This window comes from Balaenoptera musculus, chromosome 3 (assembly GCF_009873245.2).
Source record: "Balaenoptera musculus isolate JJ_BM4_2016_0621 chromosome 3, mBalMus1.pri.v3, whole genome shotgun sequence".
Classification (NCBI taxonomy): Eukaryota; Metazoa; Chordata; class Mammalia; order Artiodactyla; family Balaenopteridae; genus Balaenoptera; species Balaenoptera musculus.
In genome coordinates this window covers 149,636,038-149,695,024 of record NC_045787.1, presented here as the reverse complement: position 1 = coordinate 149,695,024, position 58,987 = coordinate 149,636,038, and the positions used below count along the sequence as shown (strand labels likewise).

At 49.1% G+C, this 58,987-nt stretch overlaps 4 protein-coding genes and 1 long non-coding RNA gene across 8 annotated transcripts; 2 read left to right on the top strand and 3 right to left on the bottom strand.

The window, feature by feature from the left end:
• Nucleotides 1–8,360: 8,360 nt before the first annotated feature.
• CLTB (clathrin light chain B) lies at nucleotides 8,361–26,867 on the top strand. 2 transcript variants are annotated; one of them, XM_036846528.1, is made up of 6 exons: nucleotides 8,361–8,760; nucleotides 14,100–14,146; nucleotides 21,156–21,273; nucleotides 21,535–21,646; nucleotides 23,486–23,539; nucleotides 26,406–26,867. In XM_036846528.1, exons 1-6 carry the CDS (start codon nucleotides 8,574–8,576, stop codon nucleotides 26,575–26,577), a joined length of 690 nt encoding a protein of 229 aa, XP_036702423.1. In that variant the 5' UTR covers nucleotides 8,361–8,573; the 3' UTR covers nucleotides 26,578–26,867. The 2 variants fall into 2 exon arrangements, with proteins under 2 accessions (XP_036702423.1, XP_036702424.1); XM_036846529.1 differs by lacking the exon at nucleotides 23,486–23,539.
• On the bottom strand, nucleotides 19,704–26,525 carry LOC118892207. The gene is made up of 3 exons (XR_005019256.1): nucleotides 26,383–26,525; nucleotides 20,642–20,645; nucleotides 19,704–19,715 (listed from the first exon to the last, which is right to left on the bottom strand). It is a non-coding gene; the product is annotated as an uncharacterized LOC118892207 (long non-coding RNA).
• A 1,793-nt stretch (nucleotides 26,868–28,660) lies between the features above and the next one.
• Nucleotides 28,661–29,648, bottom strand: HIGD2A (HIG1 hypoxia inducible domain family member 2A). The gene is made up of 2 exons (XM_036846531.1): nucleotides 29,446–29,648; nucleotides 28,661–29,092 (listed from the first exon to the last, which is right to left on the bottom strand). The coding sequence occupies exons 1-2, from the start codon at nucleotides 29,597–29,599 to the stop codon at nucleotides 28,926–28,928; spliced, it is 321 nt and encodes a 106-aa protein (XP_036702426.1). The 5' UTR covers nucleotides 29,600–29,648; the 3' UTR covers nucleotides 28,661–28,925.
• A 119-nt stretch (nucleotides 29,649–29,767) lies between these two features.
• NOP16 (NOP16 nucleolar protein) lies at nucleotides 29,768–34,252 on the top strand. Its single transcript, XM_036846530.1, has 5 exons — nucleotides 29,768–29,988; nucleotides 30,080–30,188; nucleotides 31,364–31,433; nucleotides 32,939–33,045; nucleotides 33,797–34,252. The coding sequence occupies exons 1-5, from the start codon at nucleotides 29,882–29,884 to the stop codon at nucleotides 33,938–33,940; spliced, it is 537 nt and encodes a 178-aa protein (XP_036702425.1). The 5' UTR covers nucleotides 29,768–29,881; the 3' UTR covers nucleotides 33,941–34,252.
• A 3,100-nt stretch (nucleotides 34,253–37,352) lies between these two features.
• On the bottom strand, nucleotides 37,353–46,934 carry ARL10 (ADP ribosylation factor like GTPase 10). 3 transcript variants are annotated; one of them, XR_005019435.1, is made up of 5 exons: nucleotides 45,255–45,613; nucleotides 44,840–45,041; nucleotides 41,806–41,981; nucleotides 39,432–39,780; nucleotides 37,353–39,004 (listed from the first exon to the last, which is right to left on the bottom strand). XR_005019435.1 is itself a non-coding variant. In XM_036848562.1 (4 exons), exons 1-4 carry the CDS (start codon nucleotides 45,844–45,846, stop codon nucleotides 39,607–39,609), a joined length of 735 nt encoding a protein of 244 aa, XP_036704457.1. In that variant the 5' UTR covers nucleotides 45,847–46,934; the 3' UTR covers nucleotides 37,353–39,606. The 3 variants fall into 3 exon arrangements, 2 of the variants coding, with proteins under 2 accessions (XP_036704457.1, XP_036704456.1); XM_036848562.1 differs by lacking the exon at nucleotides 45,255–45,613 and adding an exon at nucleotides 45,664–46,934 and having other exon boundaries at nucleotides 37,353–39,780; XM_036848561.1 differs by having other exon boundaries at nucleotides 37,353–39,780.
• Nucleotides 46,935–58,987: the final 12,053 nt, after the last annotated feature.

Sequence of the window (58,987 nt, the reverse complement as noted above, 5' to 3'; positions counted from 1 at the left end):
AGAAAAACATAGGTGGAAGAAATACACTATCTGACTACAAAACTTACTTATAGCTATAGTAATCAAGATGTGTAGTATTAGCATAGGGATAGACACAGAGATTAATGGAACAAAGCAGAGAATCAAGAAGTAGACCCACATATATATGGTACGTTTATGTTCAACAAAGAGGCAAAGTACTTCAGTGGGGGAAATTATATAGTCTTTTCAACAAATGAAACTGGAACAGCTAGACATCATATGGAAAAAAATTAACCTCAATCTTATCTCACACCTTACGTAAAAATTATCTTGGAATGGATCATAGACCTAAGCATAAAAGATAAAACTATAAAACTTCTAGAAGAAGCAGAAGAAAAACTGCCACCTGATGTAGGGCAAAGATTTTTAAAATAGGTCACAAAAGCATGAACCATAAAGAAAAAAATTGATAAACTGGACTTCATAAGAGTTAAAATCTTCTGGTCTCTAAAAGACCAGTTACAAAAATGAAAACGCAATGGGAAAATATTCACAACACATATATCTATTGAAGGACTTGAATTTAGAGTAACGTAAAGAATTCAATAACTCAACAAAAAGAAAACAATCCAATAATAAAATGGACAAAAGATTTGAACAGACACCTCGGAAGAGAAGATACACAAATGGCTAATAAGTGCATTAAAAATGATCAGCATTATTAGCTGTCAGGGAAACACGAATGAAAGCCATAATGAGATACCACTGCACACATACAAAGGCTAAAGTTAAAAAGACCAAGTGTCGGTGGGGATGTGGAGCAACACGAACTCTCACAATTTACTGGTAGGAATGTAAAATGTACAACCACTTTGGAAAACAGTTTAGCTGTTCCTTATAAAGTAAACATACACTCTCCATACAACCCAGTAACTCCTTCCTAGATGTTTACTCAAGAGAAATGGAAATATGTTCAAAGGCTGTAGCTTTTGCATCATAGCAAAAACTTGGAAACAATTCTAATGCCCATCGATAGGTGAAAGTTACACATTTATGTTTTATTCGTATTACAGAGTTTTTGTTTTTGTTTTCATTTTTTTTTTTTGGCTGCGTCGGGTCTTAGTTGACGCACGCTGGATCTTCGTAGAGGCATGCGGGATCTTTCGTTTTCTGTGCACAGGCTCTTCTTTGGGGGGTGCGGGCTTCTCTCTAGTTGTGGCGTGCTGTTTTGTTTTGTTTTTTAAACATCTTTATTGGAGTATAATTGCTTTACAATGGTGTGTTAGCTTCTGCTTTACAACAAAGTGAATCAGCTATACATATACATATATCCCCATATCTCCTCCCTCTTGCGTCTCCCTCCCATCCTCCCTATCCCACCCCTCTAGGTGGTCACTGTTCTTTTTTTTTTTTTTAATTTTATTTCTTTATTTTTATTTTTGGCTGTGTTGGGTCTTCGTTTCTGTGCGAGGGCTTTCTCTAGTTGCGGCAAGTGGGGGCCACTCTTCATCGCGGTGCGCGGGCCTCTCACTATCGCGGCTTCTCTTGTTGCTGAGCAGGGGCTCCAGACGCACAGGCTCAGTAATTGTGGCTCACGGGCCCAGCCGCTCCGCAGCATGTGGGATCTTCCCAGACCAGGGCTCGAACCCGCGTCTCCTGCATTGGCAGGCAGACTCTCAACCACTGCGCCACCAGGGAAGCCCGGTCACTGTTTATTTTTCTTTTTCTCTCTCTCTCAAGTTGTCGCGTGTGGGCTCTGTAGTTTGCAGCATGTGGGCTCTCTAGCTGAGGCGTGCGAGCTCAGTAGTTGTGGCACGTGGGCTTAGTTGCCTCGCGGCATGTGGGATCTTAGTTGCCCGACCAGGGGTGGAACCCGCGTCCCCTGAATTGGAAGGTGGTTTCCTTGCCGCTGGACAACGAGTGAAGTCCCTCCTATTACAGAGTTCTACAGTGCAGTAAAACATTGATATGTGAAACAACATGGGTGAATAACAAAAAGTAATCTGTAGTAACAGAAAGCAGTGTTTGCTTGGGGCTGGAGGTTGCAGGCAGTAGGGGGAGTTGACTGAGAAGTAGCATAAGAGGACTTTTTAGGGTAATGGATATGTTTCATATCTTGAGTGTGCTGATAGTTATACAGGTATACACATTTATCAGAACTCATGGAATTGTACACTTAAAATGGACACACTTTATTGATTATAAATTTTACCTTATAAAGCTGATTTTTCAAAAAGATTTAAGAGACTTAAGTAAATGTAATATGGAGACATTGTTTAGATCCTGATTCTAACAAACCAACTGCAAAGAAATAAGACAGTTATGAAAATTTGAATACTTACTGAATATTTGCTGATATTAACATTCTTAAATTTTATCTATTATAATTATATTAAGGGGGTAAGAAATCCTTCTGTTTTTTATTAATTTTATTTATTTATTTATTTACTTATGGCTGTGTTGGGTCTTCGTTTCTGTGCGAGGGCTTTCTCCAGTTGCGGCAAGCGGGGGCCACTCTTCATCGCGGTGCGCGGGCCTCTCACTATCACGGCCTCTCTTGTTGTGGAGCACAGGCTCCAGACGCGCAGGCTCAGTAATTGTGGCTCACGGGCCTAGTTGCTCCGTGGCATGTGGGATCTTCCCGAACCAGGGCTCGAACCTGTGTCCCCTGCATTGGCAGGCAGATTCTCAACCGCTGCGCCACCAGGGAAGCCCAATCCTTCTGTTTTAAGGATGTATTTATAGATGAATTGATATAGCATGTGGGATTTGCTTTAAAAGAATTAAAGCACGGGGCAGTGGTGGGGATGTAGGTGAAATAAGTTTGGCCAAATATTGATAATTATTGAAGCTGGCTGATGGGCACACTGTGGTTTAGTATATTATTGTAATTATAATTTTATTATTATATTATAAATTATTATATTATATATTATTATATTAATTTTATCTCTACATTTGTATATGATTGAAATTGTCCATAATAAAAACATTTTTTAAGGAACTTAGGAGTTATATCACCCAAATGCAATGCTTTAACCTTGTCTGGATCCTAAGTGAGCAAACCTACAATAGAAAGATATTTATGGCACAATTGGGGAAATCTGAATATGAACTAGATAATGGATGACGCTGCGGAATTTGGAGGAGAAACTTTTTTTGATGTTATAATAATTTTGTGGTTATGTAAAGAAGAAGATGAAGATAAGGACTAAGGAGGAGGAAGAGGAGAAGCCGCAGCCATAACAAGGATCACACCTGGCACGTGATCTTGGTTTCTTCATTTTCCTCTCCAGAAGTTCTCATAGAAATTGTTTATTCTTTCCCTTGTCAGCTTTATTGAGATATGAATGACATACAACATTGAGTAAGTTTAAGGTGTACAACCAGTTGACTTGATACATTCATATATTGCAAAATAATTATCACCATAGCTTTAGCCTACACATGTATGACATTAATCATCACCATTTCTTTCTTTTTTTAAGTTGAAGTATAGTTGATTTACAATATTGTGTTAGTTTCAGGGGTACAGCAAAGTGATTCAGTTATATATATATATTTTCAGATTATTTTCCATTAGAGGTGATTAGAAGATACTGAATATTCTTCCCTGTGTTATACAGTAAATCCTTGTTGCTCATCTATTTTATGTATAGTATAATTGTTTGTATCTGTTAATTCCATACTCCTAATTTATTCCCCCCCCCATTTATCCCTCCCCTCCCCCCTTTTCCCCTTTGGTAACCATAAGTTTGTTTTCTATGTCTGTGTATTTATTTCTGTTTTGTATATAGATTCATTTGTATTGTTGTTAGATTCCACATATATGTGATATCATATAATAATTGTCTTTCTCTGTCTGACTTACTTCACTTAATATGATATTCTCTAGGCCCACCCATGTTGCTGTTGCTGTGCCATATATATATATATATATATATATGGCACATCTTCTTAAACCAATCATCTGTTGATGGGCACTTGGGTTGTTTCCATGCCTTGGCTATTGTAAATGGTGTTGCTATGAACATTGGGGTTCATGTATCTTTTTGAATTAAGAGTTTTTGTCTTTTCCAGATATATGCCCATGAGTAGGATTGCTGGATCATATGGTAACTCTATTTCTAGCTTTATTAAGGAACCTCCATACTGTTTTCCATAGTGGCTGCACCAATTTACATTCCCACCACAGTGTAGGAGGGTTCCCTTTTCTCCACATCCTCCCTAGCATTTATTCTTTGTAGACTTTTTGATGATAGAGAAATGGCTTATTCTTAAGCCTGGAACACTTTGCTGTGCCAGAAAGTGAGAATGTGCTCAAAGAATGATGTAGACATATCAGAAACACAGGAGCCAGCTTGAAGGGGCTCCCACTGACCCAATCTTGGACAATTTGAGCACTAAAATAAATAATGATAGCAAAATACTACAACCCACTTGGATCAAATGAGTCTATGAATCTTGCAGACATAACAGACAAACACTTTCCCTATAGTAGAAAGCCAACTAATAAATGTATAAGGAATGATGGAACTAGAAAATTACCCGTTTGGCAACTATCATTATAATGCCTGCATCATGCAAAAATCAGTAGATGCTGTAATGAATGAATTGGTGTAATTTTACGGAGTGACATAAAATTTACAAGTATTAATGTACCCCTCCACAAGATATTTATTAATTATAAAGGGAAAAGTAGTAATTTTACAGTGGAGAAACCTGACAGACACCACCTTAACCAAGTGATCAATGTTGACATCACCAGTGGACATCCCTGGCGGTCCAGTTAAGACTCCGAGCTTCCAATGCAGGGGATGCGGGTTTGACCCCTGGTTGGGGAACTGAGATCTCACATGCCAGCGGCTAAAAAATAAAAAAATACATAAATAAACATCACCAGTAACTGGAGAAACTGACATTATGTGTTTCCTGACATGATGCACTGAGAGGAACTCAGCATCACATTTGTATTATTCCTGCCAAAAATGTTTAACCTGAATCTAATCAGGAGGAAACAAAGACAACTCAAATTGAAGGATGAAATAACTGACTAGTAATCTTCAAGACATCAATGTCATGAAAGAGAAATAAAGAGAGGAACGGTTCTAGATTGAAGATCAAACAGAGAAGGTAACTGAATGCAATACATAAATACATTATCTGGGATTTTCTTTTCTTCTATTGTTGGGACATTTGGTGAAATCTGAGTAAGTTATGTCAATTTGATAATGGTATTATATGAATATTAATACCTTGATTTTGATAATTGTATAATGGTTATGTAATATGCTCCTTATTGTTAGGAAAACATAAAGTGAAATATTTTGGGATGTAGGGTCATGGTGTCTACAACTTACTCTCCAACAGTATAGGAGAAAGAGAGACAGAAGAAAAAAGAATAAAGACAATGTGATAAAGTGTTATCATCTAAGGAATCTGGTGAGAGGCCTATGGGAATTATTTACAGTTTTCTGTAAGTCTGAAATTAAAAAGGGCAGTGGGGAACCTTGAAAGTTAAATTAAAAAAAAAAAAAAAAGGAGCTTATTAGTGGGAATGTAAAATGGTGTAGTGGCTCTGGAAACCAGTGTGGTGATTCTTCAAAACACTGAAAATAGAATTACCATATGATCCAGCAATGCCATTCCTGGGTATATATCTAAAAGAACAGAAAGCAGGATCTCAAAGAGATATTTGCACATCTGTGTTAACAGCAGTATTATTCATAATAACTAAGGTGGAACCAACCCAAGTGTCCATGGACGGATGGATGAAGAAAATGTGGTATATACATCATACAATGGAATATTATTCAGCCTTAAAAAGGGAGGAAATTCTGACACATGCTACATCTGTCAGAACATGGTGAACCTTGAGAACATTATGCTAAGTGAAATAAGGATACAATACTGTATGATTTCACCTTTGTGAGGTATCTAAAGCCGTCAAATTTATATTAGCAGAAAGTAGACTGATGGTTGCCATGGGCTTTGAGGAAGGGAAAGTGAGGAATTGTTTAACGGGTATAGACTTTTTTTGTTTGTTTGTTTGTTTTATAAATTTATTTACTTATTTTTGGCTGTGTTGGGTCTTCGTTGCTGTGCGCGGGTTTTCTCTAGTTGTGGTGAGCGGGGGCTACTCTTCGCTGCGGTGCGCAGGCTTCTCATTGTCGTGGCCTCTCTGGTTGCAGAGCACGGGCTCTAGGCGTGAAGGCTTCAGTAGTTGTGGCTTGCGGGCTCTAGAGCTCAGGCTCAGTAGTTGTGGCGCACGGGCTTAGTTGCTCTACGGCATGTGGGATCTTTCCGGGCCAGGGCTCGAACCCGTGTCCCTTGCATTGGCAGGCAGGTTCTTGACCACCGCGCCACCAGGGAAGTCCTAGAATTTGTTTTGTAATATGAAAAAGTTGGATATCTGTTGAACAACCATGTAAATGTACTTAACACTACTGAACTGTACACTTAAAAATGGTAAAGGCCATACTTTTGATGTATTTTTTTACCACAATTAAAAAAAATCTCTAAATTAAAAAAATAGAAGTTAACATAGTGAATGATTTACAGATGAAATTATATAATATATGGGGAGGAATAAAGGTTGTAGATGAAACAAGACTGACTCTATGTTGGTAACACTGAGGTTCAGGGGTTAGTATGTAGAGTCATATTATATCAATCTTCTTACTCTTCTGCATGCTTGAAATTTTCCATTAAAAATGTTTTTAAAATTTCTCCACTTAAGACTTCATAAGCTGAAATTTAGATTCTGTGAGACTGTCCCATATCTTTACTCAACTTTATTTATTCATGTCTTTTGACCATTACTGAGCTTCACAATTAAATGTAGAATTAGAAGACAAGAACTGTGTTTAGAGATCTCCAAAGATATTTAGGGAGGTGTCAAGAAAGTGGGAATCTCCAGCACAAAGAAGTGCTGCATGGTTCAAAAGATAACTTTTTAACGATCATTTTTAATATTCATGATTAAGAATAAGAGTCATGTACAAGAGCAAGCATGGTTGCAGAATGATCTGGACCAGTAACTTGTATAAATTAAGCATGGAGCTAAATTCTGCTGATGGCTAAATTAGGAAGGAGCAGGAAGGAAGGAGGAAATAGTTGGGAAGAGTGCCTGTAGTGGCACCGAAGTCTCCGGGAATCAAGTAAGAACATCCAGGGGAGATCACAGCGGGCACATAGCATGTTCACTAGTCCTTCTGTCTCTATGAAACCTGGAGTCGACATTTATGGCTGGTTTGTTAAACTAGGAAACTTTCAAGGTCTTTTCAGAACCTGAGCCTGCAGCTGGGGGAATGAGGAAGAGGAATGAGATGGATGATGATGGAGTGCTGTGCTTGGACCAGGTTGTGCAGGGCCTGAAGCTTCTTTCTTTCTTTCTTACACTACTGATAAATGATTATATTCTCATCATAACAGTGAAAACTACATCAAAGTATTACTGTGCAAAACTGAAATTGCCCTTCGGTCTAGCCTTCTGCTCCCCACCCTCAAGGGAACCCACAGTTTGCAGCGCATCTTTCCTTTCTCTTTTCCAGGTTATAGTTGACTTTCAAGTTTCAAATCAGAAAGAGAAAATCCCAAAGTCCAGATCCAATGGTGGTTCTCCGGGCCCCCCAATACCCTGTGTTTAAATGTCAGAGCGCCTTTTACGCTGTGCTGTCTGGCCATTTCCCATCTGTAGGCCTCTTAGGTTGTAATCTCCCCGGCGCCAAGGCTCGGTTTTACTGTATTTTGGAGACTGTTTACTCAGGGTGACAGCGGCAGGCTGCCTGGATAAATTAGGTCTGCCTTTCCCAAGCTGGTTCATCCTTAAGGGACATTTAAGGGACCCAGCCTCCAAGTAGGGACCCAGTCAGGACACACAAACTCTGGCGGTCTGAGCTGAAGCCTCACCGAATGAAAGGAAGTGCTTAAAAAATGCACGGAAGCAACACGGCCTTGTGGGAAAGGCCCTGGACTTGCAGGAAAGATGCAATAAAGCCGTGGGACTTACTGTCATTTCTCCAAGGCTCATGATAATGGGCTTCATAACACCCGCCTAGCTTAGGAGAAGAAACTTTTGCAGAATGAATCAGGGGCCAGGTTGAGCAGCGACCACCCCCTCGGTGCTCCCGAAGCCCGGGCTGCCAACCTGCGGTGGCCCTGTACACACTATAGTCACTTTCTCCAGTCCGCTTCGCCTCTAGACCCTGCGGGAGCTGCGCCCTGTCCTGGTGTCCTGGAAATGCGTGCTGCTGGCCCGGAGCGAGGAGCGCGGCCCGGGCCTCTGGGCCCCTCGGGCTGCGCCGCCGTCCTGCTGCCGCCCTCCTGTGGCCGCTGCGAGGCGACCTCCGGCCGTCCTGCGGGCCTCCTCCCTCGACCGGTGACATCACCGCATTCCCGTCCCGGCTCCTCCCGCCTGCAGCCGCAGTGACAGGCGAGCCGGGCCCGGTGGCGGAGAGGAAGTGCGGGGCCGCCGCGCCGAGCCCGTCCCCGCCGAGGCCGGCTCCCCCGGGCGGTTCGGGTGACAGTGTCGCGGCCGCCGGGCGCAAGGCGGGGCACGCGCCGGGCAGAGCCGAGCGCCAGGCGGACGCTTCAGCAGAGACGTGGGGAAAATGGCTGATGACTTTGGCTTCTTCTCGTCGACGGAGAGCGGGGCCCCCGAGGCGGCCGAGGAGGACCCAGCGGCTGCCTTCCTGGCCCAGCAGGAGAGTGAAATCGCGGGCATAGAGAATGACGAGGGCTTCGGGGCACCTGCTGGCGGCCAGGCGGCCCTCGCGCAACCGGGACCCGCGAGTGGGGGTGAGTCAGCCCGGTGGCCTGGGGGTTGGGGGTCCTGGGGCTCGCACCCGGGGTACCGGGTGGAGTGAAGAGGGCCTGCTATGGCCAGCCAGGAGCAGGCCTGGGGCTAGTGTGTGCCTGACCCGGACCTGGAGGAGATGTGGCGGGGGCGGGGGGATCTTTTGGAGATCCCCATCTGAGGCCTTGCTTGGGGCTGTGGATCTGGTGGCTCCCAGGATAGAAATTCGTCATGACATTTCATCCCCAGGCCAACTCCACTATTGCCTGGCTCTGGAATCCAACACAGCCCAGGCTTGAGCTTCCCAGTAGGCTGGCTGTCCCAGGTTGAGCCCTGCAGGTGTGGGCAGAGCCCCAGATCTCCCTGCCCCTCAGACGTAGCTCCCTCCTAACAGCTGGGAAAGCAGGGGACGCTGGGTGCTCCAAGAACTCACAGACCTTCCCTGGGGAACACCTGCCATCCTGCAGTCACTGGTCTAGGCACTTTTCTTACATTTAATCATTTCATATGCATTGTTAAACCCATTTCAGAGATGGCAAAACCGAGGCTCAAAATGTACACTACTGAAACAACTAGTAAGTGGCAGAGTGAGGACTCTAAACCATTTCTCTCTAACTCTAACTCTTTCCACCTGACCGCACTGTCTTCCATATGCCAGGCTCTGAGTTAGACACCAGGGTGGGGGCAGGAGCACAGGGGGCTTCAGTCAGATGTGGTCCTGTCCTCCTGGGGTTTGTAGCTCAATGGTTTTCCAAAGGTGGTCCAGGACTCAGGATCTGGGGCCTGGTCCTTGCAATACTGTGTATATCAACAATGTTCCTGCCCTGGTCCTGCCTGAAAGGGCAATTTCTTAAAAGTATCTAGTAAAACAGTAGATATCACTTTCATGGGTACCTCCAAAACAGTGCTTGCTTCTTGTTAATGTTGTCATTTTGGTAGGAGTTTATGGGCCTGTTGGAATAAGTGGTACCTTACATATTTTAAAAAAATGTTTACAAGTAAGGATCCTTTTAGTCATGTTTGTATTCATTCAGCGTTTACTGAGCACCTACTGTGTGCCAGGCCCAGTGGGGATACAGATATGAATAAGACAGTTCCTGTGGCTTGAGGAGCTTGAAGCATCTCTGTATCCTCTTGGTATGAGAAACATAACAAGCCTTTTGTAACATATAAGAAACTGGAGGCCCAGAGAGCCTGAGTATCTCGCCCAAAGTCACACAGCCATGAGTGACAGATCTGGGACTTGATCCCAGGCTTCTCAACTGTGGGCTCCATGCTCTTTCAAATGCTGTGGCAGTCACCCTGGGAGGTGATGAGATGTAGAGGTAGGGAGGGGGGTCTTCTGCTACCCAACCAAGCCAGCAGTGGAGGACTTCTGAAGAAGCAGCAATTCCTAACACTTCAGCAGGACCCTCACACATCCCAGCGAATTCCTAGGAAATGTGGGCCCACGTTCACGTACCAGTATTCATTTGTCCACATCTTCCCCTTGAGACCACCAACTTCCCCAGTCGGGTTGGCCTGGGAGAGGCCCTGCTGGGAGAGCCAGTATCAGAACCACCTAAGAGAGAAGCAGGTAGAAGTCAGGCAGAGGGCTGCAGAGGTGGCTGGGGGTTGAGCAGGCTGTGACCTCTCCCAGGACAATGGGGCTCCAGGGGTTTACAGCCTGGATGAGAGGTTCCCTCTCCGGCAGGGGTGGTGCACAGATTGGCCCCAGACCTGAGGTGGCAGGGAGAGAAGCAGGGACATGGCCCTCTGAGGGTCTCCCAGACTCACAACCACTAAAGCTGCAAATGCTCAGCTGCTCTGCTGAGTGGGGCATGGGGATCCAGGAGGGGTTATGGGATGGCGGCTCAATAGGTAGCCAGATAGGATGGAATTGATCTGCTCCTCCTAGGCCTAGATGGTGATGAGCAAGTAATCCCCCGAGACCAGTGATGAGTGCCAGAAGTCCAAATGAGGGGCGGAAAATGTGCCTTGGGCTGCTGGGAGCTGGGCGGAAGCTCCCGCAGCCAGCACCAGTCATCACTGCTGAGTCTCGTCTCTTAAATGATGCCCCTGTGCTGAGCGCACTGACGTTGGGCTCCCAGGTACCCCTGGGGAGACTGTTTAGTGTAGGCCTGAGCCTGAGCCACTTTTGAGTCTCTCCTCTGGGGCTGGAACTAAGGCCAGCCTGAGCAATGGATACTTTGTTTCCATTCATCAGCCTTGGGTAGGGCCCAGGAGGTGTGTACATTTTCACACCCAGATTTCTAAGCACTCTGCCTGGCTCTGACCCTGACTTGCCCAGTCATTTCCTGGCAAGCCCATTTCCCCTGATGGGCCTCAGTAACCTCCCAGGAATGTTCTGGACCCTTGTCTGCCTCCATTCCAAAAGGGGTCAGGGATCTGAGAGAAGCAACACCCATGGGATTATCCTCGGGACTCGTATCTGCCGCACTCCTGTTGTGCCGGCTTCGGACCGTGGACACGTGATTATCAACGTGCCATGGGCTACTCATTGTGGGGACAGAGACTTGTAATTCTGTGTGTGGCTGTGTGTGGATTCCCAAAGAGGTTAAGCCTCATTCCAGGGGAACACTCATGGGACTGAGAGACTGGGGCACGGAGACTTTCTGAAGGCCAGGGTGGGCACCTGTGGAAGAGGGGCCTGAGACTGGGACTGGTCGGGGGGGCGGGGCCGCAACTTCCCCTCCAGAAATGCCAGGCACACAGACCAGCATCATCGTGAATGGACCCTGGTAACGTAAGGCCCTGCTAGAGGAGATGCCCCAGGAGAAGAAGCCACTTTGCAGAAGATGCTGCCACTGATTTAGGGGCCAGGCCACCCATGCAGGAGAAACCCCATCTAAATGAGTAGGGAGGATGGCTGACAACGGTTGGTCAAAATCAATCACTGTTTGGCTGTGAAAACAAAGTTGATTATAATCTATATCAGCTGGGCATTATTTCCATGGGATGAAGTATCCTTCTCTTCAGTCCCCAAGCTGAAAACACTGTCACCGTTACTCACAGCTCTATCTGGCTGGTAAAGTGTACTTGTCCATCTGCGGTGATCTCGTGCAGCCTCCTGTGGGTCTTGGCTAAGAGGCATTGCAGTTTCTGAGAGTCCTCAGGCCTTGTAGATAACAGTGGGCCCCCAAAGAGCAATTCAGCTTCCATTTAGCCAACACTGCTCACCCTTAGGAGCTGAGTGGGGTACAGAGCCTGATAAGGGAGTGCATGACCTGTGGGAGGTCACAGTAATCGCATAAGAGGGTGGAGGGTTCTGTATGATATTCTGGGATACCCCAGAGTTGAGACCTTCCATCAGCACCCAGGGAAGTAGGGGAAGTAGTAGAGGGCTTCCCAGAGGGGGTGACTTGTGAACTGGGCCTTGGTGAACGACTGGATCCCAAAGAGCATTCTTTAGTGAGGGAAGTAGGAAGGAAGGTGTGGGATGCGGCATAGTGTGTTTGGGGAAGGAGGAAACCAGAATAGGGTTTGTGGGAGGGACTGGTGGGAAGTGAGGCAGGAAAAATGGGCAGGGCCAGATTGTAAAGATCCTCACGAGCTATGGGCCAAGGTTCAATGTACTCATTCAACAAATATTTATTGGGCTCCTATTATGTGCCAGGCACTGTTCTAGGTGCTGGATCCCAGCAGTGGACAAAACAAAGTCCCTGCCCTCCCAGAGGGCATTCAAGTGGGGAAAACAGATAATAAGCACATACAAAAATAAGCATATCAGGCTGTGGTAGGTGCTATAGAGAAAATAACTGCCCAGGGGAGGAGGTAGGGGTGCTGGGGGATGCATGTCAGGGGTGGTCAGGGAAGGCCTCTAATAAGGCAGTGTTTGAGCAGCGGCTGAAGGGCGTGAGGAAGCAGCCCACATGGAAATGGGCAGGAGAGCTTTCTAGGGAGAGGGGACAGCACCTGCCGAGGCCCCAAGGAAGGAGCAGGCCCTGTCGGCCACCATGGTCCACGGGAAGTGGATTTCCTTTTGGTTTGTGTTCATTATATTTTTTTTTTTTTTTTTTTATAAATTTATTTATTTATTTATTTATTTATGGCTGTGTTGGGTCTTCGTTTCTGTGCGAGGGCTTTCTCTAGTTGTGGCGAGCGGGGGCCACTCTTCATCGCAGTGCGCGGGCCTTTCACTGTCGCGGCCTCTCTTGTTGCAGAGCACAGGCTCCAGATGCGCAGGCTCAGTAGTTGTGGCTCACGGGCCTAGTCGCTCCGTGGCATGTGGGATCTTCCCAGACCAGGGCTCGAACCCGTGTCCCCTGCATTGGCAGGCAGATTCTCAACCACTGCGCCACCAGAGAAGCCCCATTATATTTTTAATTAGAGGAGTGACATAGGCAAGTGTATGCTTTTCAAAACGTCAACCTTGGCAGCTGGTTTGAAAGAGGTTTGGGAGAGGGTGAAGATGGAGGCAGGGAGGCCAGTGAGTGGACAAAAACCATTTATTCCTTCTTTCTTTAATGCATTGATTCATTTGCTTATTCAACAAATAGTTTCTGAGCGCGTCCTAAGTCACAGGTACCGTGCACGGCTCTGGGGAAGACAGCGGTGAGGATAATGGACACAGGTGTGCCCCTCCAGGTGCTTGCCAGTAGCGGGGCAGACAGGCCAAAGTAGTTGTACAGGTGGGCCAGGCAGGGGGCAGAGGGCAGAGGGCAACTTTGAGGATTCTTGTTGCAGCAGAAGCCACAGGAATTTGTGACTAACCAGATGTCAGGGAAAGGGACCGGGAGGAGTCATTGTTTAGGTGAGGGCAAAATCGAATCCTTCTGGGATGGGCAGGAGGAGGAAAAATAGGCCAGGTGCTGCCTGGTGGGGGCTGTGATTCCTGCTCTCCCAGGTGGAGCCATTGCTCAAGGCACCACAGGGACAGGCAGAGACGCGCAGGCCCCTCTTCCTGAGCCCTCGCAGACCCTGCCCTGAGCCTCCAGAGCCTCTGCCTCCTCACCGGGCACAAGCTCCACAGACAGTTGGGCCATTCCCAGCTGTGGCTGAGGGGAAGTTAATTTCAGGTAGGTGAGGTGCTATAACTGGCTGGGTGACCTTGGGCAATCACGTAGCCTCTCTGAGCCTCGATTTGAGAATCTGTAAAATGGGTTGATAACAACTTTGTCACAAGTCTGTGGTGAAAATCAGAGGTCATAATGGCTGTGAGAAGGCTTTGTGCACAGTCAAGGATTGAGCCCAGGTTATTTACGTAGCCATTATGTGTGCGTGTAGGGTGGGGAGTCAGTACGCACATGGACATATACAGAGGTTGCTTCGGGGGCTAATGTAAGACCCTGCTTGCTATAAGCTGAGCAATGAGTGATGCTGTCTCCTGTTCTCTTTCCAGCGGGTTCTGAGGACATGGGGACCACAGTCAATGGAGATGTGTATCAGGTAAGCAAGATTCTGTCGTAGCAGGGGCAGGGACCGACAGCCTGGGTCTCAGTAACTTTTGGCCCCCATCATGGGTAGGATTAGGGATTCAAGTTCTGTTCATTGGGATGGGAACATCAAGAGAGGTTTTGACGTGGTTTTTTTGGTCATGTCGGAGAAGGGGATGAAGAATAAGGACCACAGGGATCAATGGGGTGTGGCCTCAGGTTGCCCGTGGTGATGTCCAGCTTCCAGAGGGAGAGATTAAGTGGGCTGCAGTGGCATGGACTAAAGGAAACACAGGGCCCTGCACACGTGTGTGCCATTGGTGGGAGGCTGAATCCAGTGGTCATCTCCACCATGTCTGAGCATTTTAACTGGGTGAGCCTTGGACCCAGAGATTCCACTTCTCAGAATTTTCCTGAAGGAAATAGCTGTACAAGGACACCCAGATTCTTTGCAGGATAATTTTAATAGCAGACAAACTGGAAACAACCTAAGTGCCTAGTATTGAGGGCCTGGGTAGGTAAATTGGAAAACCATTCTGTTGTTAAAAAGAGCAGTCAGAGCTTTCTGTATTGACATGAAAAGATGCCTATAATATAGTAAACGGAAAAGCAGCTTGCAGAATAATATGCACAGTATGGTCCTGTTTTTTATTTTAGAAATATGTTTTCACGAAAGATCTGAAAGGATGTGTACCAACTGTTAGCAGTGGTTAGCCCCGAGCTTGTGGGAGAAGGGGGGATAAGGAAAGGGCTTTCACTTTCACTGGATTGTTTTAAAATTCTTTGTAGTGATCCTATAACACACACACGCACACACTCACCCCCCTCAAAAAAAAACAGCTAGTAAAGATATTTCTAGTTAAAGACTGCTTCTCTCCACACTCACCTAACCCCCCTCCCTTCATACATACACAGATCATTTTGAAAGTACTTAAAGAACTTGGACCACAAATAGCATCCCCAGGACCCCACAGGTGCAACAGTCTTCACCCCCAACCTGCAGATACCTGGGGGGGGGGGCAAAACCTTCACTGGATAAACTTTAATTCCCACTGGACTGGCTCAGAGACCCTTGACTGCTGGGGCTGCAGCTGCAGGATCTCCTGAGCTCTGCTTTGTGGAGGAGCTGGCTTCCTAAATCCTCAGGGAGAACAAACAATACTTTCTTATGTAAGAGGGATGGGCTGGTACCTTACACAGGGCAACTGGCCAAGTCCCATTTCTGGAAAATTACTCAACTACCAGCAAGCTAGAAAAGTCAGTCTGTAGGACTTTAAGGGCTTCCTGTGTCCCTGGGCCTGAGAGCACCAAATAAGCAGCATTGACGCTGGTACAGTTTGGCAGAGCATTGAGACTCAGGCTGCTCCTGCCCTGGGCACACTCAAAAGGACTTGGCCTGACCCAAAAGGTCTGTGTCCTAAAGTGGCCCTGGAGCTGGAGATACACTTGGGACCGGAGAAGTACCTAGAACACCATGAGCAGGATAATTTTCCCTTTTTATACATTAGGATCTTGAGGCCTTCTCCCTCCCTGCCCCAGGCCTCGCTTTGTATTTAATGGATCTGAGAAACCCTGGGCCTCCTCCCCAATCTCGGTGGTAACTCTCATTCTCACTGCTACCAAGAATAACCCCAGCTATGTTTATCTGTAACTCATTTCACATCTGTGCCACGCTAGCATCCTTACAGGCAGGGGAGGCGTCACAGATGAGGCGAGCCACTCAGAAGCTTAGTGGCCAAGTTCAGGTTCATCTAGGTCTCCTGCCCCTGATCTGGTGCCCTTTGTACCATCCCCTTGTTGCTGGACCGGGCAGGCCACAGCAGCCGGCTGGCGGGTGGGAAGCCCCTGCAGACTTTTCTTAGGATGGAGCATAGAGCAGGGTCTGGCTTGTGCACCCCAGGCTTTCAAGGGTCCTGGGCAGAACTTTCCTGCTACCTTTCTTAATCTTTTCTGGAAGGCTATGGGCCACTAGGGGGTCCAACTGTGAACCTGATCCCCAACAAGTCCTAAGCATAAGCCTGCATCCCCGTTGAGCTACTTAGAGGAATCAACAGCTCAGCTCAGCTTAGCTTTAGCTGGTCAGTCCCACAGATCGGTTATGCCTCATCCTCCTGGCTGCCCCTGGAGTCACAGCACATGCTCGGCCAGCATGGCCCCCCAGAAGCCCTTGTGGTGGTATCCAGTGTCCAGCGGAGGGGTCCCTCGGGAGAGGAGTGCTGGGGAGCTGGGCTGAGACAAGCCTGGCCCTGACTGTAGCCTGTGGCCTTTTGGTCCTGGCCATTCCTGACCCCTTCCCTTTCAAGCTTGGGAGGGACTCAGAGTATTCCTGCAGCCCCTGGTGAGCCCTGCTGGGCTGCCAGCCCCCCTGGCGGCTGACCCGATTTCCTCACTGCAGCAGTCAAGTGATTAAAGAGGAGCCCGGCTGTGGCCCTCCCGACCTCACTGCTCACTGGCAGGGGCAGGGCAGGAAAATAAGTCCAGAGCAGCTGGAGAAGGGGAGCCAGCAAACAGCTTCTCAGGGCCTTGTCTGCTGGCAGCACCACTGTGTTCTTCCTCGTTGCGGCGATGGTGCAGCACGAGCCGGCCTGCTGGGGGCCTGCCACAGGCTATGGTGAGCCCTGCAGCTCTGCCACCTGTGCATGTGCATGTGCACGTCCGCTACAGGCTACAGGGGTCGCAGGGCAGTTATCACATTCAGGCCCCATTTTGCACCCCGAGTGGGTTGTTGTCACTCCCAATTGACAGGTGACGAAACCTAAGGAGCCCAGGGAAGGGACTTCTTAAAGGTCGCACATCCAGTGAGTGGCACGAGGGGACTTAAAGCCCAGTCGCTCTGATGCTGTGTCCCTGTGCCCTCCACATCGCTTTGCAGGCAGCCCCTCATTCCTTCATTTAGTCAACTCGCATTCTGAGTGCCATGCGCTGTGCTCAGGGCCTCGGATGTAGAGGCAAATCCCATGGATGTTTGTCCTCAAAGAGCTCAAAGGACAGAGACCTGAAAATCATGCAGGATGGCAAGGGCTTGGGTGTGGGGCTGGTCTCAAGAGTTCTTACTATGCGTCAGGCACCACCCAAAAGCTTTATGTGGATTAACTCATTTCATCCTCCCAACACCCCTACGATGTAGGTTCTGTCATTATCCCCATTTTACAGATGAGGAGGAGGACACACAGGGAGGTTTAATAGCTCTGGTTGCACAGCCGGGAAGAGCTGGGACCTGAACCAGGTTCAGGCGCCAGGTGCTGCACTGAAGTCAGAGAGTGTGACAGGGACGGATGCTGGAAGTGGGTTCCAGGCTGCCCAGGGGCATGTGGGTGGTCCTGGCTAGTGGGACAGCATGTGCAAAGGCACAGAGGATAAGACACGCAGTCTGGGGCTTGCCTGGAGCCTGGCACCTGCTGCAGAGAAGGGTGTGCTGGGGGAACCTGAAGAGACCACGGGTACAGGGCTGCTGTGCCTGCAGGCGGAAGGGATGGGGGTTGGGGGGGCGGGCACAGCTCCCAGCCAGAGCCTGTTACTAGGCCGTGCTGGTGGAGGACGCAGGCCCAGCTTGGCCAGGCTTTGCGCCCAGGGCCTGGGCCACGGCCACCTCTGGGCACAGCATGCTTGGACCACACCTAGCAGTGCCCCTGGATGTGCAGTGCAGCTGCTCTAGGCTCCCCACCCCCACCCAGACCCAGAGAAGCCCCAGGGTTTCTCAAGCTGCTCCTACACCCAGACTGCTCCTACGCGGGGCGCTGCACCTACACGGGGCGCTGTGGTGGGCTGCGGCAAAGGAGTTTGGATGGAGTCAGACAACCTGCGCTTCATTTCTGGCTTTTCCCAGCCGGACGGCTTTGGACTAGTCACTGCTCTGAGCTGGATTTCTCATTTGTGAAATTGGGATTAGAAGCCCTGCACTGCTGCCTCCGCAGGTCTGTTGAGAAAAGTGCTCTGTAGCCCTGGAAGCTGCTTCTAAATCCCTGACCTAGCCACTAAGCGAGCCAAGGGGGGTACGTGTGTGGGTGTGAGAGAGACAGACGGTGAATGGGGCGTGGGGCAGTGGGAGGAGGGGGCGCAGTCTCCAATCTTGGGATGGTAGACTTATCAGGGAGACCAAAATCACGTGACACAGAAGTAACTTTGGTCCCTATTGCCTGTGTGGCCACATGTGTGGCTATGTGTGACACCCAGGAATTCAGTTTGAATTCTGGCCCTGCCATTTCCTGGCCGGGTGACCTTGGGACTTTGGAGCTAGACTTTTCCTACCTGTAAAACAAAGATAATGAAACCCACCATGTAGGGTTGTAAAGACCAAAGAGAACCGTTTAATTGCAAGTTCTCTGCAAGTTTTAAAACGCTGTAACCTGTGAGTCTTAATTTTAGGGCAGTCTTGATGGAGATGGTGGGTCCTGAAGGACACCGTGGGATGACTTCTGCCCAGAGGACCCCCTCCAGCCCACCTCTCCCACCCCATCTGCTCCACACCTGGTAGCATTTCTGTACTCAGATTTTTCCAAAGGCACCGGCCTCATGTGGTCCTTAAGCTGCCAGCTCTTGGTCTGAAATGCCCTTTCCCTATCTCTTCCCAGCCTACTGTGCTCCCAGGCTAGAAAGGTCATGCCCTCCCTTGTCCCCACTCTTTTCATGACCCGTGTTATGCATGTACCCCAGCCATGGTCCTCATTTGTGAGGGACTCCCTCTGCCAAGCTCCCGGATGATGGGCTGTCTCGTTCATCCCTGACCCCAAGCCTGAACATCTGTTAATTCATTCAAGTAATGCTCTTGAAATCCTCCTACAGCCAGGCCCTCCATGTTCTACATACTATACAGAGACAGGCAGTCTCTGTCCTCATGGAATTCACTTACTGGGGGGTGGGGTAGGGTGGGGTGGGGAGGGCAGATAGTAAACATGTAAACAAACCAAGCTTTTAAGATATCCTGAGTGCCAAGAAGAAATAAAATGTAGCACCTGGATAAACACGTAGAAAGTAAAAGTAACTGCATTTGTCTGCAGATGGGACAGTCTATAGGATTGGGCAGAGGTCCTGGTAGCCTAGCCTCAGGACAGGGTTGTTCCCAGAACTGGAAAGGTACATCCGTGATCAACTCGTGTTGTCCAGATTAGGGCCCTGGAAAGGCCCCTCGAGATGTCTTGAGAGACTCTCTCAGTTGAAGTGTTATGCTGGGCAGGAAAGAGGAATAAGGACAGCGCCCCAACTGCCCCACCCAAGGGTGGGCCTGATCCGAGGAGCCAGGCTGCACCTCTCCGCCCTGGGCCTGCCCTTCCTTCTCCCCAAAGACAGCTGGAGATGCAGCCCTGATGTTCCATCTGCGTGCTCCTTCGCCCTGCTGCCCACAGCCCCTTGGGCAGACGCTTACCCAGCCCTTCCTCTGAACCGGGCACATGCTGGCCCCGGGGGTGGGGGTCTTCATCCACACGGCCACTGCTTACTGAGCACCAGCTGTGTGCCCACAGCGGGCACCACTGGACAGATGTTGTTGGGTGGGGAGAAGATTCTCTGGTACTCGTGACAGTTTTGATGAGTGCTTGCAGGAGGAGCACAGGGAGCAATGAAAAGATGGGACAGGAGTTCAGAGGCTATAAACAAGGTCCCGTCCTGCCCACCGGGAGCTCGCGGTCCAGCGGGGAGACACCCGCAGTAGAAGGTGAGGGTGTGACAGGGAGCACAGAGAGGACAGGGTGTGAAATCTGTTTGGGGGCTGGGAAATATCCCAGAGCTGGTGACCTCTGAGCTGGAAACTCGTGGGGTGGAATAAGATTTCATCAGCTGGAGAAAGGAGGGAAGACAACTGAAGGCCGAAAGCACAGAGGAGACAAAGGCGGGCAGCATGGGCGTGTGGGATGTGTGCAGACAGGAATGCACGGGGCAGACAGAGCACCAGAGTGGGCGTGCCAGGAGATGGGGCTGGATCATAAAGTCTCCAGCTTTGCGAGGCCAGAGGGGAGCCCCATCCTTGCTGGGCTGAGCTCTCAGCCTGCAACGCTTCAAGTCCCCACCCTGGCAGGTGGCGTGGAGAATTGGGCAGAGCCCTGGCTTGGGAGCCAGAGGACTGGACTCTGGCCCTGCTTCTGCCACTGTGTTGTGCCATCTCTCCTGGCCTCAGTTTCCTCCCCTATAAAATGGGAATGAATAATAATAATAATAATAATAATAATAATAATAATTCTAGCTACCATTTACTGAGCCATCACTCTATGCCAGGCACTCTTGTAAATGTCTTATAAATATTGTTGCATCAAATCCTCACAACTAGCTCTTAGAGGTACTTTTATTACTATTCCAATTTCAGATGAGAAAACTGAGGCCAGGCAATGTTGAGCAACTTGCCTGGGCTACACACATATATAGTAGGCAGTAGAGGTGGGATTTGAACCCAGATGGTCCAGCTGCAGAGTCTGAGTTTTTCGTCACTGTACAATCGTAGCCATGGCCACCCTGCCTATCTCAGGGCTGCTCGTTCACTCAGCAAATAGTTATTGAGTACCTGCTACATGCCAGGCACTGTGCTGGTTGCTGGGGACACAGCAGTGAACAGGACAGGCAAGGTCCCTGTTGCCACAGGGTGACATTCTGATGGAGGAGACAGACAATGGACAAGTAAGCATATTATAAAGTGAGGCCATTTAGGACGGTGTTATTGGGTAAATAAAACTAATAGAGTGGGGCTTTAATGATAGAAACACAGGGAACTCTCTGAGTGCCAAGAAGCGTTTGAAGTTCTTTACACTTTTTAAACTCATTTCATCCCCATATTAACCCTGTGGGGTGGGTGCTATTTTGTAGCCCATTTTAAGATGAGGAAAGCGAGGCACAGAGAGGTTGAGTAACTTGCCCAGAGTCACACAAGGAGCAGAATTACTGGCAGAGGGCACAGCAAGTGCAAAGGCAGGGTACAGTCCCAGGAGACAGTGGGTATGAGGTGGTTTGAGATGTGAGGGGGTGTCCTGGTACTCAGGTGCCAGAGACGGGGGGGCAGGTGGACGGGCTGGGTACACTGCCGTGTGTTTGTGTCCTAGGAGGCTAACGGTCCAGCTGATAGCTACGCTGCAATTGCCCAGGTCGACAGGCTGACGCAGGAACCCGAGAGCATCCGCAAATGGAGAGAGGAGCAGCGGAAACGGCTGCAAGAGCTGGGTGAGGGCAGGGCTGAGTGTGCAAGCTGGGCTGGGCCCCCTGGCCCCGGGCTCCCCACTGGGTTGGCTCTCTGGGACACGGTCGGGTGGGGAAGCCTTAGGCTATATGGGGCCCTGCCCCACCTTAACGTGGGATCGGCTGAGGATGGACCCAGGGCTGCCTGCCGGGGCCGAGGGGAGAAGCAGCAGCCAGAAGCACAGCCGGCTGTGCCTCACGTCCCTCCCGGAAAGCCGCTGTTCATTCACCTGTTGGGGGTTGCAGATGCTGCCTCCAAAGTGATGGAACAGGAGTGGCGGGAGAAGGCCAAGAAGGACCTGGAGGAATGGAACCAGCGCCAGAGTGAACAAGTTGAGAAGAACAAGATCAACAACCGGTGAGAGGAGCTATGAGGGTGTGAGGGGACTGTAGGGTCACGAGGGTGCTATGGGGACATGAGAGGACCTACAGGGATATGAGGAGCTATGGGGACATAAGAGGACCTATGGGGACATGAGAGGACTGATGGGGACATGAGAGGACCTACGGGGACAGTGAGAGGAACTATGGTGGGGGGACTGTCTCGAGGACGGGTGATTTGGTGGCAAGAACACGGAGGAAGGAGAAGCCGAACCCACAATGATGTTTCCTCAGCGGCCTGTGGAACTCAGCGCGCTGAACTCTGCAGAGCTGGTACGCCGTTAAGCTCTGACCTCCACACCACGACAGAGAAAAGTGAGTCTGCCAGTCAGCAGACGAGGTCCTGGGACCCACTGGAATGTAAGCCAGGCTGTCCTGGAGCCCAGTGGCCAACAGTTCAGCCTGGGCCCCCTGTGGCCATGGTTATCATGACAGAGAACACAGGCCTGGCTGGAAGGGAAGAACCAAGCCGAGTGCAGGATTTTATTGCTTATAGAAATGACAACACTTCGACCCATAGGTGGCTAAAGAATAAAGGGAAATTAGTGGCCTATGTAACTGGAAAGGCCAGGGGTAAGGGCTGCAGACCCAGTGGACTCAGGCACTGAAACAAAGTTCGTCAGTGCTCACTTTTACTGTCTCTCGGTCTGCTTTCCCCTACGTGGCCATCACTCTTGGGCACACACCCCTGGGATGGGGGCAAAGGTGGCCACTAGCAGCTCCAGGCTTCTGCTCTATTTTCTTGGCAACTTCAGTGAAAATAAGCCTTTTGCTCCCAACAGCTCTAGCTGAAGTCCTCGACCTGACCTTCATTGGTCTGGTGTGGGTCACGTGCCCATCCCAGGCCCAGTGATTGTCCCAGGGGGAGGGACTCTCCCATGGACCAAGCTTGGTCGATAGTCCCATTACTTGGGTTGTGTGTGGGGTCTGGTCCCACCCAAACCACAGGGATTGAGTGGGGGCAGCTGAGGCTTCAAAGGACAATCAGGATGTCCTTCCTGGAAGAAGGGGGACAGATGTTGGTCAGGAAAGATAGCGGAGGCCCACCGGAGAATACCTTGCAGAAATGGTCTCAGACTAGAGACTGCCAGCAGCCCCTGCCTCTGAGGCTGTGCACTTCAAGGTACCAGACTTGCCAGGAAGGAAAAGGCTGGCTCTGGGAAGCCACCAGCTGGAAGCTGCTGCATGCCAGGCCCTGGTTGGGCACTGGGGAGGCCGAGCTGAGAAGGACCCAGTCTGTGTCCTCAAAGAGCAGAGGAGGGAAACACACGGGTACGGCTGAACTCACCAGTAGGGCCCTCTGCAGGAAAGCTGTGGAAGCAAGGGATGTGGGTGGCGGAGGAACCTCTGTGTCTGGGGGCCTGGGCTTTGGAAGGTGGGTAGGAGTTCACCAGGAGAAAGAGGGCAGGGGGTGGGGGAGGGTATTCTAGGCTAGGGAACAGCATGACATGAAAGAAAGGACGTTGTGCTTGGGCACCAGGGAGTGGTGGGAGAGAGGGCCGGAATGAGGGCTCCCATGTGCAGGGCCTTGGAGGCGAGGGGCGGGCAGACACAGGCGGTGGGGCACCACTGAAGGTTTGTAAACAGGGGGACTAATATGATAGGGCTGAGTTTTAGAAAAGGCCACCCACTCGGGTGGGTGGAGGATCCCTGCTCTCCTCTCAGGACTGTGGAGAGTTGCCGAGCCTTCCAGAACTATGCTTCCTAACACGTCTCCAACTGGAGGTACTAACGCTGTCTCTCTTTCTCTTTAACCCTCTGCCTGTCTGTCCATCTTGCCATCCCGTCTTCCCCCACCTAACCCCCTTCCCTCAAGGATCGCCGACAAAGCATTCTACCAGCAGCCAGATGCTGATATCATCGGCTACGTGTACGTGTCTCCTTTGCTCCTCTGCAAGGGCCTGTGTGTGGCTGGCACAGTTTCTTGAGTCTCCCCCTTGTGGGGTATAAATGAGTATGGCTGGGCCTGGGGCGATGATCAGAGCAGGAGGTGAGCCTGAGGGCTGGGTACAGGCACCAACCCTCACCTCCATCCCTCCAGCAAATGTTTATTGAGCATCTTTGAGACAGCTTTGCTAAAATCCAGGCAAAGAAAAGAAAGGAATGTCTGGCCATCGCCAGGTGAGAGAGGCAAAGGGCAAAGCAGCCCAACTCCCTCCTTCTGAGATGCCTCTTGGAGGGGGGAGGTGGAGTGAGTCTTCTGTTGAACAAAACAAACACTGAGTGCTGGTGCTGGAGTTATGAAGAATGCACAGCCATCCCCCGCTCCTGCCCACAAGTGCACTGCTCCTCCTTAGAACTTCAGCCTGAATTTGGTCATGAGCCCCTGCCCAGACCACCAGTGGTTCCCTTTCACGTGTTTCTGCTTTGGGGTCTAGTTGGTCCTGTGCCTGATCCAGACCAGAGATGGCAGAGATTTCCTCTTATGCCGCCCCACTGGTTGGTAGTCACAGCCTGGACGGTATGCTGGGGATTGTGAAGCCGAAGAAAAAAATGCAGTGATGAATGTGTGATGATTGCCACGTGTGTATGTGCCAAATATTTGCTGTTCCTCGCTCTGGATACGCCCTTGGCAGGCCTCTGACACTGTCTGGGCTAACGCTTCTCTCACAGATCATGGGGCACACCAGAGTAACAGCCTTCCACTCCTTCCTTCCATCCACTCTCCCATCTGTCCAGTGCCAGTCTCTGGTCAGACAGGAATAAGACACACATGGTCTGTCCCCCCAAGTTGCTCATGATCAGGAGTGTGTTGTGATAAGAGCCACATGCAAGGACACGGTGGGCTCAGGGAGAGCCCGGGCAGGCTTCAGAGATCAGAGTCCGCCGGCCCTTAAAGTGTGAGAAGGAGTGTGCTGGGTGGGGATGGTGAGAAGGGAATGGCATCCTAGGTGGGAAAAGCTGCTGGGGCAAAGGCAATGAGATGGGAAATATCTATCGGCCTGCAGCGCCTGGGGCGGTGGGAATGGGGAGAGAAGGTCAGTTTGGAGCCAGTTGCAAAAAGCCTGTCGTGAGATGTTAAAAAGCTCAGACTTGATCCTGAAGGCAGCGGGGAGCCATGGGAGGTTTCAAGCAGGAGAGTGGGGATGGCAGAAGGGCATCGGCGCTGGGGAATACCACAGGGGGTTCATTGCTCCTGTTGCGCCCGAAGAAATGGCCCAAGGAGCACCCAAGGGAGTCCTGAAGAGAGGAATAGTCTAGACCAGCGCTTCTCAGACTTCCATGTGCCTATGAATCACCTCTTGTCAAAATGGAGATTCTGATTCAGAAGGACTGAGGTGAGGCCATGATTCTGCATTTGCAACAAGCTCCATGGTGATGCTGGTGCTGCTGGACCATGAACCCCACTTTGAGCAACAAGGTTAGAGGGGAGCCTCTTGACCCAGAAGAGAAAGCTCCTAGGATCGCTCCCCTCAGCCCCACTGGTCAGCCAATGCCACACAGCACCTTACATTTTCTCAAGCTTGCACATACCTGCTACGTTGTTTGATTCTCAGGCCAGTGAGACAGATCAGGAAGGTGGAGGCACTGATCCTCCCTTCCCAGGTTAGGAAATTAGCACACAGCAGGGAAGCAAGATCACAAGCGAGGGGCTGGGTCACCTGATCTGGGGCCGGCTCATCCTTGATCCCATGGGGATCACCTGGAGAGCTCCCTGCCATCAGCCAGTGCCTGGCATGTGGCAGAACTGGTCCTGCTTGAGATGCAGGGGGCTTCCAAGGAGAAAGGGGCTTTAGGGACACTTGTTGGCTAAACAGGACACACACCCAGCCCTCCCCACCCCAGAATCCCTTATTGCTTTTCTCTTAATGACTCCCATGTTTAGGTTTTGTCCACTAAACTACATTTATTATACTTTGTTTCCCCATTGTTCCTTAATCAGTGGCTTCTATAACTGTCAGCCAGAACTTCTGATGAAAAACCCACCAGTTTCCATCCTAATTTGATTCTAATCAAAGGCAAAGACTCCAGTGGAGCATTCCTCAGGCTGTGGCGCCACAGAGATAATAGTCATTCTGGGCTAAAAAGAGTTCTGTAGTCAAGTATGCTTGGGATGTGGCAGATGCTATATCCATCGTGTACTCACGTTCATGGTGCACATAAGCACATTAAAGGCTTTGCAAGTCTTGTTTTGAAGATCTTCTTTAACTGATTCTTCTATACATTTTTGACCACAACTCTTTTCTAAAGAACACTTATAGGGTCCACAGAACCCCGAGGCAATGCTAAACCAGAGACTTCAGTTAGGTGGTTAGTCAATGTCCTGCTCAGTTTTTGGAAATGTAAATAGCTGAGGTACTGCATTAGTTCCTCCAAGGGCCTTTAGGTGTCAGGAGCCCCAGTTTGGGAACTCCTGATAGAGAGGTAATGAACAGACAGTGCTGGGGCAGGGGTAGGAGGCTACTTGAGCTACAGTGGCAAGGGAAGACCTTTCTGAGGAGGTAAGGCCTGCACTCAGACCTGAATTACAAGAAGCAACAAGCCATGAACAGGTCTGGGGGAAGAGGTGACCGAAAGTACAAAGGCCCTGAGGCAGGACCAAACCAGGCTTCCTCTGATGGCAAGGCTGTTCCTGGGGGCCTGAGGTCAGAGGGCCCGGGGCTGGGGAGGAGACGTCTAGACAAAGGACCCCAGAGTAGGCCGGACAAAGCAGCCTTGCTCAGTGGGAGCAGAGCATCACTGATTCAGGGGAAAGGCAGACAGCTATGAAACCTCTGTCCTATCTCCACCTGCAGGGCATCTGAGGAGGCTTTTGTGAAGGAATCCAAGGAGGAGACCCCAGGCACAGAGTGGGAGAAGGTGGCCCAGCTGTGTGACTTCAACCCCAAGAGCAGCAAGCAGTGCAAAGACGTGTCCCGCCTGCGCTCGGTGCTCATGTCCCTGAAGCAGACGCCGCTGTCCCGCTAGGAGCCTGCCACCAACATGGCCGCCAAACAGGGGCCGGGCCGGGCAGAGGAGGAGCAGCTGCTTTGGCCAGGGGGGAAATGCCTCCAGCAGCTGCTACACAGCCTATTCCGTTCCTCGCCATCTCCCGGGGCCGGGAAGGGGAACCCTCACCCCTCTCAACTGTCATTCCCTCACGGCCCTATGGCCCAGCCCCTCACATCTCCTCTCGGTCCACAAAATCGTGACTGTCCCTCCTGATGTATTTTTTTTTCTTGGCTTAAAGGGTGTGTTGTTAACTCTTTTTACACTTATTTATTATCATTCTCATTTCTCTGGAAGCCACAACTGGTGTCAGGGCTGTTTGTACTTAGAACTTTCCCAGCTTCATGGGCTTGAGAGAAGGTAGGGCTATTTCCCTGGTAACCCAGGAGCTCCCAGCTCGCAGAGGGCATCCCAATCTGTCTATGTCTGCTGCCTCCAGCCCCAGGAGGAAAGACAACCTCTCACAGAATGCTTTTGCAAGCTTGATCCTTTCTGATCCTTGAACAAACCCGTGACATAGGGATTCTGTTGGTCTGTCATATAGCCACAGACACTCAGAGGGGAAGCAGCTTGGAGGGAAGAGGCAAGACCAGAGGTTCCCGGTGGGGGCTCCCTCTTTGCCTGGGTGAGGGGCTGGTGAAGGTAGCCTCTGCCACAGCCCTTCCTTGGGATTGGTCAGGACCCTCTCCCTCTTTCAGCTGTGCTCTTTTGTGGATTTGGGAGAAACAATCAGTGACAACACCTTCCCCTTCAACAGAGTTGCAAACAGATTATGTTCAAGCCATTGTGATCTGAACAATGTTTAAAAATATTTAATTGCCAACCGTATTAGTTTCCCAGAGCTGCCATAACAAAATACCACAGCGTCTGGTTTAGAACAACAGAAATTTATTGTCTCACTGTTCTGGAGGTCATAAGTCTGAAATCATGGTGTCAGCAGGGCCATGATCCCTCTAAAGGCACTAGGGAAGGATCTGTGTTCCTGGGTGTTCCTTGCCTTGTACAAGCATTACTACAATCCTGAGTTCATCTTCACGTCGCCTGCTCTCTATACGTGTCTGTCGCTGTGTCCATGTATAAGGTCACCAGTCATATTGGATTAGGGCCCACCCTACTGACCTCATTTTAACTTGATTACCTCTGAAAAGACCCTATTCCCAAATAAGGTCACATTCTGAGGTACTGGGGTTAGGACTTCAACTAATCTTTTTTTGGGGGGCGGCCCACAACACCAACAGTTAAAAATAGTGGCCATCCTCTCTAGAAGTGCCATAGTCCTCACCACTTCATATCTGTTCCTGTGGAGGCCAAGGGTCACCACAATGTACTGCTTTACATTTATAATCTCTGTCTTACAGCTGAAAGACCATGGTGGGGGCAAGAAACTTAGCTGGCCTAAGTCATTCAGCTGGTGTTGAAACTGATGGAGTCACGGATAGAAGGAACCTGAATCCAAATCAACACTTTAGGGCTGACTGCAGACCAGGAACACCTGTTTGAGACTTTACATGAATGAGAAACTCATGAGTTGCCTCTTTCTAGAGTTTGCTCAGGTCCCCAGCCTCCTTTTTTCCTTAGCCATAAAACACTAGGTGCTGCCACAAACCACTGGCAAGCTTTGGGATTATGCTTTATGCTCTTTCTGTTACACCAGGCTGCTTCTCTAAGCCTCAGTTTCCTGGTCCGTAAAATGCATCAAGAACCAAGCTGAGACGGTCTAGATCAGTGGAGCCTTAGGTGCTCTCAGGAGGTGGGATTGGGGTCAGGAGTAGAAGTGGAGGGCAGAGCCCCCTGCCTCTGACAGAACCATGGCAGCCCTCGTATGAAGGAAGGTTTTCTACTGAAAGTTTGAAAACTGTTGGAAAGATCAGTTTTTTGTTTTTTGTTTTTTTTCGTATAACATCACTGTAGAGACTCTCTACTTTTAATAAGTACCCCAGGGTGATTCTTACCAGGAAAGTTTGAGAATCAGTAGACTATTGGAATTCTAAGAGTCCCTGCAGTCTTTAGTCTGTTTTCTCCTAAAACCAAAGACCAAAAACCATGGGGGTGAGACTGGGAATGAATTCACCAAACTACAAGTGGATCAGAGTTTATTAAGTAGGGAGTGGAGAAGGTGCAGCACAACTAGAAGTATGCAACACTCAAACTGAACCGAACCTGAGATTTCTGAAAAAAATCTGTCGGTTACACAATTGGCCACTTCTGCCCCCACTGATACAGGGGCTTGTCAGGGGAGATGAGGGAATAATGCCAGTGGCAGGACCGGTGGTTGCTCCTGGAGCTGGGAACGATCTCCGCGGAGCTTTCAAGGCCAGGCCACCGACTCAGGGTCGAGATTTCAGAGTGGAGGCAGCCAGACCCATCAAGATGGCTACGACCGTGAAGCCCTGGGCGGCGATTCGAGTGCGCATCATGAGCTGGGAGCGCTGGCTCTGACCCCGGTGGAAGCAGTAGAGGCCGTAGGTAAGGGCGGCCGCTGTGCCCAGGCAGCCTGAAGAGGCGACAAAGCAGGTGGAAAGCACCCTCCCCGCTTTGGGCTCCCGCCCCCAGGGTCAAAATCTCTAAACAGCAGCTGAGGAGAGGGGGGTATGGGGTGGAGCTGAGGTGGGAGGGGCTGGCCGAAGCGGGGGTCCTTCGAGTCAGAATCGGCCCCATCTCAGCGCCCCATCCCGTCCAGCTCCTGCTCCAATCACCGCCCAGCCCCTCACCGCCCGGCCCCTTCGCTGCATCTCTGGTCCACTCTCATTCCGGTCCCCACCTGGCGTCCCCGGTCCTCCCCGATTTCATTCCCCTCTATATCACTGTCTTCTTGGTCTACAGTACCTTTAGAGCCCGCTTGCTTACCTATGGGTACCATTGGGTTCTCGCGGGTCTTGCGAAGAAACTTTTCCTTGAAGCTTTCCGAAGTGCTGTATACACTGGGGCTAAAGCCCTCAATGACTGGGGGCTGCGATGGTTCAAAGGGTGCCTCCGGAGTGACAGGGCGAGGAGTCGCCATGTTTTAGGCTACAGCCGTAGGAGAAAATCCGGACGCTAAACCCCGCCTCCTGATGAGGTCATCAAAGAAGGCGGGGAAAAGGACTTTGCTCAGTGTTGTACGCAGGTGTAATCCCTCATGGCACTCTGGGAGTCGTAGTAATCAGTCTGCTGTCGCTGCGAGGAGGACTACATTTCCCCAAAGCCTGCGAAACCACGCGATCACTAGCCGGAAGGAGTCGCTACACGAGGTACTTGGAGTGAGAGGCCCCGAGTCTGAGTTACCCGTGCTGGGGTCAGCGCGATGCCTAAAGCCAAGGGGAAGACTCGGAGGCAGAAGTTCGGTTATAATGTTAACCGGAAGCGTCTGAACCGGAATGCTCGACGGAAGGCAGCGCCGCGGATCGAATGGTGAGGGGGACCAAGGTTCAGAAGGCAGGGGGCCTCGGGCGGGACAGCCGGCGAGATGATGGTTACTAGATCGCCCTCTCTTTTCCCGTAGCTCGCACATCCGACATGCCTGGGACCAGACCAAATCGGTGCGGCAGAACCTGGCCGATATGGGTTTGGCTATGGACCCCAACAGGGCAGTGCCCCTTCTTAAGAGAAAGGTAGTGACGTGGTAGGGTCCCGGCCCTTGCCCTCCACCTCCAGCTCCCCCCCGCCCCCCACCCCCCACCCCCGCCATACTTAGCTGGGTTTCAGAACTTAATCCTATTACCTCCCTCACTCCCTTCCTGGGTTTGCGACTTCCCCACAGCCCACTCGGCCAGGCTGTACTGACTGTGGTTGAGGGTCCCTTCATACTCCCTCCCCCAGCACACATTGGACCTGGGTTGGAGCTTCCCCTTTCCTTCTGCACTTACTTTTTTTCCTCTGAAATTAAACTGTTTGGGTCCCTTGGCATCTCAGCCATATTTTCCAGAATTTATCTTTTTCTGCCCTTAACTTTCCTAATAAGGAGTTTGGAATCTTTACTTATTGTTCCTTACACCTTTTCTCAGTTATCCAATCGTCCTTGGTCTGAGGCTTCCCTAGGGGTAGTTTTTCCCAGGGCTAATTTCTCCGGAATAATTCTTTTTCTGGACCGCTCTCAAAAATAGCACCCCTTTTCACTCAGTAACTTATTTCCTGCTTTATTTTAATTCATTGGCACTTGTAAATACTTGATGGTATATTATATTGTATATTTGTTTATTGTCTGTGCCTCTTTCCCCCAACATAATCTCCTGGGGACAAGAATCTGTGTTCCATTCACTACTAAATCCTGTGGTGCCTAGGATGTGACTAGTGCTCAATAAATAGTTAACCTAATGAACGGGCTTGCTGATTGGATTTGTCCCATTGCCTTCAGGCATGTTTCTTTTTATCCCTTCGTGCCAGAAGAAAATGGCACTACTGTTTCTTGAACAATTATGAAGCTATAGCCAAGCACCGTCAGCTTGCTCCTCTGCATAAAAGATGTCTGACATCTCTTCCTCATTGTAAAGTATAAAGTGCTTTCACGTGCATTGTTTCATTTGCTAACCGCACAGTTAAGTGAGGCAGGCAAGGGGTATTATGCCCATTTTATAGTTAGGCACAGAAAGATGAATTGCTTACTTGAGCCTCTTGGGAACCACGAAGCTTCCAGGGCATTAGTTCTTTTTGTCATCTATTCTTGCCTTTGTGGAGGGATCCTTGTGGGTAATGCAGTTGTGTTGGGACGGGCAGGAGCCTTTAGAATTTCCCCTCATCCAGGATCTTTTCCTGTGTCTACTGGTCTCACGGTCTCTGTTCTCTGCAGGTAAAGGCCCTGGAAGTGGACGTGGAGGAGAGGCCTAAGGAGCTCATGCGGAAGCCCTATGTGCTCAATGGTGGGTGTGGGCCACATTCCTCTAGGTCACCATCCTGCTCAGTTAGAGCTGGAAAGGACCCTCAGATGTTCTCATTTTACAGATGGAGAAACTGAGGTTCAGAGGGAAGAAGTGAGCTGGTCTAGGGCTCAGCTTGCAGAGTTACGACTGTGTTCCAGCTGAGACATTTTCAGTCTACTGGCTAAGCTCCAGTGTGTGAAGGGAGGTCAGAGATGTTCAGGGAGGATGTAACTAGTGCCTGAGAGGATAGAAGAGAAAACGGTAAGTCTCAGGCACACATTCAGCTTCTCATGAGATTAAGGATGAACAGATTTTTTTAAAGATTCCACCATGTAATCTTTCCAGTGATAAATCCAATTTTATGTATATTAAGGCTATAGAGACTGAATATTAAAACAGAAGAGGGTAAATTCTGCAGGGAAGCAGGAATACTCTGGAATATTCTACCCATCCTTCCTCTTTCCTGTCTGTGATATTTAACAGTTCTCCTAAAGTTTAAAGTATCTGAATGACCAGACATTTGATATAGAATTCTGTGAGTTCCTGTCTGTAGTTTATTTTAATGATTCTTGTAAGAGTTACTGACTGCACAGGACTGTATATACAAAATCGTGTGTACTCTCTGCAGTCAAAGCTAATCTTAAAAAATTTTACTTTTAATTCTTTAATTAAAAAAAATTTTAATTGTGGTTAAAAAGCACATAAAATTTACCATCTTAATCATTTTAAAATGTATAGCTCAGTAGTGTTAAGTATATTCACATTGTCTTGCAACAGAACTCCAGAACTTTCATCTTGCACGACTGAAACTCCTTACTCATTAAACAATAATGCCCTGTTCTCCCCTCCCCACAACCCATGGCAACCAAGTCAAAGATAATTTTGACTATAAGCAATTTTAGCACCTAACCCCGGATAAGATTTGACTACCTCATTTCCATGAGGTAGCTATTTTTCTCCCTTCATAGATGAGGAATGGGGGAGTATTTACCTAGCTATTTTAGGTGTGAGGCCATTATTGGAGCTTGGCTTTTCCCCTCACATGGAGCAGAGAGGTGCCTCAGGCCCTAGTTCTTAGAGCTCGAGTTCTCATTTATTCACACCTTTCCATTTCACGTATTGTTATTAACTCTTCAAGAGGTTCTCAGAGAGTTTTGGAGCTGGAAGGGAGCCCTGTCCTGTGGACAGGCAATGCATCTTCATCTCTGTCCCCAGGACCTGGCACTAAGTAGAGATTTTTAGTTTGGTGCCTTTCTTTCACCCATCTGAGACCCAAAGAGCGGTGACTTGCCTTTCAGTTCATTGCCATACTGATAGATGCTTGTGCCATAGACAGAGTCTGGGACCTGAGGGCCTAAAAAGAAGTTTCTAGCACTGAATTTGCAGATGGAAAAGCTCATCAGATGGTTGGTGTAGCAACTCTTGTGGCTTGGGATTGACTGAGCAGCTCAACTTGTGCAGGAAGTAAAGCCTCATTCCCTGTCTCTCGGCTTCTCTCAACCCAGACCTGGAGGCAGAAGCCAGCCTTCCAGAAAAGAAAGGAAATACGCTATCTCGGGATCTCATTGACTATGTTTGCTACATGGTGGAGAACCATGGGGAGGACTATAAGGTGAGTGGCTTAGGCCTGGCAGGAGGAACCACTTGGGCCCTTTGGGAAGGTACCCTGGACCATTCAGGGTCTGATATGCTTGCCTATTGCCTGTTTCCTGAGACTGAGTGGAAACAGAGAGGAAAGAGAGACCCTAAGAAATGGATGCCATTGACAGAATGCTTATAATTGGATAGACTGAGTGGCCTGTGGTTCATATCGCACTCATTGATATGTTTTGCTTGCATGGTATTTTTATTAATCAACTTGAACTACAGGTGACCCTTGAACAACTTGAGAGTTAATCTGTCTATATTTATAGTTGGTCCTCCAAGTCTGTGGTTCCTCGCATCTAGGGATTCAACCAACCATGGACCATGTAGTGCTGTAGTATTTACTACTGGAAAATATCTGTGTATAAGTCGACCCATGCAGTTCACATCTGTGTTGTTCAAGGGTTAACTGTAGTTGCCATTTTAATTATCGGAGGTTTCAAATAAAAGTCCTTATTTTTGGCTTCTCCGAAAAATTGAAAGATCTGGGTACAATGAACCCCCGTGCCCAGGTGGGATCAGTTGGCGATGGATGGAGAATGAGCTACTCAGCTGGTCCCAGCTCCTGCCTAGTCCCTGAGGGCATTTCCCCACATACACTATGGCTTTTGAGGTGAGGAATCTGAACCTCAGGGATTGGAAGTAGCTTGCCCAACTCAGGGCTAGGATTTGAACCTTGCCTGTCCAGCCTTCTTCAAGTGGCCCTTCTCCCTTCTTAGGCTATGGCCCGGGATGAGAAGAATTACTATCAAGATACCCCAAAACAGATTCGGAATAAGATCAACGTCTATAAGCGTTTTTACCCAGCAGAGTGGCAAGCCTTTGTCGATTCTTTGCAGAAGAATAAGATGGAGGTTGAGTGACTGGTTTACACCTGCCCCAGGTTGAGACTTCCTCCTGTACCAGAGAAGCTGGAGCCAGGGTTTAAGGCAAGGAGAGGTGTGCGGCTACAGATGAGGCTAGCCAAACCCTATGGAATCAAAAGGTTACAGCACACACATACACACACACACACACAAAATCTCTCACACTTCCCTTTGGGGAAGGCACTGTCTCCCAGAGGCTTCAATTTATGTTCTTCTGGAGTCTCTGGGAAAAGCCAGAACCTGCTGTTTTCAGAGTGGGTGGTTTGTTTGAATGTAGTCTGTGTACAATAAAATACAGTATTTTACTTCTCTGATGGTTTTGCATTTGCCCCTCCCAGCCAAGCCCTGGGGCTGCCCCTGCAAAAACCTACTCAGCCAAGGTAAAGAGGCCATTCAGCCCTTTTTGCTCCATATTCACATGCCCTTCTAGGCACAGCCTCCCTCCTCTTCTCCCCTGTTCTGGTTCCACTGCTCTGCCTTGGTTTCCTGCATAGCAGTTCCACTAACGCTTCTACAGAAGCCTGCTGGGAACCCTGGGCTGCTTGGGAGGGGCTTCCAGTGCTTGCCTCACCCCAGGCTGGGGGCTGGTGGACCGGTTCTCCATGGCCCTGGTCTGAGGCCAGCTGTGGCTCAAGTGCCAGAGAGTAAGGAGCTGTATAGCTGCCTCCTGGTCTGTCTTCAAGTGACCTGCCTTTGCTACTTGTCTTTCCTGAAGGGAATCTGAGGCCCCCAAACCTGCTTTCTGAGACCATCTGGGGACTGCTGAATACCACTGTGCTGTGTGCCAAGCACTGGGCTACACACTGCATGGCCATTCCTTGGGGCCAGGCCTGCCTAATTCGGTGGCACGACTGGTATATAGCAGGATCACAGACAAGCTGTGGGGTGGGTGCTGGGCATTTTCTTGTCTTGATACGTTATCCTCAGCTATTAATAATACAGAAAACCTCTGTTCCTAAGCTTTCTCCTTAAAGCACATAAAATTTGTCTCTCCTCACTGCTCTTGAAAAGAAGGGCTTATGTTTTTACATAGAACATTTCACATAAAACCCTGTAAGGTTGTGTGGTATCTTCATGTTGCAGGAAGGGAAACAGGCTTGAGAGGCGTTAACGTGGGGTTTGAAGTCAAGTCTGCACGATGACTAAGCCTAGACTTTCTCTTGCTGACCTTCTCTTTGGACCCTGAAGGCAGCCCACCCGTCCCACACCATTAAGGCAGGCTGGAAACTAGACAGAAACCACCCCCCATCAGATCCGGCCTGCTAGACTCCAGCAGTGACTGGCCACTGTGAACACCTCGAGCACAGCCTTTATGATTTGAGTCTGCAGCAGAGCTCCTGGGGGCCTTCGTGATTTGGCCTCCTAACTTCTGCCCTTCACAGCATTCCAAATTCATGCCTTTGACCAGGCTGGGCCCTTAACCTTGTTTCTTCACCCAGTTCAGGTGCCAGCTTTAGGAAACCTTCCATACCACCTTCCTCTACCCCCAGGCTGGAGTTCCCATGCCCCAGACTTCCTGTAGCAGTGCCTATCACAGTCATAACTACCTTTTAGTCTGGTTAACATTTCTCTACCAGACTGGGCTTGAGTGCAGGGACCTTGTCTGGGAATCCCAGAGCCCAGCCCAAGGCAGGTACTGGGGGAATGCTTGTGGAATGGCGCCGCCTGCATTCTGACCTCTGGCATGGAGGCACTCAAAAGATGTTCTCGCTCCCATTTCCACACCTAGCTCTGGCCCCGACAGCTAGAACTCCTCCCAAGAAAGGGTTTGGGTTCCTCCCCAAAAAAGTACTGAATTAGGCCAAAGCTGATGTTCCTTAACCGTCCACCCCCATGTGGACTGAAGGGCTAGGGGACTGGAACTTGCTGTTTGACACGCTGTGTCACAGGAAGTGTTCTGGGACCACCCTCCAGAGCTGCCCCTCACTGGAACTATAAGCACCAAGCACACGTTCCTCAAAATCAGAATTTATGTGAAACCATATCCGAATTTTTGGCGTTTATTGTATACCTCAAACAGCCACCACACTCCGTTTTATGCAGTTCGTGGGTCCGTGTTCACAGGGCACGGGCTGGGACAGCAAGGCTCCTTTACTTCAAATCTTTGATGGCAATCTTCCCCTTGTCCCTTAATGGGCCCACCTCCTGGAGGCAGCGGGAAAACTTGGAGGTTCCCCTTTTCAGTTACTAGAAAGGACTTAGAGGATGTGGGAGCACACAGCAAAGGTGAGAGGCAGGCTGCTCAGACTGCCCAGGTCTGAGGTCTGGGGCAGGATGAGGACGACGATGGAAACCACAGGCGAGTTTTAGCAGCTGGTTCAAGATGCTGGCAGTTGCTACTAAACTAGCATACGAACAAAATGATTCCCAAAGGCAAGTGGAAACATTTTTCTGGAGAACCTGGGGTTTCATTCAGACAGGCTAGAGTTGTGAGATTTTTCATTAGCATTTCTCTGCGGAGGATCGGGAGGCCATGATGGACCAACTTTACCTCCTCCCCAGTCCTTACAGCTGGATACCAACGTGTCAGCGCAAGCCTGCAACGGGCAGTTCTGGGCGCCAAGAAGTGCCAGAGGAGGCTTCTTAGAATAGGCGGCCAGTCGAAGGTGATGGTCCCAGCAGCCTCAGGATCCCTCTTGCCTAGACCATCCACATGTCCAAGCTCTGGGCCAGGCTGGCCTCTCTTCAGAGGGATAGCAGCAGGTCAGAAGCCATGGTTTAATTTAAATAACTTAAGAACAGAAGCCCCTAGAGCCAGGGTAAGTGATCCAGGCATAGGTTCAACCAGCAAGTAGGTGCAAACTTCCTTCCCATGTGAAGTGGGCACTGTATGGTCTTCATTAGAATATGAGAGCTGCCCAGCCATTCACTCCCTATTCCCAAGCTCAGGTAGAGTCAGGGCAGTAGGGGGAACACAGCGTCACCCAGACTAGTCAGGAACCTCACTTTGAGATGAACAGCTCCAGGTAATGACTGGTTCCCTAAAGCAGTCATCTGGGCTCCAGAACCAAAGTCACATTCAGGAACAACTAGGTAAGAGCACCATAAGGCCAGGCAGTTAGCTGTTCTTAAGAAAGGCCTTGGGCTTCCCTGGTGGCACAGTGGTTGAGAATCTGCCTGCCAATGCAGGGGACACGGGTTCGAGCCCTGGTCTGGGAAGATCCCACATGCCACGGAGCAACTGGGCCCGTGAGCCACAACTACTGAGCCTGTGCGTCTGGAGCCTGTGCTCCCCAACAAGAGAGGCCGCGATAGTGAGAGGCCCGCGCACCGCGATGAAGAGTGGCCCCCGCTCACCGCAACTAGAGAAAGCCCTCGCAAAGAAACGAAGACCCAACACAGCCAAAAATAAATAAATAAATTTAAAAAAAAAAAAAAAAAAAAAAAAAAAAAAAAAGAAAGGCCTTTCCCCACTTTGCCCAATCTGGTCCTGGTAGGAACTGGAGCAGATGAGTACTGTTTGCCACCCAGCCAGGACAGGCCAGCAGCTCCACACGCGAGGCACCGCCACAGGCCAACAGGACGTCTATACACTCTTGTGCAAGCACCAGGGGGTGGCACCCTGGACCTTCAGTGCTCCTCAGTGGTGTCTTCTGGTGTGCCACTGGCACCTGTCAGTTCTGAGAGTGGTCTTTGAAAGTTGCTAAAGTACACATAGTTAAACTCTACTCAAGTTCACCTCCCCACAGTGGGGACTTTAAAAACTGTACTACATAGTGATACTCATTAGACCAAAGGCAGATCTTAATTAGTAGAAAAGGGTGCCCCCCTCAACAATGCTGGCTCCAAAGGTAACTTTTAAGTACTAGAGGACGAGGTGGAGTTCATAGAACAGAGAAGTAAAGCCTCTCAACCTTCTAGTGGCGAAATGAAAAGCGTCAGCAGAGCTTCAAAGGCTACTCTAAAACCCAACTCATTCCCGAAATATTTAATAAAATCAGTCAAATCACTTCTTAAAGCAGAAAGTTAATCAGAATTTCAAAGAAAGTGATTCTATTCTGAGACACCTACAGCCCACCTTCCTGGCCTGCCCCTCTTGCACCGGCCACAGCATGGAACTGCAGCACACTGAGTAAACGTCAAATGAAACAAAGGCACATAATCTCTATTCTCAATTAAAAAGCAAACTGAGTTGGGTATCTCCTTGAAAAAAAGGCCCATTTGTGGAGGTGACAGTTCAGTGGCCCCTGACAAAAGACTCCTTCTTTTGCCTGCACTAAAGAGAAGTGTCAGTACAGAGACAGTCCTTAAACTGGCTGATCACTGGAAACAGGAGAATTATGGAATGTGTACTGGAGAGGACAGCAGAAATTCTGTCCAACTTTGCCTTAGCTGGGCAATCAGCAGGTCTAGAAAGGCTGAGTGATGTACCCAAGGCTACCCTGTTGGTTGGTCTGCTAATTCTCATTTCTTTTTATTTGGATAACTATGATGAAATTGCCTCTCCCAGAGTCATGTTACCTACACAGTTTGTGTCCCTTTGACTGCTGGGCCAAGTGGTGGAGTTCAAGTTCATATGGATCACCGTGAAGTATTATGACATCAATTACAGCCACAGAGGGTCAGGGGAGTGCAAGCTCTGTCTCCAATGAAACATGTAGCTTACCACACTGTCATTCATGATTCCAGTTATTTTCCTCAAAGATCCAAATTTTCCATGACAATCTTCTGGGGTTTTAATAACAGCACCTAGAAACAGAGCCTAAACTTTGGCCTGTTCCTTTTATAAATAAATAAATAATTAAATGCAGTTTGGAGGTCAACATCCTGCTCCGCTGACAGTCTTCTTCCCAGGGGCACAGGCAGGCTCCTTCCTTCCCCAGACTTATGTAAACATGGGCATTGGCACAGTTAGTGTAAGAGCAGCAGCTTCTGTCTCCAGATTTTGGTGGGGTGGGGGGCTGGGGGAAGCTTTCAATTTTTCTGATTAGCGGGTGAATACCACTTACTCTGTAGTCAAGAGGCTGGTGGGCCAGGCCTCAACCTCGGGGAAGCAGGGAGGTTTCAGAAAGCTCCTTGCTAGGATCTCTAGGTTCGTCCTTGAGCTTCTTATCTTCATGGCTGGGAAATACATCTCCAAGTTAGAAAAAAAACATAGAAATCACTTCTCTTTAAAAAGGATGGCCCTGGGGCCAGAGAGGGAGGGATTGCACAAGGCCATGAGCCAGCTGGGGTTGGAGGATAATGCAGGAGTCGGGGTCTGAGCTCACAGCGTACCGCCCAGAACCTGCCCACATTAGAGGGGTGTTAAGTCACCAGGAGGGAATGGTCTAGACTGGGCATACTTTGGACACCTACACCGGTCCTCAACCACTGGGATCTACAGGGCGGGGAGAACTAAGCCTGCTGAGCAGCTCACTGTACAGGTCAGAGGACGAGGCTGCCTTCCCTGGTGAAAGTGGGATTCACTCCCAGCCCAGAATGGGCAAGACACCATTCTCTCCTCAGCCTCACCCGCCTCCCTGCTTCAGCCTCATGGCTAGCTCACCAGGAAGGCTTCCATATGGTTCCTGGCCTGCCCAGGCCCTGCTCTTGAGAGGGCGAGGAGGGGAGAAGGGAAGTGCTGCCACATAGCCTGTGCCCCAGGCCCCGGCTGGGGATGAAGAAGCAGGAGGAGCAGAACTGGGGTCCCAGGGCTGGCTGGTGAGCAGGTGGGTACCAGCCTAGGAGAGAAGCTCCAGGAGCAGTCTCCAGATGTGCACGGTGCCAGGATTTTCAAAGCCGGCTCCTGCAGGGGCAATGCTGGCTGCCAAGAGGAAGACTTCCCGCTGGTTGTCGACAGCCTGAAGGCCCAGCTCCTGCTGCAGCTCCACCACACTCATGGCCTCGCTCAGGTCCTGGGATGAAACAGAGATGTCAGGAGGGACTGACAGTGTTTCCCAACAACCCACCCTTGTCATCTATGAAATAAACTGTTCTTCGGCTCCCTGGGGGAACACTGGGGCCTAAGTTCTCTCACGGCCACTTGGTCTAAACTCTCTTCCTCATCTCTGACTTTCCTTGGTATCAATCTCTTTCCACCCCGTCATTCTTACCCGCAGCCACTGTGCTAAGAAAGAGCACTTCCTCTAAGTCAGGCATTGTGATAGGCACTTAATCTTACTTAATTCTCACAGTCCACACTTAACTGATGAGGAAATCAGCTCAGGGAGGTGAAGTCATTTAGCCAATGAAACAGTGATAAGTGGCAGAGCCAGGTTTCAAACTCAGGTTGGCTTGATGACCAAGTTTATAACCTTTATAGGAACCCTAGCTCAGTTTCCTAAACTTAATGGTGGAGAGATCTTACAGTAGGGTCACTTCCAGACAAGGGCCTTACCTTCCCTAGACTTCTAGAAACCCAGTGACGAGAAAAAGAAGCCACTGCACAACATGGCTGGTGATGGTACATTTTAATTTCAAGCCTGGCCCAAGATTAAAATGATTCTTCTTGGAGCAATTCATAGAGTGCTGGGACCTCAGGCGTTATTTCCTGTAGGTTCAAAATCACTATAAATTATAGTTTATATACAAGATGATGATGTGATTTACTGTCCAAACTGGGGTACTTCTTTTTATTTTAATTAATTTATTTATTTATTTTAACGTCTTTATTGGAGTCTAATTGCTTTACAATGTTGTGTTAGTTTCTGCTGTATAACAAAGTGAATCAGCTATATGTATACATATATCCCCATATCCCCTCCCTCTTGCGTCTCCCTCTCACCCTCCCTATCCCATCCCTCTAGGTGGACACAAAGCACTGAGCTGATCTCCCTCTGCTATGTGGCTGCTTCCCACTAGCTAGCTATTTTACATTTGGTATACTATATGTCATTGCTACTCTCTCACTTTGTCCCAGCTTACCCTTCCCCCTCCCCATGTCAAACTGGGGTACTTCAGAGACTCAAAGTAGGTACTATTAATAGTTATACAAGAGCAACAGGCATAAATGGGGGCTGTCCCAGGCAGACCAGGACATATGGTTACCCTATTTATAAATGACTGTCAAGTATTTCCTAATAGGCAGGGGGAACCTGAGGTCAAAGATGGACAGCCTCTCTCCAAGCCAGGCTGGAAACATGCCCCACAGCTATCAGGACCATGGGCACAGGCCACATGAAATATGACAGGACTCTATACTGTGGCAGAGAATGGCATCTTAAGTGTGTGATGCCGAGAGTTGCTGGGCCAGGAGAGGTAGAGTGAAGAGCAGGAACTTTGAGGAAGATCTAAGCTCAACTCCTGGCTTTGCCACATACCAGCTGTAACTCTGGGCTAACAGCAAGGCCTAAAGTGGGGTTTTTGTAAGACAAGTGAGGTCATGATTACCGGGTGCTTAGCACGCTGTAAGCACACAATAAATGTTAGTTCTTATTATTATTTAATCTGTTCAACTTCTTATCACTTCCTAGCTGTAGCTCTCTGACCTAGAGTCAGAAATCATACGGACATAGAAGAGTGGAAAAGGTGCAGGTTTTGGAGTTAGACATTCCAATTTTACTATTTTCAAGGTGTACAAAATTTCTCTGAGCTTCAGATTCCCCATCTGTAAAATGGAAAGAGTATCCCATATCTTGTAGGGTGAACAGAAGCATAATATGAAATGTTATTTGAAACCACACCTGGGAAGTAGTGGACACTTAATAATAATTTTTCTCACTTCTCTAGGATGACAAATGACAGGCAAAGAGGAAGGCAGAGAGGGGATGAGGATTAGGAATGAGGAAAGAGTACAGGTAGCAGAGGTGGGGGACAGTTTCTCAGCTAAGCGTTGCAGGTCATGGGCCTGGGCCCGAATACCTCTCCAGTGCTCCCTGCCCCTGCCCAGGCATCTGCGGATCAAGCCCGCCTGGCCTGAGCCAGCCTCCCATGGCTCTCACCTGCTTGTTGGCCACGATGACGACAGGCAGGTCAGGGTCCTTGTCCAGTAGCTTGTGCAGCTCCTGTCGGGCCCAGGGCAGCCGCAACCGGTCAGCTGAGTCCACCATGAACACCAGCACGTCCACTTCATTCACAAACTCCTTCCAGTAGAAGCGCAGATTCTGGCTGCCACCGACTGAGGAGAGGCCAGGGGCCAGCTCAGAGCCTCCCTGGGCCCTGGCTCTCTACATATAACCTGACCCCACCCCACTTCCTGCCTTCCAAGGCTCCACTGGCCAGGAGCAAGGGAAAGTCCACAGGTTCCAAAGCCAATCAGACCTGGGTTTAGCTCCAGCTCTGGCAGCTAGGTCTCCCTGCGCAGGTCGCTACCTCTGGGCATCAGTCTCCTCCTCACTGAACTTACCTAACAGGTTGCAGCAGAACCCAAAGGTACCACATGCAATGCACCTTTCACAGGACTGGTGTATAGTATATGCTCAATAAATAGTACTCTCTGGTTCTTTCTCCTGGGCTGCCTTGCCTCCTCCCAAATTCTAGCTTCCTCCTGGGTCAGTGGCGGCTGTAGTCAGCAGCCAGGACTCCCTGCCCTGCCTGTGCACAGCCATTCTCCATTCGGCTTCTCTTGTTCAGTCTAGTTGCCCCATTTTCTTTCCTTGGAAACACCATACTCAACAGTGCCACCAAGTGGCTGCCCAAGTAGCACCCCCAACCTGGGTTATTCCTGTTCCCCTCTGTCCCTCTGCAAAGTCCCCACTGGTCATCCTGCATCCTAGTGTTCCTGGTTATACTTCTGACACTTGTGGGCTCTAAGCTCTTTGAGAGTTAGAGCTATTTATCTCTGGATCCCCCCAAAGCCCTCAGCACAATGCCTGGCACATAGCAGGCACTCAACAAGTATATACTGAGTGCTTACTAGGTGCCAAGCACTGATCTGGGTGCTGGAGATACAGAGGTGAGCAAGGCAGGCAGGGGCCCTGCTCTCAAGGAGCTCCCTCCGTAACCAGAAACAACACAGCAGTAACACATAAACACATTCCACAAAGGAAGGAAGTAAAACAGAAAAAGTGAAAGGGGTGGGGTGGGGTGGTTGTATGTGCTGGTGGCTTTGGACTGGTTGGTCTGGGAAGGTGGTCTAAGGAAGCAGCATGTGAACTAAGTCCGGGATGACGAGAAGGAGCTAGTCATGAGATGAGGCAGAGAAAAGCATTATAGGCAGTGGGCAGAGCAAGATCCATGTGTTCGAGAAACAGAAGGCTGAGGCGCCGCCAGAAGGGGAGAGGAGGAAGCCATGACCAGCAAGGCTGCCCAGGGCTGGACCACACAGGGCCCGTAAAGCCACAGTGAGTCTGTGGGGAGCCCCTTAAGCATTTTAAGCAAGAATGACATGATCTGATACGGGTTTCTGAAAGATACCGCTGTCCAACATTGAGGACAGAAGTGGAAGCAGGAAGACCAGCAAGGAGACTGTTGTAGTCCTGACAGGTGACCATGGCTTGGACCAATTAGGCAGAAATGGAGGTGGGGAGAAGTGAACAGACGCAGACTCCACTGGAGAATAAAGCTGACAGAACTAGCTAATAAAATGGGTATAGGAGGTGGGGGGAAGGGAAAAGTCATCAAAAATGCACAAAGTGCTCACTCTCAGCTGGGCTCCAGGCCAGGCGCTGTAGGAGACCACAGTGAAGTGAGTGCTGTGGGAGGGGAAAGCCCCGGGACTTGAATGGGAGATCTGGGTTTGAATCCAGGTTGGGTGACCTTACTGAGCCTGGGATGTTAACAGGGCAGACCCCTGGGTAACATGAAAACACCAAACCCCTTCTTCCAAGGTGGAGGGAGGGGGATACTGTCTCTGCCAGACAGAGTGGGCCTCAAGTGCAGAACCCCCACTTGAATTTTCTGTGTCCCTGGCACAAGAGATGGAGACAGGGAAAGCTCATTGAAAGGACTAAATCTCAGGTGAATGTCAACGTTTGCTACAGTCAGGGAGAAAAGATGTAGCCAGGGCAGGCTAGCAGGCAAGGCCCTGAGACCAGAGGAACTGGGCCCATTCAGGCCAACAGCCAGGCCCTCAGAGTCCGATCCCACCACTTTAGGACTTAACTAAACCCACCTAGTCTTTATGGTCTGAGTCCTTTGGCTGGCAGGAAGGCTACCCGTCCCTCCCCACTGAGTCTGTGGCTGGACACAGGTGGTTAAGTACTGCTGCGCTCTCAATACCCTCTCTCCCATCCTCTCCTGGGATCCCAAGAGGCCTAACACTGAGGGCAGGAGGATGCTCAGACCCTCTCTGATTACTCAGCAAGCTCTCCCAGGTACCTGATTGGGGCTGGGCCCTAGGGGCCAGAGCTGGATCAGATTTATCGGTGCCCCAGGTGCCTAGTCAGGGACACAGGGTGGTATGTGGCAAACACTGCAGCAGACGGAGGAGCTCTTAACCTAGCCTGGGGGTCAGAGAAGGCTTCAGAGGGGTATCATGTTTGACCTAAATCTTGAATGATGAACAGCAGTTTAACAAGGGAAGAAGGGCTTTCCGGACTGGGGGAACAGTGCATGCAAAGCACAGAAGATTAGAAAGAAAACAGCAAGCACCCTTCAGAAACAAGCACTGTACATGGTGCTTAACATCGAGAGCCCAGAGCCAGATAGTCTGCATTAGCTGACCGGCAAGCTGCATGAGCTTGGATAAATTATTTTACTTTCTGGGCCTATAATGAAGGTGGTAACTGTTTCCGGTTTTACGGAGTTGTTGGGAGGGTTTTTAAAGTGATGTCTGTCAAGGGCTTGACATACTGGAAACTTTAGTTGTTAGTATCTCAGTGTTAGGGATGTGGGCTGCAGTAAGGGTGAGGGACAGGGGGCGACCAAGCCAGAGTATAGAGCTTGGACTATATCCTGTGTCGCAGGGAGGCGTGGGAAGGACTTTCTACAGGGGCGTGTCCTGCTTAGATAAAAAGCCACGGCTTGGGTTCAGCTGAGATGATGGGGAGACAGCGGGAGTGTGTGTGGGGGGGGCGGGGGGGAAGGTCTGCTCACTCTCCAGCAGGTCCACCTCGAAGTCCTTGGTGGGCAGCCGCACGGAGTTGAAGCCCCAGGTGGGGATGTGGCCTTCCAGCGGTGGCTTCCCGGCCAGCACGCGCAGGAACGTGCTCTTCCCAGAGCCATCCAGCCCCAGCACCAGCACCTCGCGCTGCTCCAACTCCTCCAGCGCCGGCTCCTCGTCCGCCTCGTCCTCGGGCTGTGGGGCACGGGTCAGGCTGCGGTCGGCACCCTCCCGGCCTCACCCTTCCCCAGGGAAGACCGAAGGCCCAAAGCGCCCATCCCCGCCCTGCCGCCGTTAAGGGGCAGCCAGGCCCGCTCTGGTGCAAAGGGACGAGCGGAGCCTATGGAGTCCTGAATCCCCAGACCCGTTCTTCAGGTTTTTCCTGAGTGACCTCGAGCAAATTCCTACCCCTCGCGGAGCGTCAGCCTCCTCAGACTGACAATCCCCACATCCCACAGCGGAAGGAACCACCGAGTCGGGATAACGCGCAAATGAACCGCGCGGGCCCGGTGAGGGGGCGGAGGGCCTCTCCCGGCATCCCCCGGCCCGCGCGCACTGCGCAGGCGCCGGGCGGGCGCGGGCTGGGCCCGGCGCTGGCCCGACGGGCTCCGGCTCCCCGGAGGAAGCCCTAGGCCTACGGCGGCGCAGCATAGCACACTCCCCCAAACGCCCACGCGTTCCTCGGTTCCGGGACTCCCGGCCGCCCGACGCGCGCCAACCCGCGCGAGGCCTGCGGCGTCAAGCTCCCGCCCCGCAGGGCGGCGGTCACACCCCTCGGCTACGCGCGCGGAGACGCAGATCTCTTCCAGGTACTCACGTCCCATTCGTCCCACTCCGGAAGGCGGGCAGGCTCCGTGCCCCACCAGGCTTCGCCTCCGTCCCAGCGCCGCTCCCGTCCGCGGCCGAAGTAGGTCTTCCAGAGGATGAAGATCACCGAACCGAGCACGGCCGCCGCGCCACCCAGCGCCAGCACCAAGGAGCTTAGCGGCCGCGGCGCCATCGGGCCGGGCGAGGGGCACGGATGCCGGCTGCACAGGCCGAGCCAGCCGGCCTGCAGAAGATGGCCCCGCTGCGAACTGCCTCGGCCGCGCCCACCCACCCAACCAAGCCCCGCACTACAAGCCCCACAATGCACCGCCGCTGTCGCGACAGGCCGCCCGCGCCCTGGCGGCTGGAGCGGGGGCGCGGGCTGGAGCGCAGGGACCTCCCGCCCACTCTGCGAGGTGCGGTGTGGAGTGAGAGGCTGTGCCTGGGTAGGACAAGAGGCGGTGACACTGGCATCTACCGAGCACTTGCTGTGTGCCAAGGGGTTAGCTCACAGCTGTTCTAGGTTACCCCTTAAAACAGTGCCTCTTAGAAGGGAAACCGAGGCCCAAGTCACACCGTAGTGCTTTGGTGAAGCCTGCATTCAAACCCAGGCGATCTGTTTCCTAGATCCCTCAAGAGTTCAGAGAGGAATTCTGTGGGATGGCAGGTTATGGAGTGCAGAAGCAGGACTGGAACCCAGGTCCCTGACTGTTAGTACTCTCTACCCTGCCTTGGCTGCTGCCTGCTTCCCAGGGGTTCTGCTCTCTTGCGGTCTCTTGGCATCCTGATGAAGCAGGCAGGTCCAGGAGTCTGTTTAGACCTGACCACTTTGTCCTCCGTGACCCCCAGTGACTGCCAAAGTTTCCAGATGTAACACAAGGAGGAAAAGCAGGAGAAACGGGCCTGGGGTACTTAAGAGGAGGACCCTGTGAGGAACTGTGGGGTGAATGGGTATATTTTTACTGTAAACCACCTCAAGCCATCTTATACACCAGGGAGGACTCTGGGCTTTTTCCTAGTCACCCCCCGGTATGCTCAGATCTCTCCTGTTTCCTCTGCCTCTGGTTGCTACCTCTCCTTTCCATTTTAGCCCTGCTTTGGGATAATGTGCATTTCCTATTCTTTGACCCACCCACCCAGAGAAGCTGTTCTCACCAGGGTCTCTAACAAACCCCTTATTGGTAAATCCCTTGGTGGCATCTTAGTTCTTATCTTGCTTGACCTCCTGGCACCATTTAACACTGTTAAATCTTTTTTTTTTTTTTTTAATAAATTTATTTTTGGCTGCGTTGGGTCTGTTGTTGCACACGGGCTTTCTCTAGTTGTGGCGAGTGGGGGCTACTCTTCTTTGCAGTGTGCGGCCTTCAATTACGGTGGCTTCTCTAATTGCAGAGTACAGGCTCTAGGCGCGCAGGCTTAGTTGCATCCGCGGCATGTGGGATCTTCCCGGACCAGGGCTCGAACCCATATTCCCTGCGTTGGCAGGCGGATTCTTAACCACTGCACCACCAGGGAAGCCCCAACACTGTTAAATCTTAGCAGATGTTTTAATCTTCTTGGGCAGTCATAACAAAATACCACAGACTGGGTGAAAAACAATAAGAATTTAATTCTCACAGTTCTGGAGGCTAGGAAGTCCAAGATCAAGATGTCAGCAGATTCAGTTCCTAGCTAGGGCCCTCTTGGCTTGCAGGCAGCCACCTTCTCACTGTGTCCTCAAGTGGCAGAAAGAGCGAGCTCTGCCCTCTCTTCCTCTTATGTGGACGCTAATCCCATGGTGGGGCCCCACCCTCTTGACCTCATTTAAATTTAATTACGTCCCAAGAGCACCACCTCCAAATACTATCATTACGATTACACTGGGGATTAGGGCATCAACATAATGTATTTTGGGGGGAATACCACCATTTGGTCCATAACAGCAGGTTTATAAAGAATGCTTCTGCTCCCCAAGTTTAGAACTAATGGAGAAGACAAAGAAGATGTTCAAATGGAGAGAAAAATGTCATCTTTGTTGTCAATAAATGCTGAATTGGAGAAAGTGGCTTAGACATGGGGCCGAAATAGACTTGCTAATACTTTCTCCTGAAACAGATGGACTACCCACCAGATCAGTGACTCAACTCATCAAGCAAGGGCAGGAGTTTTATACTAAGAATATTAACAGCCAGTATGGCAGAGGCACCAAATAGTCAGAAAGGGGTAGGCACTGAAGTGAGAACAGAAACTGTCTAGAAACCTTACAGGGCCGGGCCCCTCCCGAGCAGTCAGAGAGCATCCTGACCCACCATCTCTACAGATGGGCAGGGCAGAAGAGCCCAGAGCAGCTGGGTTGAGCATACCTACTGTCTTCTCCCAAACTCCCCATTCAAAGAAATCATTCCTCTGGGGAGAAGTAATGCTTAGCAAGAGAGCCTAAGAGTATGACTCCAGTCCTGTGTTTCAAACTGTAGTTTAAGACCATTAGTGAATTGTGAAATCAATTTATATCATATATATATGTCATATATATATATGTTTTATATATATATATATGGAATACAGTGGACAATAACACCCTCTCATGAAACTTTTGTTTTAGGGGCGTGTGTGTGTGTGTGTGTGTACTGGGGTACCATGTAAAATAACTATACCTTCTTCATGCTTTTTAGGAGATTTTCTCAACCTGATCTTAATATCAATACTTGCTTATTTGGTCTTTCTTCGGCTATATCCACTCTGCTATTCATCCCAACCTTTGAGGTCTTTATTTCATCTATGACGTTTTTCATGTCTGACTCTATAGTTGGTTCTTCTGTATGACTTCTTGTTCCTCCTTCATATTTCCCCAATCCTCTCTTTTCCTTTTTAGAATAATACTTAAAATGTGTATTTCATTTCCTGTCCTGCCTAGTGCATGAACTCTGCTGTGTCTGGATAAGGTTGCCCTGTATGTTGTCTTTCTCTTGTTGGGTGTGTGTCCCTCAGCTGTCTCTTATCTGCCCCTGTGAGCTCCTGTTTCTTTGGGGCCAGGACTGAGTGCCTGGGGGAAGGGGCAAAGCCCAAATGTAGCTTGAACTTTTCCTGGTGAGTTGAGAAGGAGACTCTCGTGTACAGTCTATACCTCCTGGTTTATACTGTCCTGAGCAGACATCTGCATCCCTGAAGAACCTCTCTGTACCTCTCTCTATCCAGGTAGGACTCTTACTAGAAGCTGCCACCCATGGTTGCCATAACCTAGTGCCTAAGGTATCAGGAGGGCGAAGAGGAGTGGTGGAAGAGAAGCTAAGGTACAGGCTAGTTCACTGCCTTGTACTTGTTTCTGACCCCCCTCCCCACCCAGAGGCTGTAAGCCACCCCCTCCCAGCCAGTGCCTTCTCAGCCTGCAGTAATAGTATGGTGACAGCTATAGGGCTGGCCAAGGTCTGCCCTGGGCAAGGTGGGGAAGAAGAAAGTGTGTATCTATCTGAAAACTCTGATGGGGCTGTGTCCTATTCTGCTCTGGGCTGCCATTGTCCACACCCCAGCCTGGCCCTCTTCTGGTAGCCACAGGGCTAGTTTCTCTGATCTGCCAACTTCCCTGTGACTCTCGGGTATCCCCCTGACCTGGGGCTGGCTTGTGCTATCTGCCAACTTGTCAGCTTATCTCCACCTCCTAAAAGAGAAAACTGAAGCCTGGAGAGAGGAAGTGACTTCCCCAAGACCACAGAGTCAATAAATGATGCAACTGGGGTTTGTACCAGGTCTGTGCGATTGCAAAACCATGCTTTAAATATCCTAGATCCCCCTTTACAGTTGCTGGAACCTAGGTCCACTCATTTTATCATACTTTTCATCTGAAAAAGAAGCAAAACTCAGAGTTTGGCTCTGAAGTCTCTCATATGTATTGGAGGGGAGAAGAGTAGCAGGGTTAAAAGTTATTAGAGCATAATAGAGTTATGTGACCAGCAGTTAACAAAAGGCCTTCATAGGAGGTGAGGCAGCTGACTGAGAAATGTTGAGTGTGATGAGAACTCAGGAAGGCTCCTACTGCATGAGGTACAAAGATGGTTAAAGGGGATCCCACAATAATTTTCTTGGTGCTCTTAACCAAAAGGACAGTGGCCGTAATGGCTCTAAGGCAAGGAAGGTGTCCCCATGCCACAGGGTCCAGTTGCTGGTTATAATACCCTAAGCGTCAATGGTGGTCCCATGTTTTTGGGTGAATATCCCCAGGGCATTCTTTTCCTTTTCATAAACAAAAAGGAGAAAAGGAATCTGATAATTGCAATGCCCAAGAGCAAGTGGGTTCATCAAACTCTCCTTTAAGGCCTTGGAAACTATGTTGTCTGGTTCTTCTCATAAAATTGGGTCCAGGTTGTTATTGTTTAGTAAAATATTAGAGGTTTGGCCATAAGAAATTTGAAATCCAAGTTTGGCAATAACCAACTAGCCCAAGAAAACCTCCCAGTGGGCACTTAGTTTTGGGTTTTAGGAAACTTAGGACACCATGAAATCTATCTGGATCTGAGTGTAGCCCTTGTTCTGATATCAGATGTCCTAAATATCAAACCTGGGTTTGGGCAAACTGCAATTTTTCTTTGGTGAACTTTGGTCCTTTTGATGCTAAAAGCTTTAGCAAGTGGATGCTGTCTTTCTGTGAGAAACCTTGAGAAAGAGAGAAAAGAAGCAAATCATCTACATATTGCAACAAAGTAGAACCTCTAGGGAACTTTATATCATCCAGATCAGCTTCTAGGATTTGCAAGAAATAAGAAGTAATGTCTCAAGTAGAACCTTGAGACATTACTGTCCAGGTAAATTGTTTTTCTACCCAAGTGAAGGCATAAAAGGTAGGTAGGTAGCTTCAACAACTAGAATACTAAAGAATGCACTGCATAAATCAATTACAGTAAAAAATTTACATCTGGTGGGAATGGATGTTAGCAACATACAAGGATTAGTAACGACAGGGTGTGGAGGGATAACAGTGTTGTTTGTTGCTCTGAGGTGCTGCACAAACCTCCACCCTTGACCCTTAGGTTTTCTCACTGGTAAAATAGGAGTGTTACAGGGCTACTACAAGGGATAATGAGGCCTTGAGCCTTGTAACTGTTATGAGCCTTATGCCCTGAAGAACTTCTTATAGGGTGTTAACTAATTCTGGGGAGAGGTTTTGAGGGGTCTGTATGAATCTTGATGGGAGGTGCGCTATGAATTTTGCCAACATCAGTTGGAGCTTTTGCCCAGAAGAGGGATGGTAGCTGATTCAATAGGGAAAAATGATCTGTGTTTCTAGAATAAGCTCTAATACTCTCAGAGACGGAACAAATAAAAGATGTCAAAGGGTAATTTAATTCACCTGGTGGGTGACTTTGATGACTACTGTCAAATTCTAGAATTATTTCCTTTTTTTGGGAGAAAGAAATTCTGGCATGATACTTCTTTTTTTTGGCCACACCACACAGCATACGGGACCCAGACCAGGGATAGAACCCATTCCCCCTGCAGTGGAAGCGCGGAGTCCTAACCACTGGATCACCAGGGAATTCCCTGGTGTGATACTTCTGTAAGAAGTCTTGGCCTAATAAATGGATGAGGTGGAGGAACTGAGGAGAAAGGCATGTATATCTTTCAAAGGGTCTAGACAAAAAAGAATAGGTTCAGGGATAGGAAGCGCTTGAGGTTCATTAGAGATCCCCACTGTTTGGACTGTATTAGTACTCTGAGGCAGGGGCTGCTTTATAGTAGTGGGGTTGAGCACTGAGAGTGTGGCTGCAGTGTCAATTAGGATGAGAAGAGATCCGTCCCAAATCTGGAGGACTGTTTCTCCAAGCTGATTAAGAGGGAGGATTGGGAAGAGGCCCTGTATTTCCTTGGAGCCCTGTCAGTGAGAACTGGGAGGAAGTTGGAAAGGCTGGTTAGAGGGATAATGGTGCCTGAAGGGCTTGGGTCTGTAACAATCTCTTTTCCAATGTCCTGACTCTTTGCAGTAATAGCAGAAACTGGGAGGGTGTTGATTTTATTTAGGGGACTTCATTTGTGGAGTTGAAGATTAAGAATTTTGGTGGTGACTCCACCCACAGTGTGAGAGCTGGTTTGCCAGATTACCTAAATCTAGAGTGGACATAATTTCCCACTTCATCCTGGTCCTTTTTGTTAGAAGGGAAAGGTCCTGGTTCAGCCCACTAATAAACAGAGTTAAAAGTTACCCATGGGGAATCAACATCTGAAGGAAGATGAGAATTTTCTTAAAAAATAATCTGAAGTTGACTGTAATAGTCATAAACAGGTTCATCAGATTTTTGTGGGCAAGCTTGAATTTTGTCTCAATCAATAGGCTTTGGAAAAGCCCTAGAAATTGCTCAGTGAAGTCACCTAGCAATTGAACAAGCCTGATCAAATAATCAATTAGTGGGCTGCTCTCCCAGTTGTAATTCTAGAGCCCTTTCATGATTTTCCCAATTAGGGGTTTTTATCTAAGGCTGGGCCACTGACATGCATATTAATTAGCTGATATAAGTTGGAGAAACCAGGTTCATAAGTTTGAATGACTATACTTTTAAGTTCCTCAGCAAATCCATGAGGACCTTCAGTTACTTTGGGAAAATCTTTAACTATGGCTCGCAGTTTAATTTTAGTCCAGGGAATATAAGAAATTAAGGGTTTTTCTCTGGGTCCTCAGGAGGCTTAATTTTAAAGGGACAGATTTTCCTCTGAACCTTTAATTTTAAAGGTTCAGAGGAAAAGAGTTTCAGAGAAAACGACAAGTTTGGTGAGAGATTTAGCATGGGGGACTTGAGCGTATAGAGGAGGTGTAGGTGGTATAGAAGGGAAGGAGGAAGATGGTGCTGGAAGCAGGGCCTGAACATGAAGAACCAAGGGAGAGAGAGATAAGGTGGTGTCAGAGGCAGAATGGGAGACAAAGAAGCCAAGGAAGAAGAGTCCAAGGCTTTGGGAGCCATTTTGTTTTTCTTCGTTTGCCTTACTTAATCTTAAAATCTCATTTTGCAGAGAGGCAATTTTAGACTCCTGATAACATTGGGAATCCTCAATGTACCAATTGAAATAGGCATACTACTCAGTTCTGGAAAATTTTTGAGCCATTTTAGTCCAATTTGGTTTTAAGGAAATTAAGTTTGCGGATTTCAAAAGTTCCTCCAAATGGCCATTGATATTCTAAATTGCCTTTGGTCGGATTGGTCCATTTGTTGAAATGTGCATGAAGAATAATGCAGTTTTTAAACATAAAATCATTCGGAGTCCCTATAGGGAGGACACCCTCAAACTATTTAGGTAACTGATATCCTATTTCTTACAGGCTTTTCTCTAGAGTAAAAGAACAATTTTTAAACAGCTCAAACAACTCAATTCAAACAACTTCCAAGCTGATACCATCCAATTCTAAGGAAACAGGTTGGTCTCAGAGAAGCCAGGCCAAAGACTTTCTCAGTCAGTTTCTAGAGAATAGCCCCTATTCCTAAGGAATGGGCTGACAGCTGAACTGGCACAGTTTCAGTGAAGCAGCTCTTGTTCCCATAGGAATGGGCCCACAGCTTCTCAGCCAGCTTCAATTGAAACATTCTGATCTCAAAAATCAGACCAAAGTGCCAAAAAAGTACTCGCATACAGAACAAGACCTTAACCAGAAAGACGAAAGCTTTAAGTAGATTCCCCCAAAAGCGTGAAGAGCTTCAAAGGCAAAGAGAGTGTGAGCTTGATCCAGGAGAAAGACCAGGGTTGGTGAGAAAAGCAGTGAGTGACAGTGGGCTCAATTGTGGGTACTGCATCTGTTTGCTCACCAGTCCTGGAACCAGCAGGGATCATCTCTGGCCGCCATATGGGCCACCAAAATGTTGACCTAAAATAAATAGACTGCCAGATATTTCTCCAGCCAAGGTGGGTCTATTCAAGATGAGCAGAGAATTGCAATTTGGGGCCTGCAATTGTGGGAAGGCTTGTGCAAGTCCTTGCATGGCAAGGGAAGGAGAACTCTTTTATAAAGGGGGAAAGGAAGCTGGGAGGGCTACAGTAAACAAAGAGTCCATGGCTTTTCATTGGATGAGTCCTTGTCAGGAAGGAAGAGGAATCTTTCTTATTCCTTTTGGGCTCTGCTATCATCATCACAGAGTGTGAGAGCCCCCTGCTTCTGGTCTCCTGACTATTTAATTAAGGTTTCTGTTTATTAATTTTTTTACACTGGAAATAAATACCCAGGAAGTTCCCTCCTCTCCCCAACTCTCTATAGGGGCTATAGGGACCCCTAGTGTCCTCAAATCCTAGTTGGGAACCATTGTTACATGCAAAGAAAACTGGTCTTGGAGTCAGCAAGACCTGAACAGGGCACAGCATAGTGGTATCAGAAGGATCTGGGCTCAATTTCCGGACCCACTGTGACCTTCATCATGCCATATAACCTCTTTGAACCTGTTTCTTCAACTGTAAAATGAGGATAATGATTGTGCAGACACTGTTGGTGGCCTATCCAACAGAGCCATCCCTCTGTTTTTCTTGCTAACAGAACCCCAACTTTATTTATTTGGTATGTGCTCAGCCTCGGGAGGAGTCATGATTTAAAACTAAGATGAATTGGAGCCTTCCAGTTCCTGTTGATCAGTTTTAGTGCAGGGGTGAGCATCTGGCTCAGTTCTGGCCCAGGGGATGTAGGTAGAAGACTGCTAGCCTTCTAGGAAGTAATTTTCTCCCTTCCCACAGAGAGTGCTGTCATGTGAGGTAGCTCTGCTTCGTGAGCTGGGGCGACCACAGTTCAAACATGAGGTCCAAGCCTGCAAATGAAACCCAACTTGCTGAGGGAAGGCACAAAGGGGAAGGAAAAACCCAGGTCTCTGAGGATATTATGGATCTTCCAAACCAATCCTAGGTCTAATTTCCTACAGACTCCTAAATAAACAACAAATACCTTTAGGCCATTGTTAGTTGAGTTTTTCTCTTGATTGCGGCCAAATGCATCGTAACCAATATAATGATCCTTATGGATGAGGCAGTGTATGTAAGAGTGTCTATTCTTGTGCACACGATGTAGGCACTCAAGTGATGTTAACTTCCTCACCTCCTTTGACCCTTCATCCTGCTCACCCTATTGAACCCCAACCCTGGGTGAATCCAGGGTGTTCCTGCTTCCAGACTGTTAAACTATGCTCCTGAAGACACACAACTAGACAGATTGGCACAATCAGTTACTCATGGTGACCAGCCTCAACTGGGTCATCCACACTTTCCAGTCAGTTTCTCCTCCTCCACTCTCTGAAATGGCAATTTCCAATCTTTACATTCTTCTCTCTTTGCCCCTCCCCTCCCCTCCCCCTCTCTGCTCACAGACAGAAGAGACAGCTCATCTCCTACCTCACCGACAACAAAAAAAGCCAGTGGGGGTGCGTGCCAACCTTCTCCACCAAACCCCCTGAAAACTTCCTCCTTTCCCAGGCCAGCCCCTCACATGTCACATGCTTTGGACCCACCCCAGGGTGGTTTTTAGGTCTCCTCTGCCCTAGTCTGTCCTTCCTTAGAACATTCCACCACATACTGTACCAAACAAACATATTCAAATGTACTCACGTCTCATGTTAAACATATTGCTGTAAAACATTTAAATAATTAAAAAGTTTTTCTTTAAAAATTACTTAGCTACAGGGGCTTCCCTGGTGGCGCAGTGGTTGAGAATCTGCCTGCCAATGCAGGGGACACAGGTTTGAGCCCTGATCTGGGAAGATCCCACATGCCGCGGAGCAACTAGGCCCGTGAGCCACAACTACTGAGCCTGCGTGTCTGGAGCCTGTGCTCCGCAACAAGAGAGGCCGCGATAGTGAGAGGCCTGTGCACCGCGATGAAGAGTGGCCCCTGCTTGCCACAACTAGAGAAAGCCCTCTCACAGAAACGAAGACCCAACACAGCCAAAAATATAAATAAATAAATTTTAAAAATAAAAAAATTAAAAAAAAATTACTTAGCTACAGATAACTTGTCTAATTTTTTAAAATAAATTTATTTATTTTTGGCTGCGTTGGGTCTTCGTTGCTGCGTGCAGGCTTTCTCTAGTTGCGGCGAGTGGGGGCTACTCCTTGTTGTGGCGCGCGGGCTTCTCATTGCGGTGACTTCTCTTGTTGAGGAGCACGGGCTCTAGGTGTGCGGGCTTCAGTAGTTGTGGTGTGCGGGCTCAGTAGTTGTGGCACACGGGCTTAGTTGCTCCGAGGCATGTGGGATCTTCCTGGACTGGGGCTCGAACCCGTGTCTCCTGCATTGGCAGGCGGATTCTTAACCACTGTGCCACCAGGGAAGTTGCAACTTGTCTAATTTGTGATTGACTATGTTTTTGTTTTTTTTTGTTTTTTTGGGGAGCACTAAGGTGCTCATTGGGAGTATTTTTCAAGGTGAGAAAAATCTAGCTCTCAATTTGTTTTCAAATGCAACGCCATCTTTATGAGAGTTAAATATTATCATAAAGGAAGTTGATGTAATACTCTGTTGTGCGGACATTTAATTAAACATATTAGTTTTGATTCTGCAGTTTTAAAAAAATCTTGGAGCCAATCATTTAACTTTTAGCGTTCAAAGATGTTTTTGTGGGTCCCTGAAAAGCCTGTATGTCCTAGGTAATTGATCAAATGCCAGGTGCCCCTTCCTGCATCTCAGGGCTCTTAACCCCTTACTCACCTGCATCTTGCACACTTCCCTCTCTGCTGATTCTTCCCAAATGCATTTAAATGTGCTCAAACTGCCGTCCAGATAAACCCCAACAGAGCCTAATAAAACCTAGCTTAACAAAATCACCCCAGGCCCCGTTGCAACTAACCTTTCTAACTCTCCCCTCTCCTCCCCTCCCCACCCAAGGCCGACTGTGGACTTGTTTACACTATGTTCACTTCCAGGTGGCCCCTCACCCCCATGGCTCTCAGGGGAAAGACAAAAATCCATACCTTAGCCTATAAACCTTGAGCTGGTGGGGGTTCTGCCACCTCAAGGACTCTGCTAATTGCTCCCCACCCTCCAATTGTCCTCAGACACAAGCTTTCTCCTGCCTCTGGGCCTTCACCCTTGCTTTGGTGCCGCACGTGGAGCACCCTCTTCCACCTACTTCCTTGCCTCTGTAACTCATATTTCTCTGGGCACTCTCCCCTGATGTTCCAGAGTCAGTCCCCCTATTACATAGCACCTGGTGCTATTGCTTCCTGATATGTGACTTTTAATTATTCATAATCTTTCATTTGTTGTCTGTCTCCTCGTATTAGTTTGGTAGGGTTGCCATAACAAAGTATCACAGAGTGGGTGACTTAAACAACAGAAATTAATTTTCTCACAGTTCTGGAGGCTAGAGGTCCAAGATCAAGGTACCGGCAGGTTTGGTTTCTTTTGCAGCCTCTCTTCTTGGCTTGCAAATTGCCACCTCTCACTGTATCCTCACATGGCCTTTCCCTGTGCTTGTGTAACTCTGGGCCTCTTCCTCTTCTTATAAGGACACCAGCCTTATTTTAACCTAATCACCCCTTTGCAGCCCTTATCTACAAATACTGTTAAGTTTTGAGGCACTGGGGTTTGGGATTTCATCACATGAATTTTGGGAGGACACAGGTCAGCCTATAACAGCCAGGGACCCTCCCCAGTGTATCCTGAGTACCACGCATAGCACCTGACACAAAGTAAGACACAAGAACACATTTTCTAGCTAACCAACTGCCCCGGACTAACTTTGTGACAGTGGCCGGGTTCCTTCTGTTCTCTGCACCTTAGTTGCTTCATCTGTGATATTAGGCGAGAGAAGTTGGTCTCTAAGGACAGTCTGACAGCTGACCAAGCATCCTTATTTTTTTCAGTGAAATCTTTACCCCTCACCACTAGAGGGCGGTGTTACTGCTCGTTGTTTCTTCCTTGGGAATGTGCCTTCAACCCTCTTGCCCCAGGTACGTTAAAGTGGAGGAGCTGAGGCCAAGGACAGCCAGCAGAGAAACTGTCAGCTGGGCACTCAGCCCTGGTCTTGAATTTCAACTCTGCCGCTTCCTGGCTGAGGTATCTTATCCAAAGTTCCTTTGAGAGTGTTAGTTTCCTCTGCTGCAAAATGGGCAATGGAAATGGACAATGCCTAAGCACTGCTAGGTGGAATGCCTTATCTGTGATATTATAGGGGGCAGGTTTCCAGAGTTCCAAGTCTAGAGATCCCAGAAATGCAAATGCCCCACTTGCTACCATCCCAGTGACCAAGTTTCAGTCCGCTGATGGGTCGTGAGAATGTTGGCAGGTCTATCTAGGGAGTGGACCTTTCTGAGGGCTTGTACTGGCCAGAGAGCGCAGATGTCTAGAGGAAGGCAGGTGGGCAGAGTCTGGTCCCACTCTCTGCCCGTCCCCCATGAAGTAGAAATGCAGGATGATTTGCGGCATCCTGGGTGGATGTAAGAGAGATTCTGGTCAATTTCAGAGGCTCCAAGTTTATTAAAGTATGAAGTGCCCAAGGAGGTGCAAAAAGAAAATTCCGAGTCAAAAGTATTTAGAAAATTAGTTTCGGGACTTCCTTGATGGTACAGTGGTTAAGAATCCTCCTGCCCATGCGGGGGACACGGGTTCGAGCCCTGGTCTGGGAAGATCCCACATGCTGCAGAGCAACTAAGCCCGTGCGCCACAACTACTGAGTCCACGCGCCTAGAGCCCGTGCTCCACAATAAGAGAAGCCACCGCAATGAGAAGCCTGCGCACCGCAATGAAGAGTAGCCCCCACTCACAGCAACTAGAGAAAGCCCGTGCACAGCAACGAAGACCCAATGCAGCCCCCCCAAAAAATAATTAAATAATTAAATAATTAAATAATTAATTAAAAAGAAAATTAGTTTTGTGGTAAGTGTATGTTGTAAACGTACATAAAAAGGCAACCAGATTCCCTGGTCAGCCACACAGAGACCCTTGACTGTTGTCTGACCCTAGATAAGAACCAACAATCAGAACTCAAAGACCAACCACCCAAGGATGCTGCCACTCTTGGGGAAATAAAGTGGCTGTGACAATTAAAAGTAGGCTTGGCTAAGAACCAAAACCAGAGGGACTTCCCTGGCGGTCCAGTGGTTAAGACTTCACCTTCCAGTGCAGGGGGTGTGGGTTTGATCCCTGGTCAGGGAGCTAAGATCCCACATGCCTTGTGGCCAAAAAACCAAAACATAAAACAGAAGCAATATTGTAACAAATGCAATAAAGACTTTAAAACAAAGAAAGAAAGAAAAAGAACCAAAACCAGCGTCAGAAAAAAAGCACAGAAAAGGCAGTGGAGGGGAACCTCTATTGCCACAAGAGATCCACCCCCGGAGCTGAGAAAAAGGGCCTGAGATCAAACAGCTCTGAAGGTGCCCTTCTTGGGCCTCATGGATTCAGCTGCGACT

Excerpts from the sequence above, each read along its gene's own strand:
- CLTB (XM_036846528.1), top strand. The coding sequence starts at position 8,574 with ATGGCTGATGACTTTGGCTTCTTCTCGTCGACGGAGAGCGGGGCCCCC. Across the intron at positions 8,761-14,099 it reads ACCGGGACCCGCGAGTGGGG|CGGGTTCTGAGGACATGGGG; the intron begins GTGAGTCAGCCC and ends TTCTCTTTCCAG. Across the intron at positions 21,647-23,485 it reads AAGAACAAGATCAACAACCG|GATCGCCGACAAAGCATTCT; the intron begins GTGAGAGGAGCT and ends CCTTCCCTCAAG.
- HIGD2A (XM_036846531.1), bottom strand. The coding sequence starts at position 29,599 with ATGGCGACTCCTCGCCCTGTCACTCCGGAGGCACCCTTTGAACCATCG. Across the intron at positions 29,093-29,445 it reads GAACCCAATGGTACCCATAG|GCTGCCTGGGCACAGCGGCC; the intron begins GTAAGCAAGCGG and ends TCGCCTCTTCAG.
- NOP16 (XM_036846530.1), top strand. The coding sequence starts at position 29,882 with ATGCCTAAAGCCAAGGGGAAGACTCGGAGGCAGAAGTTCGGTTATAAT. Across the intron at positions 29,989-30,079 it reads GCAGCGCCGCGGATCGAATG|CTCGCACATCCGACATGCCT; the intron begins GTGAGGGGGACC and ends CTTTTCCCGTAG. Across the intron at positions 31,434-32,938 it reads GAAGCCCTATGTGCTCAATG|ACCTGGAGGCAGAAGCCAGC; the intron begins GTGGGTGTGGGC and ends CTCTCAACCCAG.
- ARL10 (XM_036848561.1), bottom strand. The coding sequence starts at position 45,497 with ATGCTGCGCCGCCGTAGGCCTAGGGCTTCCTCCGGGGAGCCGGAGCCC. Across the intron at positions 45,042-45,254 it reads AGGCTGACGCTCCGCGAGGG|CCCGAGGACGAGGCGGACGA; the intron begins GTAGGAATTTGC and ends CGTGCCCCACAG. Across the intron at positions 39,781-41,805 it reads TCATCGTGGCCAACAAGCAG|GACCTGAGCGAGGCCATGAG; the intron begins GTGAGAGCCATG and ends GTTTCATCCCAG.